This window comes from Suncus etruscus, chromosome 10 (genome assembly GCF_024139225.1).
Source record: "Suncus etruscus isolate mSunEtr1 chromosome 10, mSunEtr1.pri.cur, whole genome shotgun sequence".
Lineage (NCBI taxonomy): Eukaryota > Metazoa > Chordata > Mammalia > Eulipotyphla > Soricidae > Suncus > Suncus etruscus.
In genome coordinates, this window is record NC_064857.1 from 34,766,093 (window position 1) to 34,838,181 (window position 72,089).

The 72,089-nt window shown below is 43.4% G+C and overlaps 2 protein-coding genes across 3 annotated transcripts; both read right to left on the bottom strand.

Annotated features, from left to right (window-relative positions):
- Positions 1-513: 513 nt before the first annotated feature.
- LOC126020724 (Golgi pH regulator) lies at positions 514-34,081 on the bottom strand. Of its 2 annotated transcripts, XM_049782275.1 has the most exons (14): positions 33,925-34,081; positions 25,901-25,960; positions 23,823-23,926; positions 20,576-20,682; positions 20,131-20,232; positions 17,232-17,352; positions 16,295-16,375; positions 15,291-15,400; positions 12,389-12,477; positions 10,145-10,237; positions 6,968-7,063; positions 4,217-4,306; positions 1,393-1,458; positions 514-1,075 (listed from the first exon to the last, which is right to left on the bottom strand). In XM_049782275.1, exons 1-14 carry the CDS (start codon positions 33,964-33,966, stop codon positions 869-871), a joined length of 1,368 nt encoding a protein of 455 aa, XP_049638232.1. In that variant the 5' UTR covers positions 33,967-34,081; the 3' UTR covers positions 514-868. The 2 variants fall into 2 exon arrangements, with proteins under 2 accessions (XP_049638232.1, XP_049638233.1); XM_049782276.1 differs by lacking the exon at positions 6,968-7,063.
- A 4,193-nt stretch (positions 34,082-38,274) lies between these two features.
- GJA8 (gap junction protein alpha 8) lies at positions 38,275-39,381 on the bottom strand. The gene has a single exon (XM_049781597.1). It carries the CDS (start codon positions 39,379-39,381, stop codon positions 38,275-38,277), a length of 1,107 nt encoding a protein of 368 aa, XP_049637554.1.
- Between the last annotated feature and the right edge of the window lie 32,708 nt (positions 39,382-72,089).

Consider the following 72,089-nt stretch of genomic DNA (forward strand, 5'->3'; position numbering starts at 1 on the left):
TTAACTTTCATTTTACTGCTAGAAACCTAAGACACAATCAAAGGCATGATACTAATAAATTTCCAGGTAATAAAATGTAGACTTTTCTTAAATTGCATCCAAGTGTTCTACAAACTTCCCAATATCTTACTCTCTGTTGATGAAGAAATAAAAGTCCCAGCTAGAAATATGACTTACTGCACCTGAGTTACAAAGTGTTTTGCCCTATAACAAGAAAGGCAGATAGAAAGGAAATGTGAGGCCTTGCCAGGAATGGAGTCTCTTTCAAATAATACTAATGGGAGACCCAGGAAAACAACACAACTCTTAACAGCTGTGCATCATTTCATCCCCAGAGGAAAAAAGTTCTTAGTTATTCTAATTGGGCAAGGAACAAGGGCTGGGATGCCAACTCCTGCTTCATCACGTGAACACAATGACAAGTTATGACACAAAGAATGAATCTAAGGCCAAAGTGGTACATTTTTTTTTTTTTGTTTTAATAAATCAGTCTCTCGGGAAAGCTGGGAACTTGAAGTGTTGTGCTCAGACCAGCTTCTTCCTATACTCTTCCCCTACAGTGTATTTTTTCTTTTTTTCTTAATTCTTCTCACCCCTCCTCCTCCATGTGGTACCAGCTTCAAGCTTACGCAGGAGGCTCTGATCAAGGGCCAATAGAGTTCTGAGCATTCCTGGTCTCAAGTGGATAATACTCATGATCTCAGTATCCTCCATGGAGGGCAGTAGCTGGAGGTAGAATACGCTGCCATTGCATTTCTTTTTGTCTTTTTTTTTAAATACGAGGGTCCTGCTCTCCATGCCCACCCCACCCCACCTTTATATTCAAGCTGCCATGCTGCTGGCCCTGAGTGTCCGTCACAGGCCAAACTCAAGGTGTCATGTGCTTCTCGGGTGCCTGTTTGTGTGCCAAGTAGAGGAATAGGATGCTGGAAAGAGCGCTGACCAGGAAGATCACATCAAACCAGCGATGGTAGAAGTTGAACTGCAGCTCCCCGAGGACTTCAGTGATGATGGTGCGGTACTCCAGAGGCATGCTCATTCGAATCAGCAGCAAAGAAGAGACGAAGTACATGCCCTGGGAGCCAAACAATCCAGAAGACCAGAATGTAGCAGGAGATAGGTCAAAGAAAATTTCACATGTTTAAAGTAGAAAACACATTTCTGGGGCCAGAAAGATAGCACTGCGGGAAAGGCACTTGCCTTGTAGGAGGCTAACCTTGGTCTAATTCCCAACACCACTAATAGATTTCCTGAGTGCAGCCAGGACTGATCCCTTAAGCGCAGAGCCAGGAGTAAGCCCTGAACACCGCTGGGTGTGGCCCTTAGAAACATTACTCTCCTCTCAGTCCTGGCATTCTACCACTGAATATAAAGTCACTTCGTTCAACTTACCATTATTTGTGCTAGTAGCAGGACAATGACATTGGAGGACTTACTGCTGGAGATGGCATAAAAGAACTGCAAGAGAGAGGAGAGATAAATCTATGAGGTGACCTATGAGGTTCATGGGTGACTGTGTCAAGAACATTCAGTAGCCTCATTGACAATTCAAAATTCTTTTCCATGCCTCAATCCCATACAGAACAAGTTATGTGATAAAAGTATCAGAAGAGGCATGGAGTCTGCTGAAAAAGGCCTAGCTGTCACTTTCTCACTGAGTGGCAATTCAACACACTGCCTTATAATAAAAGGGGGTCCTACCACCACCCAACTTTTCAGAAACTATGTGATGCATGGGAAGTTAAATATCAAGCCCCACCCACCACGGCCATCTTTTAGGGAAACAGCTGGTTTCTCTGCCAAGCTCCAATGTCCACCGATGCTTCCCAGGTAGTCTAGTTCTGGCTGATACCTCTGGCATTCTCAGAAAGTGGTGGGGCAGAATCCCTTTTCTGCACAAACTACAGCACCACCACCCCATACCCTCTAACAGAAAAAGCCCAGCCTGGTGACTTAATTGTATCAAATTTTCAAACCACCAAATTTGTGTTAGAGCTATAGATTCTGGACTGTGCAGCATGTGGCTATGTGACACCTCAGTAACTTATAGAAGTGTCACAGGGCATCTGATGGGAAAGTTATAATAGTCATCTACCAAGAGCAGTGAGCCTAAACAGTAACACAGAGGCTCAACTAGCACCAATCACAGCCTAATCTTTAAGAGTCTAACTCTAGTGATGCCCAGGAGAGAAAACAATTTTAAATTGACCTATATTGATCTGAGTTCTGATAATTCCATTTTCGCGCGTGCGTGTGTGTGTGTGTGTGTGTGTGTGGTTTTGTTTTGTTTTTGGGGTCACACCCGGCAGCGCCCAGAGGCTACTCCTGGCTCTACACTCAGAAATCGGCCCCTTGGCAGGCTCCAAGGACCATATGGGATGCTGGGTTCGAACCACCGTCTTTCTGCATGCAAGGCAAACGCCTTGCTGCTATGCTATCTCTCCGGCCCTTGCTTTTGTGTTTTAACGATTAATACAAAGAATATTTGTATTGTATAGAGGCACACTATGGTGGTGGGTGAGAGATTGGGACACTGGTGAAGGGAGGTCATACTGGTGGAACTGGTGTTTGAATATTTCATGTCTGAAAAATTGCATTATGAGCAATTTGGTAAATCCTGGTGTTACAGTAAATATTAGGAAAAACAATAGCAAGACAATAAGAACCACCCCCCTTAAACATTACCCAGGCTATTCCTAGCCCTTGAGAATTGTTAGTAACAATCACTCCTGAGTGATTTCCAGACTTCCCTTGCAAAGTCTTCTCTCCTGTCAGAGAACTCTGAATTTGGAGGCTGCAACAATAGTACAGTGGGTAGGGTGCTTGTTTTATACACATTAGATCTACTTTCAATCCCTGGTACCTCATATGGTACCTCAGGGCCACCAAGAGTGACCCCTGAGCAGTCAAGAGTAAGCTCAGAGCACCACTGGGTTTGCCCCAAAACAACCCCCCCCCCAAGACCCAAAGAACTTTATATTTTGGGGTCACACCCAGTGGCACTCAGGGGTTACTCCCTGGCTCTGTGCTCAGAACTCATTCCTGGCAGGCCCAGGAGACCATATGGGATGATGGAATTCGAACCTGGTCTGTCCTGTGTTGGCAGAATGCAAGGCAAACAACTTACTGCTGTACTATTGCTCTGGCCCCAGAGCAGTAGTTTTTGGATCACAACTGGCAGGGCTCAGGAGTTACTCCTGGCTCTGTGCTCAGAAATGGCTCCTGCAGGCTTGGGGGACCAAATGGGATGCTGGAAATCGAGCTGGGTCTGTCCCAGGTCTGCCACATGTAAAGCAAATGCCCTAATTGCTGTGCTATTGCTCCAGTCCTCAAAGAACTTTAAATTCGGGCCCCGGAGAGATAGCACAGCGGCGTTTGCCTTGCAAGCAGCCGATCCAGGACCAAAGGTGGTTGGTTCGAATCCCGGTGTCCCATATGGTCCCCTGTGCCTGCCAGGAGCTATTTCTGAGCAGACAGCCAGGAGTCACCCCTGAGCATCGCCGGGTGTGGCCCAAAAACCAAAAAAAAAAAAAGAACTTTAAATTCTGAAAACCCTACTCTACTGAGTGGACCTCTACTGAGAGGACTCACCATCACCATCCAACTCTGAAGCCTTCCTCTGTTGATCAGAAGATAGCTGCGATTCTGTCCCCCAACGTCCAGAGCACCTTCACAAGGGGTTCCTCCAGACTCAAATGCTGATCGCATCCAATCCCCCAATACCCAGCTGCTCAGTGCCCACCCCTACATGCCCATTCCAGTCCTCTTCTAGAGGGTCAGGTTATGACCTTTGACGACAAAAATCAAATCCAAGGGGGGCTGGAGCAATGACGAAGTGGTAGGGCATATGCCTTGTATGAGGCTGACCCAGGATGGACCGAGGTTCAATCCCCAGAGTCCAAGCCAGGAGCGATTTCAGCATAGCCTGGAGTAACTGTGTGCCCCCCCCCCCAAAGAAATAAAATCCCAAGTTCAGGCTACTAAGGCCTCTGGTAAATATATGGCCTGACTGGTTTGTAATTTAAACATGGCATCAATTTATGTATTGGCATCACTTCAAATACTAATGTATTTCGTCTTAATACTGCATGTATTCTCAATACTAAATGACTGTTGTTTAAGATTGCAGGAGGCAGACAAGACCACCTATTAGTTGAACTGTTTTGGGTGACAGCATAATTAAACACGAACTCTTTAACATTGTGCTGCAACATACCTTAGTAAGTGTGATCAGTAATCCTCTAATAGATGTGACGATAATTATTCCCACCAAAATGAAGGAAATATGTTGCGACCAGAACTTCACCTGCCACCATAATAGGAAGGGAAAAAAAAAACACATCATGAGATGTTGTTCAGAGAGATATGAAGGTTGAGAAGAGACAGTCTGATCATTCGCATGACTGAAAGGGAACTTCACAAGAACTATTTAATTATAGTGATTTTAAGGAAGGAAATGAGCAGACTAAATCAAGCTTTGAGGCAAGGACAGTGAGTGCAGCACACTCGGGCCCCAGGCACAGGATGTGACTCAGTGGTACAGCACCTGCTTGTACCTTTGTGCCCTCAAAAGTGATCTCTGGCACATTGTGAGTACTGTTTGGCAGCCCTACAGATACCCCTAGTACTACAGCCTGTGTGACTGCTCATGGGTTACAGCCAATGGTGTGACACTGACATTGGAACAATGACACAGTGAAGGGAAAGAAGGTGGGTGGGAAAAAAAGGACTGGAGAGATAAGACATGAGTTAAGCTGCTTGCTTGCATGTAGCTAAGACCAGTTTGATTCCTGGCACTGCCAAGGGTCACTCCTGAGTGGAGCCAGTTTTGGCAGCTCAGTAGATTGTAAGGGGGCAAGAGTGACAATAGTGTGAAAGGCCACTTGCCTTGCACATGGCTGATCCAGGTTTTATTCCTAGCACCCCAGGAGTATTTCTTGAGTACAGAGCCAGAAGTAACTCCTGGGCATTACTAAGTGTGTTACCTAAACAACAAGAATAAAAAACAAACAAAATAAGCCCCCAAACAGACATATAATCAATGTGGTATGTAAAAAAGTAGGAATTAAGAAGAAACTAAGTAGTGACGATCATTTTAATGATGAATGATAGTCACTTGAAACATTTTTCCTTTTTCTTTTTTTTTGGTGTTTGGGCTACACCAGATGACGCTCAGGGATTACTCCTGGCTACGTGCTCAGAAATCGCCCCTGATTTAGGGGACCATATGGATCACCAGGGTTTGAACCCAGGTCCATCCTGGGTCAGCTGCATTGAAGGCAAACACCCTACTGCTGTGTGATGGCTCTGGCCCCAAAACCGTTTTCTTCTTTAAAATAAAAATATATAAAGACAATCTCAGGCCCTCAAGTCTCCTGGAAGGCTTGGGGGACCATATAGAATGCCGGGGATAAAACCAGGGTCGTCCCAGGTTGGCCACATGCAAGGCAAATGCCTTACTGCTGTGCTATCACTCTGGTCCTTGGTTTGTTTTTAGGCCACAGCCAGCAGTGCTCGTGAGTTACTCTTGCCTGACTTGGAGGACCATATAAGAAATTAAAGATCAAACCTGGGAGGCTGTGTGCGAGGCCAAGACCCTACCCACTGTGCTATCACACTGGTCTTATGATAATAAGTTTTTATCCTTCTGAACTGTTTCATAGACTGCAATGAGTTCCTTGATTCAGGTTTAATAAGTCTCTTAAGGGTAGTTTTCATGACTAACATCTAAAAACTATTCTTCAGAATTATGAACAATGGAGCACATACATCTGAACATACAATAAATTATATCTATATTCAGAATTACAGATGGAACATATTAATAAATAGTCTCTGAGAGCACTGATGGTTTTGAAAAGCATTTCTAAAAACAGCCCAGTGAAACATCAAAAAGTGGAAATGACACAAGCAATACTTAACAGTATGATTTACATGACAAATGAAGGAAGGAGAGGCTGTTTCTTTCTGGGAGGAGTCACTCTCACCAAAAACTCAGTTTTTTCCCAAGGAAAGGAACTCAGTCCACTTTGGTTCCTGTCATGTTAGCCAGCATTCAGGGCAACAAGAGGCCTGGCCAGTGGCTAGGGGTCTGGCATAGTTAAATGACTGCCACAAAGACCGGGGGAATGAATTTGGCCCTTTGACCAAAGTGCTGCGCAGTCAACACTTCTAGTGAAAGGTTCTAATACATATCAAGCCTTACAAATTAAGTTATTATATTTAAATTTGGGCAAGAGCATACTTAAGAATCTATAAAACAAATAGGGTGATGATAAAATATTTGGGGCACACGTCATAGGGGCATCTTTAGCTCTAAGTCCATGTTACTTAACAGCAGAACAATGTTATGTAGTAGCGGAGTCTCTCCCCACACACCTGACAGTGCTTAAGGCTTACTCCTGGCTTGGCACGTGAGAATCTCTCCTAGTGGAGCTCACAGGACCAGATGGGATGATAAAATTTGGGATGATCTTGTGCTAGGCACCTGTAAATTTGGTCATTACTAGCTGATTTCTAATAGGAATTAACTGTGAGAGGCGTGGATGAGAGTTGCATCAGAGAAAAGAATCTGAGCATATGGAGGGGAGTGGGAGTCACTGACGGAGGAGCTGGAGGAGTCCTCAGCACCAGCTGTTGCTGTGGCTTTATGCCAGGGGTCTCAAACTCAATTTACCTGTGGGCCGCAGGAGGCAAAGTCGGAGTGATCCTTGAGTGCAAAGTCAGTAGTAAGCCTTGAACATTGGGGTGTGTGACCCAAATAAAACAAAACAAAACAAAACAAGATTCCTCTAGGGCAGGGTCACAAAATGTTGTACGGAGGGCTGTTTGCGGCCCGCAGGAAGAGGAGGAAGAACCAAAGCACAACCCGGCACCTTTGGTTTGGAATTACAGTCTCAATCATTTCAACTGTTTCAGAAAAGACAGAGGTAAACCTGACAAGCCAGGATGATGAGACAATCCTTACATCAAACTGGATCCCCAGATAATTCACAGTGATTTCAATGCCTCTGGTGACTGGATCAGTTTTCCCAACTCGGTCAAAAACAATATTGATGGTTGCCTGCAGAGACAAATATTTTTATGCTCAAGAACTTTAATCATCACTAGTTTATAAAAAGTTATTAAAATAATAAATTAATCGCTGCGATTCATCTTTTAGGTGGATGTTCCTAAAAATGTAGTCCTACTTTTGGTTCATGCCATACATGAGGAATACATTTTTTCTATTCACATACAGGTAAATACAAGCATCTATCTACCCATACCTTCTTTTTTGAAAAGAATTCAAGGGAGGGGACAAGAAAGATAGTACAGGGATTAAGGCATCTGCCCTACATGCATTCAACCCCAGTTCAATCCATACATTGTATATGGACCCCAAGCCCTGCCAGCAGTGATCTGTGAGCTCAGAGCCAAGAGTAAGTCCTGAGCACTAATGTATGTCCCCAAAATTGTCCTCCTACCCCTACCTCCAAATGAAACAATGGGGAAAAGTTCTGGTACGTATTCCCAACTTTATGAGGAACCAGAGGTAAGTCATAGATAAAATCAGTCGGAGAATAAAGGTAATTCCCTGGGGTTACTTTCTGGAATGCTCTAAGAACACTCACTGAAATAAGAGCGTTACAGTTAACAGGCTAGAAAAGGGGATGACTCAGGTGATGAAATGCATCTATTTGGCAGTCCTGTAGCAGTTGAATTTGGCTCCTCACTAAAGCAGTGCTTTCTTCTGAACTATCTGACCTTCAAACAAATCAACAATCAACATTTGTTCAAGATGATCTAAACCTGGGATGAGCAAATGTAAATTATATCAGAGCATTCACAAACAATATATGGATGAATGTACATGATTGTGTTCCAAAAACTTTACAAAAAAAACTAATGGTGCAAGCGTTGAGGAACACGCCTTGTGATGGCTAGTACTGGTTTGGTCACTGTCACCCTAGAGAGCTCCCAGCAATCTTGGGTGTGGCTTTGGAGGCCCCAGGATCCTCTGGCCTATTGATGGCCTATCTTATGACAAAGCACCTGTTTTGCAGGCTAAAGGGTTCAAGTCTGACCCCTGACACTGTTCTACTTGCTCACTGGCCAAATATTTGCAATCTTGATCACCATCACCGCTTCATTCTCAATAAAGGGAAGGAGACAAGGAAAACAAGCACGCTATCACATGAAAAATAACAAACAAAAACGAACAGCTGAAAATAAAATAAAAAAAACATTAACAGGCTACATCTCAAGAAGATCTTTCAGTAGCTTAGCTAGTTGGGCACCCTATGGTGTTCACGTGTCCTCTCCACAGAATAAACCAACATTTAAGTCATCTAAATGGGTATTGGCGGGCCCGGAGAGATAGCGCAGCGGCGTTTGCCTTGCAAGCAGCTGATCCAGGACCAAAGGTGGTTGGTTCGAATCCCGGTGTCCCATATGGTCCCCTGTGCCTGCCAGGAGCTATTTCTGAGCAGACAGCCAGGAGTAACCCCTGAGCACCGCCGGGTGTGACCCCAAAAAAAAATAAAAATAAAAAAATAAATAAATAAATAAATAAATAAATGGGTATTGGCATTACTATAGCATAAGCTGAAGGCCACTAAAGTCAGACCCCCCCATCCATCTAATTGGACAAAATTAAACTGGCAAACCAACTCTTTTTTTTTTTTTTTTTGGCCACACCCGGCAGTGCTCAGGGGTTACTCTTGGCTGTCTGCTCAGAAATAGCTCCTGGCAGGCATGGGAGGGACCATATGGGACACCGGAATTCGAACCAACCACCTTTGGTCCTGGATCGGCTGCTTGCAAGGCAAACGCCGCTGTGCTATCTCTCCGGGCCCACAAATCAACTCTTAGTGTAAAAATAGTTGGCAAGTCACCAAACCAGAATGTCAAACCAGGCTTTTCTGTAATCACACCGAAATCCATTAGTAGTTTCTGATGAGTGAGTTTAGAGGATAATACCCTTAGGAATGGACATGAGGAATAAAACATAAAACAAGGAACAAAAATTCTAAATAGAGAAGATGTACTGCTTTATGGAAATAAACTATAAATTTTATTTTGGTTTTTATTTTATTATTATTTTTTTAGTTTTGGGGTCACATCCAGTGGTGCGCAGGGGTTACTCCTGGCTCTGCAGTCATAAATTGCTCTTGGCAGGTTCGGGGACCATATATGATGCTGGGGATCGAACCTGGGTCTGTCCCGGGTCGGTTGCATGCAAGACAAACACCTTACTGCTGTGCTATTGCTCCAGCCCTTATTTTGGTTCTTTTTTTTTTTTTTTTGGTTTTTGGGCCACACCCGGTAACGCTCAGGGGTTACTCCTGGCTATGTGCTCAGAAGTTGCTCCTGGCTTGGGGGACCATATGGGACACCGGGGGATTGAACCGAGGTCCGTCCAAGGCTAGCGCAGGCAAGGCAGGCACCTTACCTTTAGCGCCACCGCCCGGTCCCTTATTTTGGTTCTTAATTAAATTTATTTTTTTTTTTGGACCACACCAGGCTATTTATGGCTCTGCACTCTGGAGTCCTTCTGAAAAGCTCAGGGAACCATATGAGATACTGGTGTCATTCCTGGTAGTGTTCAGGGAACCTTATGGGGTGCTGGGTCACACCCAACAGGACTAAGCCAGACTAGATTTTGCAGCAAGCACTCTAAGGTCTGTGCTTTCTGAAGCCCTGAACGTAGGTTACAGAAAGACCAGGTGATTTCTATTTTGATCTAACGGTACTTAATGGGAAACTTTGAAATCTTTCATTAATTGACTTGATAGTACAGTGGTAAGGTGTTTGCCTTACACAAAGCCAACACAGGAAGGGCCCGGTTCGAATCCCAGCATCCCTTATGTTCCCCCGAGCCTGCCAGGAGTGACTTCTGAGTGCAGAGCCAGGAGTAATCCCTGAGTGCTGTTGGGTGTGACCCCCTCCCAAATTTTCATCTTCCTTTCACATAAGCACATTCTTAGTAATTTCTGACAGTAGGAAAATTAAAACCTCTTTTTCTAAGCAGAAATAACAGTGGAATTCAGCTGACTCAATTTGGCTTGGAATTTAGTTTGATGTTTCAATCCAATTCACTATCTTCTCTCCACCTTTACTCAAAAAACAGGTCAACCATGACAGTTAAAATGAATATACTTACCATGAAAATTTTCCAAACGCAGTAAATCGAGAAAAAGTAACCCAGAAAATTAAAATATTTCCCTTTGAAAGTTTTGGAGTATTCTATTCTTTCCTAAAGAAAACAAAATACAAAGCCTAGTTAGTCTCAGTAAACTTTTTATACTAAAAACATTCCCGATTCTGACTGGAGTGAAAACATAGCAGGTAGAGTGTTTGCCTTGCATGTGGCTGATCCGAGTTCAATCCCTGGCATCCCATATGGTCCCCTGAGCTTGCGAGGAGTGATTACTGAGCCAGAGTCAAGAGTAATCCCTGTGGGCTGGCAGGTGTGGCCCAAAAACCAAAACAACAACAACAACAACAACAAAAACATTCCTTGCTTCTATGAGTTACTATTTAGGTTGATTAAAAAAATTAATTACAGGCCAGAGCAATAGTACATTTATCTTGAATACAGCCAACCCCAGTTCAATCTCCAGCATCCCATATGGCCCTCGGAGTCTGCCAGGAGTGATTTCTAAGTGTAGAGCCAGAAATAAACCCTGACTATCAGTCGGGTATGGTAGCCCCAACCTCGTGCCCTCCTTCCCCAACCAAAGACCCAGTGAAAGTACAGTGAAAGACCTGCTAAGAATAACCGAAATAGTGGCAACATCTACTGACTGCTTGCTTTAAGTCAAAAAGCCAGGGCAGGGGCCGGAGAGATAGCATGGAGGTAATGCGTTTGCCTTTCATGCAGGAGGTCATCGGTTCGAATCCGGCATCCCATATGGTCCCCCGTGCCTGCCAGGAACAATTTCTGAGCCTGGAGCCAGGAATAATCCCTGAGCACTGCCGGGTGTGACCCAAAAACCAAAAAAAAAAAAAAAAACCAAAAAAAAAAAAAAAAAAAAAAAACCAAAAAAAAAGCCAGGGCAAACAAAATAAAATGCATTACTGATGCGATTCTTTTGAACAAGTCTTTTTTTTTTCTTTCTTGGTGCTAGGAATCAAATCCTCAGTTCCTAACACAAGAAGCATGTGCTCTCTCAGTTTTAGCTCTGGCCTTACCAACATTCATGGTACTTCTATAATTTTACAAATAAGAAAACCAAGGCTAAGTTAGAGTTTGAATATTCTGTCCACAATCATGTACGTAGCTCCCGAGTAGAGGAATGAACCCTGAATCAACATCTCTGTGGAAGTATCCTCAAAAAGAATAAAAACCACCACCACCACCACCTCATAGATTTGCATATTTAATTATACTGCATATTATATGTAAATTAGAAAAGGTTCTTTTAGTCAGACACTTCTTGATCTGGATCCTTATAAAACATTACCTTTTTTTTTTTTTTTTTTAATTTTTTGGTGTTTGGGTCATACCCAGCAGCGCTCAGAAGTTACTCCTGGCTCTCTGCTCAGAAATTGCGCCTGGCAGGCTTGGGGGACCATATGGGATACTGGGAATCGAACCACTGTCCTTCCGCATGCAAGGCAAACGCCCTACCTCCATGCTATCTTTCCGGCCCCCAAAACATTACCTTTTAAAATGGCAGATAAGGCCAGGGAAATGGTATAGAGGTTTAGGCATCTGCCTTGCATGTAGCATCAGAATACCAAAAACCAACAAATAAAAGGTTATGTAGGTGTCTACTGTTCTACTTTTTTTTTGGTTTGTTTTTGGGCCACATCTGGCAGTGCTAAGAGCTTATTCCTAGCTCAAAAATGGCTCCTGGCAAAACTTGAGGGACCACATGGAGTGCCAAGAACAAAACCCAGGTTGGCTGTGAGCAAGACAAACACTTTCTCTGCAGTGCTATCACTCTGGCCCTGTTCTACAGTTTTTTTTTTTTTAACTTGTAAGAGGAAAAAAAGCAATTAGAGGAGTTAGCATTTGTTATCTTTCAATTTAATCTTATTTTATTGAAGACCATACTACCAGTGCTTGGGGTTACTGCTGAGTATAGGGGTATTGGAGGTATGTGTGGGGAATGTGGTGTCAGGTACTGGAGGGAGGACCATGTCCATAGAAGGCATGTACTTTGCCACTGGGCCTTATTTCCAGTTGCTGAAAGTTTCTTCTAGCTGTTTCTGTGATAGAGTATTTCATGAAGTATTCTGCTAATGGCAGGACAACGTCCTGAAGATTTACTCTCATCACTAATATTGCATGGCTAGTATTAATGCAAGAGGCATTGCTTGGTCATATAAAATACTAAACAACAATTTAATCTCTTTAATCAGATTGGAAAAACCATACTTCCACTTCCTTGCTCTGTACCTTGGTAGCATAGAGATCAGCTGTTTCCAGAAAAAGCTGCCTGCTTAGCTCTTCCAATGCATCCACTTCCTGCTGAATAAGTGTCAGATCTGGTAGAAAAAGGGCATTAAGGTATAAATCGGGTAGAAGATTCAAATAATAGCAATAAAGATAGCTAAGATTGGGGCAGGGCGGTGGCGCTAGAGGTAAGGTGCCTGCCTTGCCTGCGCTAGCCTAGGACGGACCGCGGTTCGATCCCCCGGCGTCCCATATGGTCCCCCAAGCCAGGAGCGACTTCTGAGCACATAGCCAGGAGTAACCCCTGAGCGTCACTGGGTGTGGCCCAAAAACAAAACAAAACAAAACAAAAGATAGCTAAGATTTTGGTTATTTTCCTATAGTGAATCCTAGGAAATGCCTATACTTTCAATTTCCTGTTACCTAGGTAGGAATGCTATTCAATTTTTTTTTTGTCATACCTAGTGACACTCAGGGGTTACTCTGCGATCAGAAATTGCTCCTGGCAGGCATGGCACGGAAAACCATATGGGATGCTGGGAATCAAACCAGGGTACTTTCCTGGGTTGGCCGAGTACAAGGCAAATGCCCAACTGCTGTGCTATTGCTCTGGCCTCTAGGAATGCTGATTCAGAACAGCTTCCTGGTAGCAACCAAGGTACCATATGGAGTGCCGGGGATTGAACCTTCTACAGGGCCATATGCAAGGCAAGTGCCCCACTAGCTGTTCTATCTCTCCAGCCAACGTTTTATAAATTTCTAAAGAGTAAAATCAGTAAATACACCATCTTCTAGAGAATCTGCTTCTTCCCTGACTGTTGCAAAGTGTCTTGAGAGAGGCTATACTCTGAATACCACTTATCTGTTTGCACTAAACCTGGAAATAGGAGACAAGCAAAATATTGCTTGATTCAAGTAACCTAAATTCATTCTTTCTCTGCTTTTCTTTCTTTCTTTTTTTTGGTGGTTTTTGGGTCACACCCGGCAGTGCTCAGGGGTTACTCCTGGCTCCATGCTCAGAAATTGCTCCTGGCAGGCACGGGGGACCATATGGGATGCCGGGATTCGAACCGATGACCTTCTGCATGAAAGGCAAACGCCTTACCTCCATGCTATCTCTCCGGCCCCCTTTCTCTGCTTTTCTAAAGTCACTTTCTTTTTTTCTAACACTTTGTGTTTGCTTTTTTGGGCTATACCCAGTGGTGTTCCTGGTGTGCTCAGGAGTGACCTTGGCTGTGGTCAGGGGACTCTCTGTGTCGAGGATCCCTGCTGTCAGCTGCAAGCAAGGCAAGTGCCTTATCTCTGTTCAGTGTCTTTGGCCTCTTTTGTCTAATTTTTTTGTTTGTTTGTTTGTTTTTGGGTCACACTCAGCAGTGCTCAGGGGTTCCTCCTGGCTCCATGCTCAGCAATTGCTCCTGGCAGGCTCGGGGGACCATATGAGATGCCGGGATTCGAACCACCGACCTTCTACATGCAAGGCAAATGCCTTACCTCCATGCTATCTCTCCGGCCCCTCTTTTGTCTAATTCTTATCAGCACTCAAGACTACAAGATTGTGCCATATGTTTCAGACTGTAGTCTTTTTCATCTGACTGAAGTAAAAGGAAACTTGAATTTTTTCAGGCCAGAGAAGAAAACAGGAAACGGATGCACTCAAGTTAGACCCCAACTTCCATTTGATACTCTACTAGCCACAGAGAGTCACTTAGTTTGAGAGTGAGTTTAAAACTGACATCATTACCTACTGGGCTAGAGAGACAGCACATCGTAAGGTGTTTGCCTTGCACACAGTTGATTCGAACAGAGGGTGGTTTGAATCCTGGCATCCCATATGGTCCCCTGAGCCTGCCAGGAGCAATTTCTGAGCAGAGAGGCAGGAGTAACCCGAGTGCTGCCGGGTGTGACCCAAAAGCAAAAAACAAACAAAAAACACACACAACCCCCCCCCCCAAATACAAAGAAACCAAACAAACAAAAAAAAACAAAACCTGACATCAGTGTAACTAAAAATAAGCCATTAATCCAATCTTGGTTCTTTAAATCAAGAATTCTCTAAACTAAATGCTCAAACTTGGCTTAGAAATGATTTTGAAAGGAGCTTGCTAATGTTATAGAGACATAATGTTTAGGGATAGTTTGAGGGGTGGGCTCAGGAGTGCTCAGGAGATCTGGGAGTCCCTCCTGATGATATTAGACTCTGGCTGAGTGAATCTGAAGTCCTCTACCACGATTAGCAGATTAGCAATGCTGTGAGCTACCAGGTCCAGCCAGGGACTAGGTGATCCAGTACTGAAGTAGGCCTCCACTTGCCATCCATAGACTCCATTCCAGCCCTTTGGGGACCCTTGCTGGTAGGAGATAGTTTGAAAAACAAACAAACAAAGAACAAAAACAAACAAACAAAAAAAACCAAGAGACTGTAGCTACAGCCTCATTTTTGCTACAAAGCCCAGCATGACCTAACTTCTCTGTCTATTCTCTAATCTCTAAAGTGGAAATCTGCCTTGGTAGGTAGGAGTCCTGTGGCCCAAAGACAATGATTCCATGATCCTCTCTGTTGATGGAGACAGTGTTGTACATTTTCTAGGCAGCTCAGCCACCTAGGATAGGATGCAGTTGTGTAACCCTCAGAAGGTTTGAGGCCAATTTTACTTTCTTCTGCCCTTGGCCCAATGTTACATTTGGGGGAGGAGGGTTGGGGCCACACCTTGCAGCACTCAGGGTTACTCCTATCTGTGCTCAGAAATCGCTCCTGGCAGGCTGGGGGGAACCATATGGGATGCCAGGGATCGAACCTGGGTCGGCCAAGTACAAGGCAAATGCTCTACCTATCCGGCTTCCCAAAGTTATTTATTTTTTTTTGCCTTGGAAAAAAAAAAGAATCACACAAAGGGATAAAGGATACTTTCACTTCCTGGGGTTGAAGTGGTGACGCTTTTTATCATCCCCCAAAATCCTGAAGGCTTGTTATGCACATCGCCCTTCTGGAACATAGTTCTCCGTGTCATGGCCATCCTGGAAGAAATTAAACCATGAAATCTCAGCAAGAAAGCACGACATTTTGGTCCAATCATCTACTTTGCTTGTTTTGTTCTGTTTTGGTTTTAGGTCACATCTAACAGTACTCAGGACCTATTTATGGCTCTGCTAAGGGGTCATTCTTGGTGGGGCTTGGTCCTGGGGATTTGTACGGAGTCAGCATGTACAAGGCAGACATTTTAGCTCTTGTACTATTTATCTCTCTAGCCTTACTGCATTTTAAGAACCTGTACTAATATTCACTCATGTAAAAGAAAAAAACGATGGATTAAAATAAACAAAATTTGTAAAAATGCAGTTATCAGCCCCTTTAAAAAAAATTGTGGCAGGGCCTGGAGAGATAGCACAGCGGCTTTGCCTTGCAAGCAGCTGATCCAGGACCAAAGGTGGTTGGTTCGAGTCCCGGTGTCCCATATGGTCCCCCGTGCCTGCCAGGAGACAGGGGTTAGTCCTGAGCAGACAGCCAGGAGCATCGCCGGGTGTGGCCCAAAAACTAAAAAAAAAAAAAAAAAAAAAAAAAAATTGTGGCCACACTGCAGTGCATAGGAGCCTATCTTAACTCTGTGCTCTGGACAGTGAAGTCCAGACGAGTGCCTTCGCCCTGTCCTATCTTTCTGGCCATCAAGGATGAGTTTTCATGGGGCCGGGAAGGTGGCGCTAGAGGTAAGGTGTCTGCCTTACAAGCACTAGCGTAGGACGGACTGCGGTTCGATCCCCCGGCGTCCCATATGGTCTCCCCAAGCCAGGGGCAATTTCTGAGCTCATAGCCAGGAGTAACCCCTGAGCGTCAAACGGGTGTGGCCCAAAAACCAAAAAAAAAAAAAAAAAAAAAAAAAAAAAGGATGAGTTTTTTATGTGACATTAGCTTGCCTTTTCTTCTTGCTTATGATCATGTCAATGGTCTGGAGCAATCGCCGTTCCAGGGCGAGGATATCGGTGTCAGTCACGTTCCTATAATAAGAACAAACAGAACAGCTACATTTTGGAGTCCAAGCCTTGTGCACAATACAATTGGAGAAACACACAACCTCGATTTGTTACTCAGTAACTCAGAATTTGTCATTTTCTAGGGAATATGAAAACCACAATAAAAGATTGGTTTTACCAATAGAGTTTAACAGATTTAGGGGTGAGTAAAGCTAAGACTTCTAGGGTGTAAGTGAGAGGCAGCTAACTCTCTGCTCTCTGCCAGACTTTCTTTACTTTTTTTTTTTTTTTTTCTTTTTTGTTTTTTTTTTTTCTTTTTTTCGTTTTAGTCTTGGAGTCACACCTGGCAGTGCTCAGGGATCATTCCTGGCTCTATGCTCAGAAATCGCTCCTGGCAGGCTCAGGGGACCATATGGGATGCTGGGATTTGAAACACCGACCTTCTGCATGCAAGGCAAATGTCCTACCTCCATGTTATTTCTCTGGCCCCTTTCTTTGCTTTTTCCAGTCAGACCTGTGTAAGCACACATTTTAATCTGGCATTTTGACTCTGCTGCTCTAAATTTGGGAGACACTGATTTCTGAGGCTGGAATTAGTTCACACTGTTCACTGGAAAAGGCTTTAAGAGGAGGAGGTATGGAGGGAGTGGAAAGGGTCAGACTAAAACTGCCGTCTTAAAACTAAATGTAGGACAAATAATAAGGGCAAGCAATATAAATGGTAAAGGCTTATTTAGAAAGAATCTTAGGTCAATGCCTACCAGGACAAAAGCAAACAAAAAGTCAGTGGCTCTAATACCTAAGGAATGGCTGTGGCACAAAGTGACCATTATTAAAAAGAAATGGGAGGAGGGGAGTAAAGCAAGAAGATGCCCGTTACCTGAGGAAGTAGGACATGTACGTGTAAGGGCAGTTGACAGCACCGAATCCAGAAAGAAGTGCCATGAGAGTCACCCCAATCACACCGACCCGGCTGATAAGCTGCTCTATGGATAAGATCCCTAAAAACATCAAAGGCACCATCAAAAGTGTGCAAAAGCTCACTCCACATATGCAACAATGAAGGAACAGAGAGATTATGAACAAAAGAAAGCCACATAACTCTTCACCAGCAGCCAGGATTCCAATATAGTCAAGCTCCAAAGCTGGGGACTTATAACTCTCACTTGAACATGACCATGAACTTTCTTCTAATTTCAAAATTCAGCAACATCTTCAGTTCTTGTTTTATTGATTTTTTTTGACTCTATTGCCTTTGAGCCAGAGATATGGCACACTGGATAGGGTGTTCGCCTTGTATGCAGCCAATCAGGGTTTGATCTTTTGCACACCACCTGGTTCCCTGATCCTGTCATAATGATTCCTGAGCACAGAGCCAGGAATAACCCCTGAGCACTGACAGGTGTGGCTTCCCCACCATGAACAAACAAAAAAATTATTTCCTCTATTGGCTTCCTTACCATCATTTCTCTGAATTTTCTCCTTTAGTTTTCTAGTTGCCTTCCATCCCTTTCCTCTTTTGGGGCTACAACTGCCAGTGCTAAGGGGTGGGGGTTAATCTTGGCTCTGTGCTCAGGAATTACTCCTAGAGGACTCGGGGATCATACGAGATACCAAGGATCGAACCTGGGATGGCCACATGCAAGGCAAATGCCCTACCAGCTGTGCTATTGTTTTGGCCCCTCAAGTTGCCTTGTCTGCTCTACTTTTTGCTCTGCTGAATTTTCTTTCACTGCAGTCTATATATTTTCCTTTGGATGATCTCACTAGTTTCCTTAGGTTCACAGCATGACATTTTAGTTGGTGATGTTGACTCTTTTAGATTAACCTCTAGGACGAATGACATATCCAAAATTTCCTCTTAATTCCTGAAATGTCTCCTGTCAACTTTCTAGTAAACATCTCTGGGTTGTGTATTAGCAACACAAATTTAACATAACCCAAGTTGAAATGATCTTTCTTTCATACCATCTGGCTTAGAAAATAACATCATCACCCTCTTAGTCACTACAATGAAACTATTTTACCACGTTTCCAATCTGTCCTGTACTGAGCCTAAAAGACAAGGTCTTTTCTACTTTAAAATAGCTCTGTGTTTTCTTACTGGTCCATTACTGGTATTGCCTTTTAGATCACAACCTACATATCAGTCCCTCAGCAAGGGAGTCCCTGCATCAAATGGAGTCACCTCTGCTGAATTTCTTTCTTTCTTTCTTTCTTTTTTTTTGGTTTTTCAGGCCACACCCATTTGATGCTCAGGGGTTACTCCTTGCTAATCGCTCAGAAATTGCCTCTGGCTTGGGGGGGGGGGACCATATGAGACACCGGGGATCAAACCACAGTTCTTCCTTGGCTAGCACTTGCAAGGCAGACACCTTACCTCTAGCGCTACCTTGCTGGCCCCGCTGAATTATTTTTTATTATTTTCCGGAGTGATAGCACAGTAGTGTGTGCACACCTTGCATGCAGCCGACCTGAGACTGACTCAGGTTCAATCCCTGGCACCCCATATGGTCCCCAGAGCCTGGCAGGAGCAATTTCTGAGCGCAGAGTCAGGAGTTAACCCTGAGCTATCGGGTGTAGCCCAAAACAAAATAAAAACAAAACAAAAAAAATAATGAAATGTCCTCTTTACTTCTACTTTAAGATAGCATATCTTATCAACATTTTTTTGGTTGAAAATACTTTACAGGGGCTGGAGAGATAGCAAGGAGGTAAGGCGTTTGCCTTTCATGCAGAAGGTCATTGGTTCGAATCTCGGCATCCCGATGGTCTCCCAAGCCTGCTAGGAGCGATTTCTGAGCATGGAGCCAGGAGTAACCCCTGAGCACTGCCGGGTGTGACCCAAAAACCAAAAAAGAAAAAAATACTTTACAGATATTTTCAAATTAATCTCAGCAGCACTTCTATGAAGGTAATCCTTATTTCCATTTTTTCCAGAAAATTTCCACAGTGGTCTATCTCTGGCTCACACAGAGATCCCTTCCAGCTTAACATATTTACTATCTCACTTGACTCCATTTTACCATGGATTACTCCCAAGGACCATATGGGATGTTGGATATTGAGCCCGGTTGTCTACATAAAAGGCAAATGCTTAACCGTTGTACTATTGCTCCAGTCCCCTCGATTCTGCTTTCTAATTTAAGTACTCGGATGTAGTAGGATAGTGAGATACATATTCTTTTAGTAAGCTTCAGTATATTTATTATTGCTAGACTATATCCCTAGAAAGATTTTCTTTACTAACTCTATCTTGTTACCACATTTCTCCAAATCCAAATGTTCAGGCCAGAGCAATAGTACAATACATAGGGCACTTGCCTTGCATACTTCGATCCTGGCATTCTATATGGTCCCCTGAGCCTACCAGGAATAATTCCTTAGTGCAGAGCCAAGAGTAACTGAGTACCACTATTTGCCCAGAAAGCAAATAACAACAACAAAAACAACAAACCAACACCCAAATACAAATATTCTCTAAAGATAATTTTTTGAGTTGGGCTCAGATATCTCTTTGGAAATCTGATTTACAGATTTCCCCACCTCCAGATACACATATAAATGCATTTCCATAATTTTCCATATAAGATCCAGAAATTAAATTGAGGTTATTCACTAACCATATAAACAATTCCTGCCATAAAATGATAGAAGTTTTCTCCAAAACCAGTAATTATTTTACCTTCTAGATGAAAAGAAAACTCAGTTCAGAATAAGGCAATTTTTCAAAATTAGAACATTACAATCTGTTCCCTTTCCTACAAAAATGTACTCACCATGTTTTGGACTGAGAATAGGAAATGGATCTCCTAGTTTCCAGAAGAAATACATAAAGGTCAGCCATAAGAGACAGGAAAAAAGCAGTCGCCGTTTCTGCACTAAGAAAGAAGAGACAAGTCTGTAAGGGTAAATCCACATGTGAGAAACACATAAAGATTTGGGAAAAGTTAATCAGTTCTTGGTTGGCTTGTTCACTTGGCAGCAAGACATGACAATATTATTTTTAATAATGGTAATAACCTTATTACCATTAGAGATAAGTGGCTGAACATTAGAGTAGACAGTACAAAAACAGAAGTGGCCAAAGGAAAGCAACTGAGCCATCCATTCAGTACTTATTTCATGCTGACCTCTTCAGATGCCACCAATCAACCCACGGCAGCAATATCCAAGAAAATCCTTTTCAGTCTATGCGCTGACATGAGGGGGTAAAATACTCACATAGTCGAATGTTGCTTACAATAAAAAAGCCGATGTAAAAAGGCACCATGAACACGAGGATCAGAAGGATTACACAAAGGTTCATTTTCCAATGAAAGTAACGGGAGCTGAAATGAATATCAAAGAATAGCAGTATAAGTGGGTAGTGAGCAGCAACTTTCATTTTTTTAGGGGGACGGGGGAACCATGCCCCGGCAATGTGCAGGAATGACTTGGCATTCAGGAATGACTCCTGGTAGGACTCAAGGGATCATACGAAATGCTGGGACTGGAACCCAGTTCAGTCTCCTCCACTACATGGTTCCCTGAGCACTCCTGCGAGTAACCCCCAGGCAAAGCCAGAAGTAGTACCCAAGTACTAGCTATTGTAGCCCCCAACAAATCCAAAAAGGAAAGAAGAGTTAACAGTAAAGTAACAATAAAGTGTTATAAAGACCCAGAGATATTTCTTTGGTATTATACTCAATATAATTAAACATCTAATTTTTAGGGGTTGGTTTGTTTCTGGACCACACCCAGCAGTTCTCAGGGCTTATTCCTGGCTCTGTGTTTACTCCTGTAAGGCTCAGGGATCATATCAGATATTGAGATTGAATCTATGTTGACTGTGTGCAAGGCAAATGCCCTACCTGCTGTACTTGACCCCAAGTACAAAGTCATCAAATCTGTATGACTACTTTCATTACTACATATAAAATATACTTTACTGATTGATTAAAATATGCTTTAAATTTTTTACAATAAGTTTTCTGGGGCCACAACTAGAGATGCTTATGGGTCACACTCATGGCTGTGCACTTATTTATTTTTGATTTTTGGGCCAAACCCAAATCAGCTTTGATTTTAGACAGTCTGCAATATAACTCTTTCTACACTCCACAGATTGGGGGCAACACCAAGGGTACCTGTTCTTCCAACAGCAGAGTGAGACAGGAAAGGTACAGCCCACAAATCCTAATATATTCACTACTGAATATATTGTCTTTTATTGAAAAAATGTCTGCTGACCTTCACTTATATAGCAATCAGACTTCTAGGTTATGATGATAAGAGTTAAGAATGGGGGCCAGAAAAATAAAAAAGAATGGGGGCCGGAGAGATAGCATGAACATAAGGCAAATATTTGCCTTGCATGCAGAAGGTTGGTGGTTCGAATCCCGGCATCCCATACGGTCCCCCGAGCCTGCCAGGAGCGATTTCTGAGCGTAGAGCCAGGAATGACCCCTGAGCGCTGCCGGGTGTGACCCAAAAATAAAAAATAAAATAAAAAAAGAGTTTAGAATGGGCATACATGGAGCTATAGTGCAGTGGTAGGGCATTTGCTTGTCTTGACTGTTAAAAAATTTTTTTGTGTGACAGGATTATGTTTCTAGGGTCACATCTCTAGTGATTTTGTATCCTAGCTCAATACTGACTCCTGACTAAAGTCAAATACCACTTTATGGGCCCGGAGAGATAGCATGAAGGTAGGGCATTTGTCTTGCATGCAGAAGGACAGTGGTTTGAATCCCAGCATTCCATATAGTCCCCTGAACCTGACAGGCGTGATTTCTGAGCGTAGAGCCAGGAGTAACCCCTGAGCACTGCTGGGTGTAACCCAAAAGCCAAAAAAAAAAAAACAAAAAAACAAAAAAGCAACTTTAATTTAAAAAGATAAAATTTGGGCTAGAGAGATAGCACAGCAGTAAGACATTTGCCTTGCACGTAGCCGATCCAGGACGGCTTGTGGTTTGAATTCCAGCATCCCATATGGTCCCCAAAGCCTGCCAGGAGTGATTTCTGAGCAGAGTCAGGAGTAACCCCTGAGCACTGCCAAGTGTGACCCAAAACCCCTCCCACCCCCCAAAAAAAAGATTAAATTTGTTGGCACTATATCTGGTGGTGTTTAGGGTTTATTTACTCTTGGTTTGACTCTGGGGTCACTCCTGGTGGAGCTTAGGGGATCCTATGCGGTGCTAGAGATTGAACCGGTGCCAACTGTGTGTTAGACTATCACCTTTCCTGCTGTCCTAATGCTTTGGTTCACACATTATTATTACTAAATTATTATTATTTTGGTTTTGGGTCACACCGGCAGCACTCAGGGGTTACTACTGGCTTTACTCTCAGAAATCGCTCCTGGCAGGCTCGGGGGACCATATGGGATGCCAGGATTTGAATCACCACCCTTCTGCATACAAGGCAAATGCCCTACCTTCATGCTATCTCTCAGCCCTCACAATTTATTTTTTTAAAGATTTTTCCCTGTAGTGATTAAACAAACAGACAAGAAAAGTCTAAAAGGTACTTTTTTTTTTTTTTTGGTCTGTTTGTTTTTGTTTTTTTTTTGCTACACAAAGCAATGCTCAGGGTCACTGCACTCAGGAATCACTCCTGGTGGGCTTTGGGGACCATACCGGATGCCAGGGATTGAACTTTGGTCAGCCATGTACAAGGCAAAAGCCTCTATGTTGTACTATTGCTCCAGTCCCAGCAGGAGGTACCCTGGATTGATCTTTTATGAAATCAACATGCTGGTTGTTGAAGAGAGGGAGAGGAAGAGCTTTGGAGACTACATTAAGGCTGAGTTTCTTAAACTTCCTCCATTTGAAACCATTTTTTACCCAAGAAGTGCCAGTCGGAAATACTTCAAGTTCACTACATTTTTTATTTTGAATCCATATTTTATCATGATGAGTGTAGACCCTTTCATTGTTGACAAATTTTTTTGATCCTACATCCGCCATGTGGCCCAAGAAGGTCCCAGCTCATAGTGTGAGAAGAAAGGCTTTTAAGCTGCCTAGAACAATGTGATGGGGTATTACTAGGATATATATGGTCAGTGAGTAGCTGAGAAAAATAAAACTGAACACTACTATTTTACAATTCTGTCAAACCCCATTATTAGGTATTTGAGGCCCGTATTTGCTGTGATGACAGTTACTGAGACTAGGCAAATGACATGGTGAACTTTGCTTAACCAAGGAATTCAGGTTAAGTTGTTTACTATAAAGCAAGTAATAGGGTCTGGAGAGATAGCACGGAGGTAGGGCATTTGCCTTGCATACAGAAGGACGGTGGTTCGAATCCCGGCATCCCATATGGTCCCCCAGCCTGCCAGGAGCGATTTCTGAGCATAGAGCCAGGAGTAACCCCTAAGCGCTGCTGGGTGTAACTTAAAAACCAAACCAAACCAAACCAAAACAAAACAAAAACAAGTAATAAAGTAATAGCTCTCTTTAGAAAGAGAGCCAAGTACCCCACTCACCTGCTGTTCAGTACACCTAAGATCTCAAAGATGATGAGCTCAAACATGGTGCAAGAAAATGCAAAAGTGACAGAGAAGATCACTTGTACGACATACTGACGAACCTGCAAAAACCAATTAAGACACTGAAAATCATATCCTATTTTCTTTCTTCTTTTTTTTTTTTAATGGTTTTTGGGTCACACCCGGCAGCGCTCAGGGGTTACTCCTGGCTCTATGCTCAGAAATTGCTCCTGGCAGGCTCGGGGGACCGTATGGGATGCCAGGATTCAAACCACCGTCCTTCTGCATCTAAGGCAAATGCCTTACCGCTGTGCTATCTCTCATAACCCAACATCCTATTTCAAACATTGAACCAATCACCTTCTGGCAAGAGTCAGTAATCTTATTTGAAAGGAATCCTTGAGTCACTGGAGACAGAAGCAACAATAGTCATTAGTTTGGTGCTAAAGAAGTAAGTGAAAGTACGTAATGCTTCTGAACTATGGATCACTATTAGCATCTTCTTGTGGATGGAGAACTGACAGCACATGAAGATGAAGTCAGAGGTTAATAGCACTTAACAGCTTCTTTTTCACTTATTTTTGGGCCATAACCAGCAGTGCTCAGGAGTTTCTCCTGGCTCTGTACTCAGGTATTATCCCTGGTGATGGTAGGAGGACCACATAGGATGCCAGGGACTAAATCGGGTCAGCTGATTGCAAGGCCAGTGCCCTCCCCACTGTACTATAGTTCTGGCCCCTAAAAGTTCTTAATATATACACACATATACACAAAAATATATGGGCTGGAGCAATAGCACAGTGGGTAAAGCACTTGCCTTATATGTGCCCAATCCAGGTTTGATTCCTGGCATCCTATATGGTTCCCTGAGCACCACAGGGAGTGGTTCCTGAGTACAGAGCCAGGAGTTAGTAACCCCTGAACACAAGCATCTTCGTGTGGCCCAAAAATAAATAACACACACACACACACACACACACACACACACACACACACACGTGATATATTACTTATAAAGACTAGTGTTCAAAGAATTTCTTCAATATTTTGCAGATCTCAGACTCATTCTGGAATCTCCGGATGTATGACAGGCAATTGAAATTGAGGGTCAGATACTGAAATGAACAGGAAAATTTCTGAGGCAATTTAAATAAAATTTTCTTCCAAAGAAAACTATCTCTGCTATTGACGTGTGCACTAATATGATTAATTACATCATGACATTAATTACTTTTGGACTATATATAAGTTGCTTCTTTTCTTCTTTAAAAAAAATCAACTATGCTGAATTATCTTTTCCAATTTGAAAATAGTACTTTTTGGGCAAATATTTTCTATTTTGGAAACAAACATGATCTATTTGTTTTTGCTTTGTGAACTGGAACCAAGACAAGTACCTTATTCCTTATCCCCTATATTATCTTACTCTGTTCCCAACCATGATCTTTTTTTTTTTTGTATTTAGGCCACATCCAGCAGAGCTCAGGGGTTACTCCTGGCTCTGCACTCAGGAACTCTTGGAAGGCTCGGGGGACCATAGAACACTGGGGATTGAATCCAGGTCAGCTACACACAAGGCCCTACCCATTGTGACTCCATGATTTTTTTTTTTTTTTTTGCTTTGGGCCATATCCAGCAGTGCTCAGGGGTTTACTCCTGGCTCTGTACTCAGAAATCGCTCCTGGAGGCTCAGGGAACCATATGGGATGCTGGGAATCGAACCCAGGTCCATCTTGGGTTGGCCATATGTAAGGCAAATGCCCAACTATGGTGCTATCGCTCTAGCCCCTTTACTTTTTAATAAAAATTTATTTTTTTCATTTTCTTTTTTTATTTTCCAATGACTAAAATCAGGGGCCAGAAAGATAGTACAGTAGGTAGGAACTTGCTTTGAATGTAGCTGACCAAGTTCATTAATCTCAGGTAACCCAACCAGACTGTCCCCCAGTAGTGACAGCTGACAGCAGAGCCAAGAATAAACCCCGAGCACTTCCATGTGTGGTCCCTTCTCCACTCTTTCTAAAAGACAATTGAAATCATATAGTATTAGCATAATACATGATTTTTTTTCTTACCTCATAGTCTTTAAATAGTTGTCGCATAAAGAAAAGCCACCCAAATCCAAAGAAAAGTATCTGGAAGAGAAAGGAAACATATGCTGAAAATGCTAATATGAATTTTGAGAAATATCTTATATAGGGGGAACCAGAGTGGGAGCACAGCGGTAGGGCATTTGCCTTGCCTGCTACCGATCCAGAATTGACCTGGTTTCGATTCCTAGCATCCCATATGGTCCCCCGAGCCTGCCACGAGCAATTTCTGAGCACAGAGCCAGGAGTAACCCAAGTGTTACTGGGTGTGGCCCCAAAATAATAATAAAAAAAAACCAAACCAACAAAACCTACCTTATATAAACTATTTTATTATTATTATTATTATTATTATTATTATTATTATTATTATTTTGTGGTTTTTGGGTCACACCTGTCAGTGCTCAGGGGTTATTCCTGGCTCCATGCTCAGAAATTGCTCCTGGCAGGCACGGGGACCATATGGGATGTCGGATGACCTTCTGTATGAAAGGCAAACGCCTTACCTCCATGCTATCTCTCTGGCCCCGCTATATAAACTATTTTATAATCATTGCTAACAAGAGAGTTAACTTATCTTAGAGATTTAAGATGATGCTCATCCATATAAGAGCCACTTATAAAAGTTTTCAATAGTGAGAGTAGATGTTGAAATGCTCTTCAGTTTGTGAAATTATCCATATTGAAGAACAAGTTTCAAGTTAGATTAAATTTAAAGTTGTATAGTTTTCCTATATTATAAGTCATTTTATGAGCTGTGAAGTTAGCAAATAAAATTAGTCAGGAACAAGTCACCAAACCACAAATCTGTTCCAAAGATTGATCTTTAGATCAATCAAACTCTGTGGCCTTTTTGGAATGGGCTGATTCTCCTCCCTTCTGGCTAGGCCCTGGAACTGGCACATCTGATCTCTTCTCCATATAAATAGGCCCAGCTCCACAGCTCCTGAAGGATAACTCCTCCAAATTTCACAGTGCTTACAACTTCATAGAAGCACAGCAAATTTGATGGCAAAGTTGCATAGAAATCCCTTAAGCTCAGTGGGTGAAGACAGTAACACAGAAGGCTCAATCAGCCCGTAATTCCTCAATGACTTTAGGAACAGCATTGTGAGATATAAGAATTAATTACCAAAAAATGACTTTTATTGGTCTATAGTTTGATAGTTCCACTTGCCATTATGTTGTAGCAAGTAATGTGAAGTAAATTTATTATGTGTCTCATAAAGGAGCAAGCTTGGAGGGTGGGAAAGAAACGGGGGATATGGGTGTTGGAATGTCGGTCACACTGGTGGTGGGACTAGTGTTGGAACATCGTATGCCTGAAACAACTGTATTTTATTATGAACAACTTTTTAAACATGGTGTTAAAGTACATTAGTGAAATTTACTTCTTACTGAATAATTCCTGTTTTGGGGGTGTGGATGAGTTGGACCATACCAGCAGTGCTTAGGACTTATTTTTGGTGGGGTATGTGGGACCATATGAGGAGCCATGAATTAAAGTGCAGTTGGCTGTGTGCATGGCAAGTGTCTTAACCCTTCTACCCTTTCTCTGGTTCTTGTTTTCGAGCATCTGAAAAAACTATACAAACCAATTTCGTGTGGAGAGGACTTCAGAAAGACAGGTGGTTGTAGAGAGACGAATACATATATTTAAAAATTTTTTAGAGTTTTTGGGCCACAACTGGCATTGTTCAGGGTAATCCTGGCTTTGCAATCAGGAAGATCTTCTGGTGGTACTTGGGATACTGGGGACTGAACCTAGGTTAGCCACGTGCAAGGCAAGCTCACTACATGCTGTACTACCACTCTAGCCCCAAGAAGGATATTTTTTTTGTTTGGCTTTTGGGCCACACCTGGTGACGCTCAGGGGTTACTCCTGGCTATATGCTCAGAAATCCCTCCTGGCTTGGGGGACCATATGGGATGCTGGGGATCAAACTGGGGTCCATCCAGGATCAACCACATGAAAGACAAATGCCCTACCGCTGAGCTATCGCTCAGGCCCCAAGAAGGTTATTTTATTTTATTTTATTTGGTTTTTGGGTCAAGAAAGGTATTTTTATTATTTTCCTTCATTAAGCTTTCTCTGCTTACCTACCATTTTGGCGTCTACCTTTGTATAAGTCCAAGACACGGTAGGGCCCCACTTTGCTAGTTTGTTCAAGTTGGCATCAGAGGCAGAAGATATGACAGTTACTCCATGTTCTAAGGTTTGTCTGTTTTTCACCACTAAATAGAACCTTCTCTTTATATACACTTTACTACAACTCCACTCTAATTCCTATATTGTTCAGAAATTTTAATCAGCCACTCCTCCACTTCCCTCATAACTTCCCATCTTTATCACTCTCCTCAAAGTCCCTTTTCTCTCATCACTTCCCTGATTTTCAGCAGATGACACTGCCTCTTATTTTTCTTTAAATTTTTTTTTTTTTTTTGGTTTTTTGGGCCACACCCGTTTGATGCTCTGGGTTAACTCCTGGCTAAGCACTCGGAAATTGCCACTGGCTTGGGGGGACCATATGGGACGCTGGGGGATTGAACCGTGGTCCTTCCTTGGCTAGTGCTTGCAAAACAGACACCTTACCTCTAGCGCCACCTCGCCAGCCCCTAATGTTTTGTTTTAAGGCTACATCCAGAGGTGCTCAAGTTTGACTTCTGGTACTGTGCTCAGGGATCCCTCCTGGCAGGCCTCATTTGTGGTGTCAGGGATCAAATCTTGGAAATTATGAAGGAAATGGATTGAGTAGCTAATTAAAATTGGGGGGGGGGCGGGACTTGAGAACAGAACCATTCAATGAGTTAAGAGAGCCATATATGCATGGAGTTGACCATCTGCAGAGCAGTTTGATGCTCTATAAACAGCCTGCAGACTCTTGAACTTGTAGCAGCCATATTATAGTAGCAACCCAAGAGTAGATGCTTATATATAGGCAAAGAAACAAGAGGGTTTGAGAAAGTAGCTTGGATTTATGAATTCAGAGTAAACAGAAAAGCTAATTAGATTAGACTAGATTAGGAGAAAATATCCCTAGGAGACCCTCTGATTATTACAAATCATTAATAGTCAGCACTTTGAGTTTAGAGTTCAGAGGATAAGTTTACATGCACTATGATAGGGCAAGGCTGAAGGTCGGCATTTTGAACTAAGTGTATTGTGCATGGTGGACATGAATAACTCTGTATCACCAAGATAATTGCCCTGAAATGGGACTTTAGACAAGGAAAGGAAAAGCCAGCGGAGGAAAAGGGAAAGGCTGATAGAGATAAATATCTTTAATTGCTTATTATGTCCTTTCACATTGACCAAAAAATGTCTAAACACACCTTTGCATGGTTATATGAAAAAAGAATAAGAACTCAAAAATAAGAGAATTCATTTAATTCAAGATTTATATGAGTTATGGTAAACTTATAAAGAATCTAAAATGCATACAGAAGGTAAAAAAATCAAGTGTTTGCAAATAAAAGGGAGGTATACAGCTAACCAAAAGAGTATTCTATTTATTTTTTATTTTAGTTTTTTGGTCAGACGTGGCTGTGCTTAGAGCTTACTCCTGGCTCCACACACATGGAAGTCTTGGTGCTGCCTTGGGCACATTTGGGATGCCAGGGACTGAATCCAGATTAGCCTAGTGCAAGGCTGATGTCCTACCTATGGTATATACTATAGCTTTGGTCCCTAAAAAAAGAGTATTTTGGGGCCGGGCGGTGGCGCTGGAGGTAAGGTGCCTGCCTTGCCTGCGCTAGCCTAGGACGGACCGCGGTTCGATCCCCCGGCTCCCATATGGTCCCCCAAGAAGCCAGGAGCAACTTCTGAGCACATAGCCAGGAGTAACCCCTGAGCGTCACAGGGTGTGGCCCAAAAACCAAAAAAAAAAAAAAAAAAAAAAAAAAAGAGTATTTTATTTATTTTTGGGTTTGGGGCCAAACCTGGAAGCTCTCAAGGCTTATTCCTGGCTCTGTGCTTAGGAATTATTTCTGGTGGGTTTGGGGGAACCACCTGGGGTTCCAGAAATAGAACCTAGATCAAAGCAGGCAGACTTGGGAATGGGTAGGAATTAGGAGACACTAGTGAAGGGAATTTTACAAGGGTGGTAGGACTGGTGTTGGAACAAGAAATGGCAAAAACAAATGTATTATGAGTAACAATGTAAATCATGGTACTTAAATAAAGTAGTAGTAATAATAATAATAAAAGGGATCTGAGCCAGCTATATACAAGGCAAACTCCCTACCCACTGTACTATTACTTAGGCCCTTAAAAATATTTTATTTATTTATTTTTTGGATTGTTTGCGACACACTTGGTGATGCTCAGCGGTTACTCCTGGCTATGCACTCAAAAATCGCTCCTAACTTGGAGAAGCATATGGGATATCAGGAGATCGAACTGCGGTCTGTAATGTGCCAGCCGCGTGCAAGGTAAATGTTCCACTGCTGTGCCATTGCTCTGGCCCCAGAAAGAATATGTTATTAACCAAAGAGTCTTGATCTTGGGACAGAAGATGACCTTGGGAATAAGTCTTTTGACTATAGCAAGCTATAAAGGTCTTATAAACATGAGGCAGACAATGAAAACTTAGCCAAATAAGAAAATAGCTATGACAGGACACTTACTAAAGGCCTGAAAGGATCTTTTCCTTGGATCACCCTCTAGTCTTTGATTCATTTAACAAATATTTAATAGTGCCGGTCCCTGAGAGAGAACAGGAACATACATGGTGTATTGCAAAAAGCATAAAATTGCTCAAGGAGCTTTGTGACTGTAAGGAGATAAACAAGTAATTAAAAATGAACTTGAAGGTACTGTTGGAGGAAGTGGGCAAAGGGCATTATGGCTATCACAGGAAAGCCCAGTCCAATGTGGGAGATGCTGCCTGGATGTGCATGCTGGGACGGACCTGGGGCTGGGCGGGAATTAGCCAGGAAAAGTGGTGGGATGTGGAGAAAGATCTAGAAAAAGGAGAGACAATGAAAATATCTGGAGGAAGAAGTGCATGGCTATGTTAAGGAATTAAAGGAAGTTTGAATGATCTAACTTTATACTTAATTTTAATAAATCTTGCCATTTATATAAAAAGGATAGGAAGAGTAAGGATGTCTCTAAAGAGGAGTGCTTTTTCTAAAAAATTAATTACATTAAACACCAAGGTTACAAGGTTCTTCATAATATTGTTTTTATTTTCCCACAGATACAAAGTTACTAATGATTGAGGGTCAGTCATGCAATGCACAACCCCCTTCACCAGTGCACACTTCCCGCCACCAATGTTCCCAGTTTCCCTCCCACCCCTACCCTGCCTGCCTAGAGGGCAGACATTACCTCCTTCCATTTCTCCCCGACTTTTCAGACACCGTGGTTTGCAATATTGTTACAGAGGAGTAATCATGCCTATCACTTCATCTCCTTTCAGTACAAGGGTGCTTTTTCTTAAAAAAAAAAAACAGGAGGCTTCTACGACAGGGTCAATTCCTGATCAAGATTTTGGGGGAACAGAAAAAGAGCAGGAAAAATGGAATCCTGGATTTAATGGAATTTAAGTGTAAGAAATAAATAACAATGTAAGATACTATACAGAAAATAAAACACAGAAAACAGAAAAATGAGACAGAAGGTGTCTGGAAGGGCAGTGCTACTTTCTGAGTGAAACCTTTCTCAAGTGACATTTTTTTACTGTCACCGAAATGCAGTAGTCATATAAATATTTGGATGTGGACTCTGCCAAAGGGTTCTATAGGTCCTTAGTTCCCCAAGTGAGAAGAGCAAAGTTGAGTGAACTGTGCCTGTGAATTTGATTGTGAAAGTATTACGTGTTTGTAAGGCATAAGTAATAAGTAAGTCACCGAAATGCAGTAGTTATATATTTGGATGTGGACTCTGCCAAACGGTTCTATAGGTCCTTAGTTCCCCAAGTGAGAAGAGCAAAGTTGAGTGAACTGTGCCTGTGAATTTGGTTGTGAAAGTATTATGTGTTTGTAAGGCATAAGTAATTGGTAAGCCACTTTCTTAATTCAACTTATCAGTTAATTATATCTGTGTTAAAAGTCTTAGAGGCTGGTGATAGAAGGATGATAGCAGATAGGGCACTTGCTATGCACACAATTAACCTGGTTCAATCCTGGCATCCCATATGGTCCCCAGAGCACCTCCTAGTTTTGGCCCAAAAAGCAAAGGAAAAAGGAATCACAAAACAAGGCTCCAGAGATCCAGGAATGTGATTCTGAGGTAGGATCCTTGCAAACTATACACAGAACCTCCAGTGTCACAAATGCTCATGACTTTTCACCCACTGCAACCCTTAAAAATGGGAACAGAGGCAGCAATAGAAGGGGAAAGTAATAATCTTTTTCTTTTCTTCCTCTTCCTACCCCCTTAAGAGTCCCCATACTCACTATCTCCACCTTAAAGCCCCCCCCATAAAGCCATATTTCTGTAATTTATAATTGGCAAAGAAAGAAAAAAGTTTATTTAAAAAATTTGTTTAAACAAACAAGCAACCAAACCATTCAAATTGCCTGAAATATGAGGAAGGGGTAAGGAGATCAGTAAGTAGGTGTTCTAAGCTTCTATTAATATAAGCACTTGTACAGCAAACATTTATTGAGTACTTCCACATACAGGATTGATAAAGTCATGAAAAAACAACAACAACCTAAAACCTCATAAATGATATGAGTTCAATGAGAAGCCCTACAAAGACAACAACATTGAGCCACTTCATGAGGGCCACAGTAAAGGCAAGCAGCACACTCAACGATTTGGGAGGAAAGGATGTTTGATAAGATGAGTCTTAGGGATTCCCTATCGGTTGATGGTGCAGACACTCGAGAATTTTCCCCCAGGGAAGGAGATGGGAAAGAGGTTAAAAGGCGAGGTCATCATGAGCTCACCAATCCGACAATCCCACTTGGCAACTCCACTGGTACACCTGCAAACTCTAAGCCAGCATTTTTCAACCATTGTGCTGCGGCACACTAGTGTGCCGTGGGAAAAATTCCAATTTCATCCGTACCATGAGGCTTCAGCTCACAAATAGTCCAATCATTATAAAATACTTTATAATAAAGTAATCATAAAATAATTTGTGTTTATTTGACTCCTATTCAAGAGAATTACTTTATAGAGTAATATAGGCACAGAGTTAATTTTTTTTAACATTCTTTTAACATTTTCTAATGGTGGTGTGCCTCGTAATAGCTTTCAGGAAAAATGAAGTCATGACATATTCCTATACATGGATGGACATGGAATCTATTATGCTGAGTCAAATAAGTCAGAGGGAGAGAGATAGACGCAGAATAGTCTCCCTCATCTATGGGTTTTAAGAAAAATAAAAAGACACTTTTGGTAATAATTCTCAAGAGACAATAGAGATGAGGGCTGGAAGGCCCAGCTCACAGTAGGAAACTCACCACAAGAGTGGTGAGTGCAGTTAGAGAAATAAGTACACTACAACTATCATAACAATGTGAATGAATGAGGGTAGTAGAAAGCCTGTCTAGGAAGATGGGAGATTAGGGGCATTGGTGATGGGAATGTTGCACTGGTGAAGGGAGGTGTTCTAGTGTTCTTTATATGACTGAAACCCAACTACAATCATGCTTGTGATCAAATTGTATTAAATAAAGATATTAAAAAAAAAAAAAAGTGCCTTGGCACAAAAAAGGTTGAAAAACACTAGCGCAGCCAGGAGCCGGAAGTGACCCGGAAGCAGTTCCGGGACAAGGCCGCAAACCCCGCCCCTCCCCGCCGCGCAGGCGCACTGAGTGCCTGGAGCTGCACGTCTGAGGCGCCGGGGTCCGCGGCACAGGTCGGACATTAGGCGGAAGCTGTGGCGGCAGCTCCCAGCGCCGAGGCCCCACGAGCCCCTGCAGAGGGGGAGCGGAGCGCGGGGAACAGCGTATGGGTGGGGCGAGGGCCAAGGGAGCCGGAAGCGGCGACTTCCGCTCAGTCCCTGAGCTCTGGGTGTCGGTGAGACGGGCGGGACGCGGCGGCTCACCTGGGACGTAATCATGATGCCGGAATCGATGAGGAAACTCATGGCGAAGTGTAAGGAGGCCCTCGAGCCGCCGCCACGTCCACGTCCCGCAGCCGAGGGCTCACCGGGGCCATCGGCCCTCTCACGGAGGCGGCCTTCGCCCGGGAGCCTCCAGTGCGGCGCCGCTGATCGACGTCATCAAGCCGCGCCGCAACCGACCAATCAGCTGCCGCGCTGGGACCTTCCCCCGCCCCGAGGCTGGGGTGAATGGGCGGGGCTTGCGCTCGGCTTCCGGCGAAGGGCGGGGCTTCTTTTTAGGGGCGGGGCTTGGTGGCAACTTCACTGGGAACCTCTGGCAATTATGAATGGCCTGGAAAGCCAAAGGCATAACTAAGGCAAAGGAGCATTATCATTTCTGGGACGACTAGGCGAGGTGGGACTTGAGCTTCCATGTTAAGTGACAGTTCCTTTTTTGTAATGGTTAATAAGATGAATGAGGATAATCGTAATAAGTAAGCCCCAAAGTTAAGGCATTGTGTTCTAAAGGTTGAAATATATTCCTGGCATTGCAACCTCAGTTATACACTGAGAGCAGAGTGAAAAGGTAGTTTAGACTTTAGCCATGCTTGTAGTATTGCTACAGAGTGTTTCAAAGCCAATCACAATGCAGTTGATGTGTAGGTGATTCAGAGCGAATCCTTCCAGGTGGTGGCCCTCATCTCCCTCCGCCCTCCACTGTCTCTCAGTAGCTCTTGCAGCAGCTGTTGTGTCTTTGCAGTCAATTCTGCTTCCTCTATCGCTTCTGCACCACAGGCCCTTACTGAACCCTGATGGTGTTGCATCTCCCAAAGTCTCACAAGGACTATACCAGGCTTGTTGAGGGTTGAGACAATCACAGAGCAGACTTTGTTATCTACTTACAGCATGATGGGTCTCTTGACTAGTTTTTACTTAGAACTGTGTTTACCTCCCTCTTTTCTAATTTGGTTATTGGGCCATACCCAGGTATGCTTAGGATTTACTCCTGGCCCTGCACTCAATCACTTCGGGCTATTTAGGACACCATATGGGGGGGATGAGGATCGACTTGAGATGGCTGTGTACAAGGAAAGTACCCTGCCACTCTATCCAGCCCCTCATAGTAACTGTTAGTATCCCTTATCTTCCAGGACCACCTGTACCCTGACAACGGTTTCCCTGTTCAAGTTTATGTGAAGATTGAAACAGGAATTGTCATTAACACAATTTCTACTTTCTACCTGTTCTGCCACAGTTGCCTGTGCTAGTGGCTGAATAATCACTATGCAGGATTTTCTTTTTTGAGGGTTAGAGAATTGCCTACACCTGACAGTGCCCAGGGCTTACTCCTGACTCTAAGCTCGGGAATCACTTGCTAGGGATCATATGCAATGCCTCGGATTAAACCTGAGTCAGCTATGTATCAGGGAAATGCCTTACTCACTGTACTATTACTTGGACCCAGAATTTCCTTTTTATTTCAAAAGAAATTAAAAAAATTAAGTTAATGTGATTTATGATACTGCTGATAGAATTTCATACATAAGTGTTTATCCTCTATTATATCCCTCAACCTCCCTCACCTCCCAACTTTTTGAAATTTTTTTGTCGTAGGACTAGATTCATGTGCAGTTAAGTTTGGAATCTTTCTAAATATCACCAGCTCTGTGTTGTGTCTCTCTTCACACTCAACCTTCCTTGGCTATACCTTGTATACTGAAACTTGAATAAGTCTCTCTGGCCAAGAAGCTCTGGTTTAAGATGGCTTCCTGGGGCTGGAGTGACAGCACAACAGTAGTGTGTTTGCCTTGTACACTTTTGACCTGGAGGGACCCAGATTCAATCCCCAGCATATGGTTCCCCAAGCCTCCCAGGAGCGATTTCTCAGTGCAGAGCTAGGAGAAACCTCTGAGCACTGTTGGGTATGGCCCAAACACAAAACAAAGAAAGAGTCCTTCCTTCTTTCCTTCCCCCTCTCCCTTCATTCTCCCTCTCACCTTTTCTCATTTTCTTCTTTCCTCTTTCCTTCCCTCCCACTCTCCCTCCCTCCTTCCTTCCCTCCTTCCATCCCTCCTTCCGTTCCTCCTACCTTCTATCCTGTCTCCCTTCCCTCCATCCTTCCCTCCTGTCCTTTGCTTCTTCCTTCTCTCCTTCCTTCTTTCCTCCCTCCCTCCCTTCCTTTCCTTCCTTCCCTTCTTCCATCCCTCCTTTCTTCTTTCCCTCCCTCCTTCCTTTCTTCCTTCCCTCCTTCCTTCTTTCCCTCCTGTCCTTCCCTCCTTTCTTCTTTCCCTCCTTTCTCTCCCTCCTTCCCTCCTCTCATTCCTCCCTTTCTTCCCTCATCCCTCCTTCCCTCCCTTCCTTTCCTCATCTCTCTTCTCCCTTTCTTCCCTCTGTCCCCCCTTCCCTCCTTCCTTCCCTTCTTCCTTCCTTCCTTCCTTCCTTCCTTCCTTCCTTCCTTCCTTCCTTCCTTCCTTCCTTCCTTCCTTCCCTCCTTTCTTCCTTTCGTCCCTCTTCCGTCCTGTCCTTCCCTCCTTCCTTTCATCCTTCCATTTTCCTTCCGTCCTTCCTTCCCTCCTTCCTTTCGTCCTCTGTCCTTCCCTCCTTCCTTCTGTCCTTTTTTTCTTCCTTCTTTCCTTCCTTTCTTCCTTCCCTCCCTTCCCTTAGCTCCTTCCTTCTTTCCTTTTTCTTCTTTCCCTCCCTCCTTTCCTTCCTTCTCTCTTCCCTTCCTTCCTTCCCTCCCTCCCTCCCTTCTTCCTTTTTGTTTCCTCTTCCCTCCCTCCCTCCCCCTTCCTTCCTTCCTTCCTTCCTTCCTTCCTTCCTTCCTTCCTTCCTTCCTTCCTTCCTTCCTTCCTTCCTTCCTTCCTTCCTTCCTTCCTTCCTTCCTGCTTTCTCCCCCCTTTCTCATTTCCTCTCTCCCCTCCCTCCTTCAGCCCTCCCCCCCACATAGATTGTGGGGAGAAGTGGAAAAAATATGAGGCCCTTCTTGCTCCCTTCATCTCTCCCAGGGATCAAACCTAGACAGGACTTTGGTACACCTGTTAACACAATCCCCTCTGGGTGGTTATGTGGCCTGTTTCACATATAACTTGGGTCTGAATAAGACCTGACAATCCAGTGCAGCAATCAGGCAGCTGGCTTGATCAGAGATCAGAGAGCTGGCCATGCTCTAGAGGGCAGGTTCTGGGCTGGGGAGTGCTGACCAAGAAAAGAAACGGTACTTTGTTTCAGGAAGAAAACCCTGCCATCATTAAACTGTGACTAGACCTCAAACTTCCAGTGTGCAGGGAGGGTATTTGAGGGTGCCTCTTCCTCTGATAGTGCCAGGGCAGAATTCTCACCTATTAAAGAAGTGAAAGCAACAACTTCAAAGCCCAAAGGAAAAGTTGTTGGTAATGTGTTTCCTGAGCTGGTAACTAAAACACACACTCTCAAATGTGTGAAACAAGGTGAAGAAATCACAGAGATGAGTTTGGGCCATGAATAATCTAATTCCATAGGGAAGCCAGGCTCATGAATAGAAGCTGATACAGCCTATGGATGCTCCACGCAGGGGTCCTCAAACTTATTAAACAGGGGGCCAGTTCACTGTCCCTCAGACGATTGGAGGGTCTGACTATAGTAAAAACAAAACTTATGAACAAATTCTTATGCACACTGCATATATCTTATTTTGCAATGAAGAAACAAAGCAGATACAAATACAATATGTGGCCCGCGGGCCATAGTTTGAGGACCACTGCAGGCTAAATCTGGCTTGCTCTCTGGCTCAGTGTTTTTAACATGATGGATTTCAAATTTAGTAACATGAAACATGTTGGGAATTCTCTGAAAAGTCTAGGTTCTTGGCATCCTTTGAAGAATCAGATTGCTGAACAATGCAACCTGGTGCACACTGCTTGCATGTGTCAGCAGCCCCTGAGTCCTGGTCTCTCAGGCACTGGAATGGACCCCCATTCCACAGAGAACACCCACCTTTGTGCATCTTGTAGGCATTTGTACTGGGGACATATCTGCCAGGGAAGTCCTGGGATGAGGGCCTGGCTGAGATGGGTAAAGAGCCAGGAGGCACCTCTGGTTCTGATTAGAACGGTTCATGGAGACATGGGAAAGGGACAGGCAGGCAGGCAGGCAGGCAGGCAGGCAGGCAGGCAGACGGACGGACCGATGGACATCTGGCTTGGAGACCTGTGAGTCTGGGTTCATTAGGGCTCTAAGATCAAGAACTGCTGCTCCCAAGGTTTGCAATAAGCATGCACCCTACTAAGGTTGGGGGTGAGAGGGACCCAAAAGACAGTCTGTCTTGTTTTGCCCTCTGTGAACACAGTGTTCCTTCCCTTTCTGGCACTGACACAATTACACTGTGAGGTCATCTGGTCTGGCCCTGCCGGCAGTGCTTGGCCTGTTCAGGGACTCCCAGGCCTCTTGGCTCAGCTCAGAATATAGTGGAGGCAGCTTCTTGGCCTGCAGCTCTTCCTCACACTCCTTCCCAGCTCCTGGAGTCACAACCTCTGCTGCCCCAACCCCCTGAGCCTCTGTCTGCTGCTCTGATGGCCACTCCCTGTCCTGTAACAGCAGTGTCTCCTGCTGGCAAGTCTGGGACAAGTCCTTCAGGGTACCTGGGCCTACCTGGTCCTCCATCTGAGTGCAAGACCTGGTTGGAAGTGGGCTGGTTTCTACTGTCCCCACCTCAGTCAGGGGGAAGTAGTGGGACACAAATTTCTCTTCCAGGACCTGGTAACCTTTGGCTTTTTGGACAGAGGAGATGGCCATGGAGTTTGGGGACTTCTCAGAGAGCCTCTCAGGGGGCTGTGACTCCCGCCTCTCAAAGGTGCCCCAGACCCTCTTCAGTCCTAGGTGGCCCAACTCTGTGACATTGAGGAGGAGGGACACAGAGGCCACTGACAGCATGAAGAGAATGAAGATGGTTTTCTCCGTGGGCCGGGACACGAAGCAGTCCACCATGTTGGGACAGGGCCACCGGCTGCAACGATAGAGGGGCAGGACTCGGAAGCCGTAGAGCAGATAGTGGCCCACCACGAAAGCCACCTCAAAGAGGGTCTTAAAGATGACGTGGCAGATGTAGGTCCTCAGCAGGGACCCTTCCAGCCGCAGCTTCGGGGTACCACTACCGCTCTGGTCCTGGCGCTTCTGCTGGGCCCGCAGCAGGTGCAGCGCGTGGCCCACGAGCACCAGCGATGGCGCTGACACGAAGATGATCTGCAGGACCCACAGGCGCACATGGGAGATGGGGAAGGCGGCGTCATAGCACACGTTCTCACAGCCTGGCTGCTGTGTGTTGCACACAAAGTCGGTCTGCTCGTCGCCCCACACCAGCTCCGCCGCTGTGCCCAGGATGAGGATGCGGAAGACGAAGAGCACGCTGAGCCACACCCGACCCACCACCGTCGAATGCTCGTTCACCTCCTCCAGGAGGTTCCCCAGGAGGCTCCAGTCGCCCATCTTTCACCCTCCTGCAGGAGGGAGAGAAGGCAGAGAATGAGGGCCTTGGTACAACCTCAGCGTGCCTCCCCCAAACCTTTATTGCTTCAGGCCCCTCCTTTCTGGGGTGCTGAAACAGGCAACCACCAGCAGTATCTGCTAGAGCCAGTTGCCTCTTTGTATGCTAAGATCAGGTCCCAGGGACTGAGTCTGCTTCCACCAGCTGAGTGCACTAGGTCCCAGCCATTCCTCTGCTTTCCCAGAGACTTACCGTCCTGCCTGTTCCCATTCACCTGATAAGGATATAAAGGATAAGTGAATGATTTGTGCTTGATTCCTTGAATTCTATCCCAAATAATTCATGATTGACCATAAAGAAGAGCTGATGGCCGCATGGGCTTAGCTAAGACCATAAGTGGCATGAAGTTTCCTAAAGGTATAATATCAGCTACCTGAGTATCCTGCACCTTCCATATGGATGAAATAGCCCTCAACTTAGTTTCAACCAAACCAGGGTATCCAATGAGTATTAAGTTAGAAGGGCAGGGGGCCGGAGAGAGCACAGCGGTAGGGCATTTGCCTTGCACGCAGCTGACCCAGGATGAACGGTGGTTTGAATTCTGTTATCCCATATGGTCCCGTTCCCCCCCCCCCCCACCCCAGCCTGCCAGGAGCGATTTCTGAGCACAGAGCCAGGAGTAACCCCTGAGCGCTGCTGGGTATGACCCCCCCCCCCCAAAAAAAAAGGCAGTGGAAGGAAATATACTTATTTTGTGACAGACCTTTGACCTATGTTACATTTAATCTGACCTGACTACCTTGCTATTCATGAGATGAGGTGCCCTGTTTATTTGCTGCTATAAACTCTGTCTGGCACAGAGCCCAGAACACAGCGAGAGCCTACGATGTGTTTGTTGACTAATGTGATTCCACCATGAAAAAACAGGCTTAGGGAAGCAAAATAAATGGTCTAAGACCAGACAGCTAAATAGCAGCACTTCTGTCTGCCTGCTGCCACAGGCCAGTTCTCTCATTCTCGCCACTGAGACGAACTGCCTGCCCCAGAGCCACTCTGCTCTGTCTCCTCTACTCTGAATGGATGCTTCATTTTCTCTAGGTTGAACTCCAGAAATATTTCTTAATAACATTACTGAATAACTTTACAAAGTGAGACCGGTATTTTAAGATTGTTGTTATTGCTCTCCTAAGACCAAGGAATGAAGATAATGGTCTGGGAAGGAATTGCCACAGAGAGGAAGGTCCACTCCAACATGTTAGAATTGGGAAAAAGTCCAAAATAAAAGGTTTTTTGGTCTGTAACGTGGCTATTTTGAACATAGATCAGCATGAAACATACTGGTAGGTAATATCCTTAATTACATCCATGATGATGACTGGATAGGCACAAATGGCCATTTTAAAAAATGGTTGTACTAAGGCATTGATCTTGTTGATGAAGTTGATCAAAGCTCATCTCGGCTGGAGGGTAGCACAGTGAGTAAGACACTTGCCTTATTCACAGCTGGCACCCCATATTGTCCCTCTCCAGGAGTGATCTTTGTGCACAGAACTAGGAGTAAACCCCAAGCACCACCAGTATAATCTCATCCCCAACCCCCAGAGAAAAGAGACTTCCACCTAAATCTGATCTATTTGCTCCTCTGGTCTGACATGTCTATGGCTACAGCATTGACACAGGGTAGCACAACTCTTAGGCAAGGCAGACTGCCATGTTAGTGAATGTACAGCTTGGAGCCTGACCACTTGTAAGTGAGAAGCTTTCAGTGGGCAGGAATTCTTTTGTCTTCACCCTTCAAGAACCATCTTGACAAAGAGCCAAGGCCTCCAAAGAGTGAGCACTACAGTGGATAGATCAATGGTAATAATTTAAAATCTCAGATTCTTAGTGCCTAAGTATATGTTTTTCAATATTGCTGATAGTCTAAAGAACTATCTTATTTGTTGCTATTAACAGTTTATTAATAAATAGTAAATTTATTATTTATTATAATAAATAGACACTTGCCTTTTTTGAGACATTGCTTTGTATCAGATCTAAGATATAAATTCGAAGAACAATGATTTGTTTTGGGGGTTCTTTGGGCCAGATCTGGTAGAGTTGAGGGGTTACTCCTGACTCTGCACTCAGGAATCACTCCTGGTGAGTCATGAAGGACCATATAAGATGCCAGGGATCAAACTTGAGTTGGCTGCAGGCAAGACAAGCACCTTACCTGCTGTACTATTGCTCCAGTCTCAGATTGATGATTTTTTTTTCTTGGGTGAAGCCTACACCCACGGCTCTCAGAGATCACACCTAATGGTGCTCTGGCCCCACAAAAAAATAAATTTTGGGAGGTGTCACACCGATTGGTGATCAGAGCTTGCTCCTTGCTCTGCATTCAGGGATCATTCCTGGCAGGACTCGAGGAAGATTATGCTGTGTCAGGGGCAGAATTCAGGTCAGCTACATGTAATGCATATGCCCTATCCACCGTATTATTACTCTGGCCCTAAAAAATAAAAGAAACCACATCAGAATGTATTTGAACAGACTGCTTTACTGGAGCAGGGGAAAATATAAACAAAGAAAGATTATTTTCTTACACCTTTTCACAAAGGTGAAGCCTCTATTCTGTTTTGCTTGTGAAAATTTAATTAGCTGGTCTATTCTAGGTGGAAACAAAATCAGTGGCATTCAAGCTTTACCCACAGAAGATTATGCTTTTGGTAATGATTAAAGTGACATGCATGGTACCCCTTCATTAACTATAATGCAAACCAGTGTCAAAAAAGAGAAGCAGAGAGAGAGAGGGGTGGCTGGGGTGGGGGTTAGGAAACTGGGGACATTGGTGGTGGGAAAAGTGCAGTGGTGAAGAGTGGTGTACATTCTATGACAGAAAATCATGAACCATTTTGTAACCACGGTTCTTAAATAAAGTAATGAAAAAAAAGAACTTCATTACAGTTGCCCATATTTGGGCGTTTTATCTATTTATAAATGCTAATTTTTTTCACTTGTTTGATGTTAGTTCTTATTGGGGGGGGGGCATACCCGGTAGCACTCAGTTGTTACTCCTGGCTCTGCACTAAGAAATTACTCCTGGCAGGCTAGAGGGACTATATAGGGTGCCATTGTCAGGGATCAAATCTGGGTTGGCTGCATGCAAGGCAAATGCCCTCCCCGCTGTGCTATCACTCCAGCTCCTGATTTCAGTTCTTCTAATGACTTGTGAACTAGGCCTGTGGTCCCTGGACTTGTATTTCAGACTCTGTACAAGGAAAACTTCAGGGACTACGAACATAGAACCACCAACTCTTTATAAGCAAGTATATGAAAAGAAGAAATGCATTAAATCAATCGTGACTGTGATCTGTTCTTTGTCATTCTGTGAAAAGGAAGAGTTCATTTATCTATTATTTATGTACTTATTTATTTTTGCCACACTCAGAAATGCTCAGGGCTTACTACTGGCTCTACTCAGGAATTATTTCTGATGTGGCTTAAGGGACCATATGGGGTAGCAGGGATCAAATCCAGGTCAGCTGCTTGCAAGGCCTACCAGCTGTACATTCTCTCTGGCCCCAGTGAAAGGGAAGTTTTAATAGATGCTAAAACAAAACAAAACACTTAATTTTGACATTATAAAAGGCCTTTAAGTTGATCACTTTTAACTTGGCAAGGCAGTTTTTGCTCTGCCTACTGTACAACTTCAAATATTTGTTACAGGCTACTGAAACATTTATTTGGATCAAGTCCACAAGGGAATTGGAGAACTAGTGAAAGTTTTGTCAGTGAGCAGAGAGGGAGGCAATTTGGGGTATTAAGTCAATTTATGAAGGGGATCAACTGGTGAGGGGAATGAACTGTGAACCCTAGTCTCCTGGCCAAGCCTTTAGAGATCTCTGGAGGGTTACCACCGCCTCTGGCTTTGGTGAGGTAGAATAAATATCACATGGCACAGAAATCCACATGGAAACAAGTTTCCCCAAGGCTTAGCCAGTCTGGTTGGTATGTGCTAACACATTCAGCAGCAACTCTCATAGAGAGGCCTGACAACCTACTGGCTGAAGTTTTCTGGCCCATATGTATTCGATATGAAAACACTTAGGACGAAGCCTCTTCTAGCCTCCTTATTCGTAATAGTTATAACTCTTACTCCTCCTGTAGTTTGAAAAAGACCCGCCCTCTAATACATCTAAAATACTTAGTTCTGGTTGCTATGGATTCCTGGAACATGCTGAATTGTCCTGAAAAAGAAGCCTCAAAAGAAGTCAGATTGGGGCCAGAGGGATAGAGCAGCGGTAGGGCGTTTGCCTTTCACGGGGCTGATTCAGGATGGACCTCGATCCCCAGCGTCCTATATGGTCCCCTAAGCCAGAAACAATTTCTGAGTGCATAGCCAGGAGTAACCCTTGAGCATCACCGAGTGTGCCCACGCAAAACAAGTCAGTTGTAGTTAGCATGTGGAATCCTCCGCTCCCCCATTTCACCACATACCTTTTCTCCAGTCCTTTGCCTCCTGAACCACTGCCAATTCTTTTTTGTTGTTTGTTGTTGTTTTGTTTTGTTTTAGGGCCACACCCGGTGACACTCAGGGGTTACTCCTGGCTATGTGCTCAAAAATAGCTCTTGGCTTGGGGGACCATATGGAACGCTGGGGGATCGAACCGCAGTCTGTATGTCCTAGATCAGTGCAAGGCAAACGCCCTACCGCTTGTGCCACCACTCTGCCCCCCCCCCCCCCGCTGCCAAAACTCATTTCAAAGCTGGACACAAACATTCAGCCCTCCCCAACCAAAAGCAAAACTTGGCCACATTTTTCTTTTAGAAAAAACCCAGACATGACCTTTAGATTAGGTTGGAAAAGTGGAGGAGGGGGGACAAAATCCTTCTGGACACCCAGGGAAGACTTGCCAATAGAAGCAGTGTCCCTCGGAGAATCTGTGTTCTTTCTCTCCTGATGCTCAGCAGCAGAATGACCACTTTGAATTATTTCCCCTGAAAGTCACCCCCCCCCCCACACGTTCCCACCATTTCTCTGCCCTCCCTCCTGCTGCATCACTGAACAGTTTGACTGGATTGACCCTGATGGGAATTCGATTTGTCCAGCAGGATTTTAAGCTCCCAGCCAGCCAGCTTTTATGAAGGGAAGGGTGTCTGGGAAAGAAGAGGGAAAGAATGGACCTGGGGGAGGAGGGAAAGCTGGTGAAGGGAAGCTCAGATGGAGTTTTGCAGTCTCTGAAAGTTTTTTTTAGTAGAAGATTGAACATTTCCAACAAGAAACCTCTCTCCTCAGAGGGCACAAATCCAAACATTATTCCCACATCTCCAAAATTCAGAACATTTGGGACTGTCCAGGAAGAAAGAAGTTACCTGTATGTCTCTCTGTCTGGAGACAGAATGTGCCTCAGCCACCACAGAAAGAAAATAGTTGGTCTATCTCAGAGTGCCACGTGGCACCTTCCCGGGAATATAGTTTCTAGTGGGAAGCTCCCTCTTTGAAAAGGATCATTTTTTTTTAAATGAAAAGAAGGCTGTATACTATAGATTTATTAAGAGGCTATTATTAGGAGCTGGAGTGATAGTACAGTGGTAGGGTGTTTGTTTTGCACACTGCTGACTCTTGACAGGCCTAGGTTTGATCCCTGGCATCCCATATGGTCCCGCGAGCTTGCAAGGAGCTATTTTTGAGTGCAGAGCCAGGAATAACCCCTGAGCACTGCTAGGTGTGGCCTCCAAACCAAACCAAAACAAAACAAAAAGCTTTGATTAAGCTATATTCTTAAATCCAATTAGCTAGTTAAAAAGGACATTTTGACCCAACTATTGATCTTCTATGTATGTTTTAATTGCTTCCAAACTTGGAAAGAGTCAATGATTAGTATCTGTACAAAGAGACTGCTGAAAATGGATAGTTTTAGACATAAAGTCTTGAAAAGGTTTCAAGCAGGTTTTTTGTTTCGTTCTGAAGCCATACTCAGCTATGCTCAGGGGTTACTCCTGGCTCTGCCCTTAGGAATCACTTTTAGCAGTGTTCAGGGGACCATATGGGATTTTGGGAATTGAATCTGGGTCAGCCACATGCAAGGCATGTGATATACCCACTGTGCTATCTTACAGTTCCTCTAAGCAGTCTTGAGATGCTACAGCATGATGGGGGTCTTACAGCTTCAGCTCAGTTCTGCTTTCTTGTCCCCTATGGAAAAGGGGGCAACCAGGTTTTATGCTCAGCAAGTGGCTCAAATGTATTACAATGTGGCTCTCTGAGAGGGTGTGAGTGTTCTCTGCCTCTTCAAGGTTCAGACCCTACTGCAATTCCATGGACTATGGCACTGGGAGGAATAAAGGGTTGTTGTGGACATTTCTAAACCATAGATGGGGGCATTGTGTGTGTGGGGGGGAGGCAGGAAGCAAACACTGTTGAATTTGGGACTGCTAGAGAAACTCTCCAGGGGGTGATAACTGAATTGAGGACAATTTGGAGAGGAAGCTGGAAAACACCAGCTATACACAACCCTTCTCCAAACTCCATTCCTATCCCTTCTAGCAATTGGATGGTAGTAGATTGTAGCAGGTTAACCTGACATGTGTCTCAGATTCCACAGGAATGGTATATTAGCCCACAGTCTTATTTCTAGCACAATTTGAGACCTATGAAATCCCTCCCTCCCTCATCCCTCTTTTCCTCCCTCCCTCCCTCCCTCCCTCCCTCCCTCCCTCCCTCCCTCCCTCCCTCCCTCCCTCCCTCCCTTCCTTCCTTCCTTCCTTCCTTCCTTCCTTCCTTCCTTCCTTCCTTCCTTCCTTCCTTCCTTCTTTCCTTCCTTCCCTCCCTTCCTTCTTTCCTTCCCTCCCTTCCTCCCTCCCTTCCTCCCTCCTTCCCTCCCTCTATTTTTTGGAAGTACTCAGGGGTTATTCCTTCCTATGTACTCAGGAATTATTCCTGGTGAGCTGGGGAACCAGAAATTGAACCTCGTTGGCAGCATGCTAGGCAAATGCTTATGGACTTTACTATTTCTCCGGTTCCAAGAAATCCCTATTTAAATAGTGGGTCAGGGTCAGCCATCAGTATTGATGAGACAAGAAGCCAGAAAGAGGGAAAGAAACACTGATTTCTTTTTGAGAATATGTACAGAAAAGATTGATTTACGAAGTTTGTGTTTTCTCTGAGATATTCCAGAACCTAGAAAGTTTATCTGCACACAATTTTCTTTAAAATTGATCTTTTGTGGACTCAAGAGGATAGCAGGTTGAGCCCTGCATAGGACCAACCTTAGTTTGATTTCTGGCACCCTATATGTTCCTTAAGGGCTACCAGGAGTGATACCTGAGCATAGAGTCAAGAGAAAGCTCTGAATATCGCCGGGTGTGGCTCAAAAACAAAAACAACCAAAAAAAAAAAAAAAAAAAAGAACAAAAAGAACTCACATCCAAAGCTTCCTGGTTCCACTTGGTTCATGTCAGTGAGATGATTTTGTGGGTTGTGGAAGATGACAGATGAATCCCATGAATGAGTCTGGAAACACAGGTACTATCTACAGAACTCTGAACTTTGTTTCTTGCTCTTTAAAATTCAGCAATTTCTTTGCTTATTTAGGCTTGTGAGCATTGAAGATGCTCCACTAACAGAGCCCAGTGGGTGGAACTGTGTGGTGCCTGTTCTGTTTGCAGAAAATCGAAGCATACCTCGAGGGGATGCTTTGAAAGAGTGGAAAACAGAAGCTCCTGTTTGCTGTCTCCAGAGCTGAGTTGTCGTTTCTGGTAGGAACCAGAATTCTCTCTGCAGTCTTTAGAGGTCCTCTTCTGTGTTTTCTTTTTCCTTTGTGGAGTTGTTGCAATGTTTAGGGCTCTGGCCAGCTGGCACACCTGGCTGTACTTAGGTGGTCTTGCAAGTTGCAGGTGGGGATCAGGACAGGAGAGGCTGTTAAGTTGGGAGAATCACTCAGTGGGTCTGGGTTGAGTCTCACCTTGGAGATAAGGCTAAGATTGCAGGGTGTAGTTGGGTCTAGCTCCTGGGGAGGCTGAGAGCAGGTAATCCAGTGGGAAAGATTGGCGATGCAAGTAAGCATCTAAGTAAAGTGAGTTAGATTTAGAAGGCGAGCAGAGTTTGCCCCAAATGAAAAGAGAGCTGGGGGCAGGGGATGGGAAGGACCAGTGGAGGTGGTTCAAACCCCACTCAACCTGGGGTTTGTACAGACCTCAGATTAGTAAAGAAAGAGGGCTAGGAGAAATGCTGTTTAAGATCAAGACCAGGAAGGCCAGAGGAGCTAAAGCAGAGTGGGGGAAGATCAATGTTGTGGGGAGCATAATATTTGCTCCCTCTGATGTGTTTCTGTGTGACTGGCTAACCTGTGTGTCTTTAAAACTCTGATGTTGGTGCTGGAGAGATAGTATAGTGGTCAGGGTACTTGCTTTGCACACAATCAACCCACATCCAATCCTCAATTCTTGAATCTAATCCCTCCAGTTATGACCCCAAACACTGGCAAGTCTTATACAGAAGGCGATCTGCAAAATAATCAAACACACACTTAGAGAAAGAAAAGGCTTTAAAATTACCCCCATATTTGGTGGGGGGGTGAAGAGATAGCATGGAGGTAGGGCATTTGCCTTGCATGCAGAAGGACGCGGGTTCAAATCCCGGCATCCCATATGGTTCCCCAAACCTGCCAGGTGTGATTTCTTAGCATAGAGCCAGGAGTAACTCCTGAGCACTGCTGAGTGTGACCCCCCCAAAAAAAAACCAAAAAGATACCCCCACATTACCCTAACTACAGTCCTCAGACCACCCTCCAAACAGCCACTTAACAAAGCTCCAGGAAGGAGAGAGCCTTCCTCTTCTGTCCTCATCTTTTATCTATAGAAAAGTTACACCTAGAAGGTGGGACCATCCTGTTTCACTACCAATCAGAGGTGCTACATTCATAGAATAACATCAATTGAGAAACCATGTGGGTGTTGATTGACATAGAGACAATCAAATTCCATAATCTCACACTCAACACTACATTTTATCCCTTAAACTCCTCCTGTTAGAATCTAAGTTTGATTAAGAAATAACTGCTTATTTGGCTTCTGTAATCTATTACAGATAGATAGTGCTGACTGCAATTGCTGACAGGTCTAAAACATGAGTGTAGGCTCAAAGATAAAAATAGGACAATAAGGGGGGCGCCTGGGGATGGAGGATGGAGGAAAAATAAAAAAAAATAGGGCAATGAGTTCCAGGAGCTGGCCTCATGAACAACTAACTACTGATCTCATGCTTAAGTACTAGGAAACACCACAATCTTCAGGACATCTATATAAGGCTATATCCCCCTGATGTTTAAAGGTCAATTTGTATGTGAAAAGTCCCCAAATCCATTATAAATATTGCTTGCTGTTAAGAAGTTGGGTCACCATTTCTGAGGAGATGGTTGACCCCAGCTTGCTGGAATATAACTCCTTTGCATTTGCATTACTGTTCACCTCCTGTGGACTTTGTGTGACGAATCCTGAGTCCGGAGCTAACACTCCAAGAGTGATTCCTGAGTGCAGAGCCAGAAGCAAACCCCAAACTAACTGCTTGTGACCCAAACCTTCTTCTTAAAACCAAATCAAAACAAAAAAACCCCAAATCTTGAACAGAAGAAAACAAAACTCAGATGCCACCAAGAACAAGAAGTGAGCCACAACACTATCCCTTGGCCATCGTGCAGTGGCTCCTTTCCCCTGCCATGGCGATATGCTCCCCTCTGTGTTAGCTTGTCACCCACAAGGGGCTCTGCTCCTCTACTCAAGGAGCAATGTTCAGTGGGGATCTGGTCTCCAGGTTGGGTCCAGGTGGGGTGATTTTAGTTGGGAAAGGATTTACAGCATAAATAAGTAGTTAGGGCCAGCCAAGCTTTCTATTTGAATGGAGCAACTCATGCATAAGAGCAAGTGGTGCCAGTGTATGAGCAGGAAGCCCTGGCAGGATCTCTCCTGCTAACAAAGCTGACACTCCTAAGTCTGCTCAGGCAGAAGCAGCCACTTCCTGTTCTGTCTGCATTGGGACCCCAATGGGGCTGTGCCCCAGAGCTTACTACTTCCTGTTAGGCCTATGGTTCTTACACTGTGCAGGCCTTCCTTCGTGGAGAGGAGCTTGGGCTGCAGAAACTGGTGGTTGGGTGGGGGCTGCAATGAGGGAGGGTCCTGACTTCCCTGGTGTTTGGGGAATGATTCAGAGAGAACTCAAGAAGGAGATGTAGAGAGGCAAGCAAAAAGTTTCCTAGGGTGGAAGTGGAGGGAGTTTCTATGGATGCTTATGGGTCTCAAATGGTGACTTGGTGTTAATCAGGCCTCAAGTTCCTTGGGTGGAAGAGTGGGAGTTTCTATGGATGCTAATGGGTCTCAAATAGTGACTCAGTGTTAATCAGGCCTCAAGTTCCAAAGCCAGGACACTGGAGAGTTGCAGGTCTGGAGGCAAACATCGAAGCAAGAAATAATCTACACACACTAGAGAGGGTGAAACAGGTTTAGGAGTTCTGTCACACAAGCCCTCCACTCCTAAGAAGCAGGCAGTTCTGTGGGGAAGTCTGGAAATACAAGAGAGCTTTTTTCCCCGAGACCCGGGGTATTTATTGGGAAGAATCAGCCCACACCCTGGGTTGGAGATTAAGTGGTCTAAACACCAATCCATGGTATTACATTCAAAGATGTTTCCAACCAATGAATAACAAAGTGTATACTGAGTGGGATGGCATCTGGTTAATCCCACAACTCATCACTAATGACATCATTGGGGAACTTGTTAGGACAGCAAGTTCTCAAGATTGACTGAAGCAGAGATTCCGGGGTTGAGATCTGGAAACGACATGTCTTCCGGTCTTATTGTCATTTAGTTGACGTATCATTTACAACCTGCATTGGATAAGTTTAAGTTTACTTTATGAGATGTGAAGTGACTAAATCCAGTTAACCATCATCTCTCATATACACACAGCGAAGCAGGAGAAAAATGATTATTTTCTTTGTGATTTGAACTCTTATGACCTGTTCTCTTAACAATTTCATATAAGTCTTCTGCAGTGTTATCTATACTTATATTACACATGACCCGAGTGCACAGAACTATTGCACTGAGTTTTTTTTTTAATATTATGACTGAAATTAGCATCTTTGGGATACCTTCAGGCATTCATCTATCTTACCTTACCCCTCAATTCTGCTATTCACAAATTTGATATTTTTTCTATGAATTTGATGTTTTTCTTAGTCTACATACAAGTAAGAACACACAATCTTTGTTGGATTGATTTATTTTACTTAGTATAATGCCTTCAAGTTTTGTTCATATGGCAAATGACCCAATTTCCTTATTTTAGGTGGCCAAATAATATTCCACTAAAGCATATGTGTATGTGCATATGTTTAATATATTAATTTGTCAGTAGACACTGACTGCATCTTTTATTTTTTTGGCCATACCCATTGGTGCTCAGGACTTACTCCTGGCTCTGTGCTCAGATATCACTCCTGACAATGCTTGGGGGACTGACTCTATGTGATGCTGGGGCATCAAACCCATGGCAGTTACATGCAAGGTAAACATCTTACCTGCTGACCTGTAACTCCAACTCATAGTTTTAATTTTTTTTTTTTTGGGTCACACCAGGCAGTACTCAGGGGTTACTCTTGGCTCTGTACTCAGAAATTGCTCCTGGCTTGGGAGACCGTATAGGACACTGAGGATCAAACACAGGTCCATCCTGGGTCAGCCATGTGCAAGGCAAACACCCTAACTTTGTGCTATCGCTCCAGCCCCATAGTTTTAATTTTTTGATAAACTTTTCTAGCATTCTCCATGGTGGTTGAACCAATGTATATTCTGTCAACAGTGGCTGAGGGTTCCTTTGTTTCACTCCCTTGCCAGTATCTGGTATACCTGGTCTCTTTGAGCATCTAACAGGCATGTCGTATTAGCTCACTATGGCTTGGCTTTGCCTTTCCCTGATGTTTTTGTAATATTGAGTACCTTTTCACCTACCTGCTGGCTATTCTTAGGTCATCTCTGGGAAAAATAGTCTCCTCATATACTAAGTTCCCAGAAAACTTTTGATGCATGTTGAGTTTTTTTTTTTTTTTTTTTTTGGTTTTTGGGTGACACCCAGCAGCCTTCAGGGGTTACCCCTGGCTCTATGCTCAGAAATTGCTCCTGGCAGGCTTGGGGGACCATATGGGATACCCGGATTCGAATCACTGTTCTGCATGCAAGGCAAATGCCCTACCTCCATTCTACCTCTCCGGCCCTGCATGTTGAGATTTAAAGTAACAATATAATATAGTGCTATCTCTTGGGCTCACTCATTCAGCCCACTCCTCCCCAATATAGGCATTGCATTTTTTTTTCTTTTTGGGCCACATCCGGTGGCACTCAGTGATTACTCCTGCCTCTGTGCTCAGAAATTACTCCTAGAAGGCTTGGGGGATCATATGGGATGCCAGAGAATGAACCTGAGTTGGCCGCCTGCAAGACAAACGCCCTGCTTGTTTTGCTATCACTTCAACCCTGACATTTATTTTTAAAAAATATTTTGGGCACTGTGAATTACAAACTGTTATTAGTAGGACTTCATGCATGAATTATCCCAGCTCCATATCCTCCATCCAGGTGTCCATTTCCATCCATCATTGTCTCAGGGATCACAAAAAATTTTTGGGTCTGTCCAGAAAACCAGTGTCTTTATGGAGTTCCCTGTAGTCTCTGAGAGCAGCTTAGCCAACCCACTTTAGTTGTTGATCTGACGTGTCATAAATCCAGGAGGGAGAAAGGTATTGTGCACTCACATTCATGAGGTGGGCACTCATCTCTATTTCAGTGAGGCTCAGGGAAGTAGGTTATAGAATTGTTCTTGATGATGATCATGGAAAGAAAGGCAAGGCTAAGAATGGAGCCAAAGCTGTTTGGTGCTGAAGCCTGTAGTTGCTCCAGCTGTCCATGTTGTAGCCTTTAATTTTGTGAATCATTTCTACATTGCTGAACTTTCAAGGAATGTGGTGGGCTCTGATTTTTGTGCTAATCAGGAAACTTTTGAAGCGTTTGAAATGCTTTAGTTGTCCTGAAAAATCAACACAACAACAAATATTTTCTAAATAGATTTGTTCGTTTTGCCCAAGCCCATATATAAATATATGTATATGCTTAAAAACAATCTTCCACCTTCCTGTGTTCTTGTTATTGTCAACAACAATAAGTCTTTGATACTTGCCTATGCCTGTCTGCTGCACAACTAGAATGTCTCATGGACGAGAACATGGGCCGAGAGTGGCAGATCTGAGTGGCCGGCGCCAGTGCTCTCAAGGCAGACCATGCATGTGACTTTGTTGTGCCTGTTTAAACTGATTTGTGTCTATAGTTAGATCCCATGTGTGGGTGGAGAAGGAAGAGAATGTGATCATTATGTTTTTCATAGCTATATTTTCTACCCTTTTCTGGGGAGATTTTTTTTCTTCTTTCTTTTCTTTATGTTTTTCTTTTTTACCTTTTATGGAGTTTGACAAAGAATACACTTGTAATCCTGATCCTGAATTCCAAAAGAGCCAGTTTCTTCCCAAAGCTTAATTTGGTTCTATTATGAACTAATGTAAAGGGCGATATCTGAGCAGATCCAACTCTGTGGCAGAAGTAAAACTTGATTGTTTGAGTTTGTTTCTCATCACCAAAAATCCATTTTTTTTCATCTAAGGATAATGTCAAAGTCCCATAAATCAATGAACACAATTTACAGCCCAGAGAAGACCCAAAAACATGATTTATCACTCTTAATTCTTTGATTTACTGTCCTTTATGGTGGATACACGATGAATACTCTTGCTGTGCTGTTGTGAGGGTTTAATACAACAGAATTTGAGAATAAAGCAAATTCTTGGGAAGAGCCACTGGTCATCTGCATTTAGGCCACTAAGTGGCGCCATCATCACGGACAGCAGCTGTTCAAGTGAGCGGATTCTTACTTTCCTTTCCTCCCTCGAAACAAGTCCAGCACCCACCAGCACAGATGCGACAAAACAGTTTCCAATTTCTCTGTGAATCATATTATTGCTAGAGGGAGTCCCCGAGGAATGGGTGGAAGGAAGTGATTTTTCAGGAATAAATTTCATCATGTCCTTTTCATACTAAAAATCCTTCTGGAACATAGCAGGTGTTTTTATTTTATTTTTTTAAAAAAATGTTTCCTTTTTTGGATGTAGGAACACCTAGTGGCTCTCTGCACCCAGGAATTACGTTTAGCTGGAATTAGGGAACCATATGTGATGCCAGGGATAGACTCAGGTTGACTTCATGGAAGGCAAGTGCCCTACCCACTGGACTATCACTTTGGCCCCATCAGTGTATTTCTTTTGAGGGGGTGGGGCATTACACACAGTGGTCCTGGGCCAGTCTGGCGATGCTCGGCCAGTGGATCAATATGAGGTTGGGGGTCTCTGTTCTGGGACCACCAGGTGCTCGAGGGCTTCCTGTGGAAGGGGACATGTGGGGACACATGGGGACATGTGGCTAGGGGACTCAGTTGGGGTTGGGTGCATGTCTCTTCCCAACTCTACTCAACAGTTTAGTTCAGAGTTAACTGGGCATATAGAATAAGTGGCTCAGGCTGTGGTTATGAGTGCCTGGTTATGCCTCCAGGTTCCATGCTGAGTCCCAGGAAGTCCTGCAAGAGAGGGCTGGGGTTTTCCTGGAACCAAGGTCTCTGATGCTTGCAGCCTGCAAGTGATGCCATCTCATCTCCTTGCCCAGGGCCCAAACTGGACCAGCACCCTTTTCCCGGCCCTATCCACCCCTCTACTTGGAACCTTTCACATCTGGTCATCTACTTCATTTGAGCTTGACCTGCTCTAGCATATTTTTTCTGCTCTTCTTCAGGTTTTACGGAACAACTCATCTTCATGTTGCCTTTGAGGGTTTGAGTGTATGCAATGCTTCTCCTCCATTTCTATATATCCCTCCACCTCTCTCTCTCTCTCTCTCTCTCTCTATCTATCTATGTATCTATCTGTCTGTCTATCTCTCTCTATCAATCATCTATCTCTCTATTTCTCTCTGTCTGTCTGTCTGTCTGTCTGTCTATCATCTATCTCCATTTGGCCACACCTGGTAATAATCAGACTTACTCCTGGCTTCAGGATCATTCCTGGCAGTGCTTGAGTAACTATATGGGATACAGGGATTAAACCTGAGGTACTCACTCCCCCATATCTCTTTTAAGAAGGCCAGGCATATGGAGGAGAGCAATGAGTTTTTGTTCAATGCTGACATAAATGAAAACTAAATGGGAATATTCCAGGTGAGCTGGCAGGACAAAATGTTGAAATAGAGGATTGAGAGATAGGATGGGGAAAGGCACTTAACTTGTACATGATCAATCCCTGTTCCATCCCTGGTAACACATTGGCACCTCTATTTCCCCGAGCCCTAGCAGAAATGAGCCCTGGACATAGAGCTAGGAGCAAACCCCGAGCATTGCCAGGGATAGTCCCACTTTCCATTGGGGACTGAGATAGAAGAGAGGAATAATGCTTTATGGGGTGGATGGACTGCACCTAGAGTAAGGGGATTCTTTGTATGGCTCCAGAGTCAGTCTCCAGATTTCATTAGAGACCTGAGTCAACTTCTTTCAAAGCTTTAGTGGTTGCCCTTAGCAGGGCTCACAGCAGAGGTGGGGGATTGTCATCCCTTGAGCCATGTGGCAGAGAGCAGAAAATCCCAGGCTTCTGAAATCATTTCATTGTAGTCTTCAGCAGTCTAGAGTTGAGGTGTCAGTTCAACTCTAGAGTTTACATGACATGCAAATTGTATGTGAAATTTGCATGACACTACTATGTTCTTCTCCGCTGTCTTCTTCCTCTGTGGGGATACCCATAGCCTTCAACTCTCAGGCTTAGTGGCCTGAGCAATCGTAGAGTGGGTAGGGCATTTTCCTTACATGTGACTTACCAGAGTTCAATTCTGGCATTCCATATAGTCCCTTAAGCTTGACTGAGCCAGAAGTAACTCCTGAGCACCACTACAAAACAACAAAAAAACTTTGAAGATTATGCTGGTGATGTCTCTTGGGAGGGAAGATACAGATGAGTGATCCACATGAATCCAGGAAGAAAAGCTACAGAGAGGCAGCCAGAGAGACATGGTTCGGTGTGACAAAGAACTCAGGACTCAGAGCTAAGATCGCCTGGTGTATGGGAACCAAAAGCTTAGTGTAGGCCTGTCGCTTGGTAAGCGGCATGTGTGAGGTTTTCAGTATACAGGCTGGTATGTTCCCCTGGAAGTTCTGGGCAATGGTCACTTGCCCCATTCCTGCTACTTTCCAAGCAAGTTTTTGTGCCAGAGGCCTGCAGACAACTGTGTATACATTTCACATCCTAGCATATCTGTCACTGGCTTCCAGCCTGTGGGATGAGAAGAACAGCAGAAGCCTAGGTATCTGCCTGGTCAGACCCACAGGCCCTTTTAGGGGATGCCAGGACAGGGCGACTCTCTGAGGAAGTTTTGTTCCCTTTGGAGTCCCTTCCAACCTGAGTGTGTCAGGCAGAGTCAAGGAAGGCTGAGCCCCATTGTGTCCTAGCAGGAAGGAGAGACACTGGAATGATGAAGAAATGGAGCCCCAGACACAAGGATTTCAAATTCCAACTGTACTCACAGCTGCAAGTGCTCCAGCACCTCTGAACCATTGATTTTCTTGTTTGTTTGTTTTTGTTTGTTTTGGGTCATACTGGCAGCGCTCAGAGTTTACTCCTGGCTCTATGCTCAGAAATTGCTCCTGGCAGGCTCGGGGGACCATATAGGATGCTGGGATTCGAACCACCGTCCTTCTGCATGCAAGGCAAGTGCCCTACCTCCACACTATCTCTCCGGCCCCGATCTCTGAACCATTGAAATGTGGTAGTTGGCCCCTTACATGACATCAGGGGAGATTTTGGGAGCAGATCTTCATTTACTACAAGGTAATAGATAGAAATCTTAAATTTTTCCAAAGGAGGTGGCCTGTCAGTAGGGAGAGCTCAGGTTCACTTCCTTGCAGGCCCAGAGGTGACCATCTCTTAACTCCCTCTTAGAATCCCCCTGGGGATAGTGGTGGAGGGGTGCTGGACCAGCAACTGAAAGGGAAAGTACTTGAAATATTTTTGTTTTAAATTGCTTCTTACTGCATTTTTCCTCTGAGTGGGTCCCTGGGCCTGCAAACAATGACTCTCCAGGCTGCCTGCAAGGCAGTCATGTAGCTGAAATCCGTATCTATGGAAACAGGCTAGTTCCTCTGCTTCTCTTACTCCTGGCTTCTGTGTTGGTCAGGATGGGGAGAGCCTCCAGGTTCTGCTCTCTGACATTGGGGTTCTCCTGTCTACCCTGTCAAGACACTCCCGTCAATCACTCCCCTCTACTTCTTGTCAGAAGATGCAAGAGCAGGAAGGAGAATGGCTTTAGGGTGGTAAGGCTGCAGACGATCAGAGGAGGGATATGTGTGCCTAGAAATGGGGTAGCAAGCAGTCTCCTTTTCTGAGCCCCAGGCCCTGCCATTCACCAAGTCCCTGAAAGTCTTTGTTAACCTCCCTCCATCCACCCACGGCTTGGCTTATAATTCCTGGTGCATTCTCTCCTTTGCCTATACCAGTAAACCATGATTCCTTAGGAGCACACATGTGATGGTATTTGGTTACAGAGGTTCTTTCAGGAAATGGTTTGGGTTCTGTCTACTTCAACTTGGCAAAATGGACAGAAATAGAGACAAGACCTCAGCGCTTTGTCTCCTCAGTCCCAATCTTAGGACCTTCTGGACCATAAGCCCTTGTCCAGATGTCCCTGTGATCTTATACAGATCACCCACATACCGGTAACCAGGAAGCACTGTTGACTATCATCTGGAACACTTGTACTTGATCTTGTGCTACTGGGAACCACGGGGGTACTGTCCGGGAACTATATATGGCCCTTGACCACTAGAGGACGCTTCTTGATCTCTTCCAGAACACTGAAGATTGCCCTACATGATAGCACTGCTGCTATCATGTAGAACAGAAATTGCCCCCTCAACCCATGGAAGCCACTAGGGGTCGCTATTGACTGTCTTCTGGAACCAGATCATGGTTCACGCCATCAGGGGGCGCTTTTGGCTCTCTTTTGCTTCCTCCTAGATGTGGAGGACATCTTTTGGAAAGTGGACAGAGAGGGTGGTTCCAGTTCTTTAATAAAATCAAGTGTATTCTTCATATTATACCAGAATAGGCCAATAATGACAGGATCTGAGAGAATTGGATTCACCCTTTTAGTTAAGACCTTACTCTTTGCTGTGTCTCCTAGGTGGGCCTTCTGATGATCTTTTCATTCTATTTAATGACCATAACTTTGGGGCAACTTTACCTTGGGTACCCACAGAAGATTTCCTCACCATCACCTCCCTTTTCTTTCTCTTCGTTTAACCCCCTTCATCACTGAAATATTTGAAAAAATTTGCCTAGCTTCTCATAGTTCCCAAGGCCCAAGCTGCCAAACTTGAATGTTTGAGAATTTCTGCTTTCTAGCCTTTCATTTACATACCTCATGCTCACTCCCCAGTCTTTTAGTCTTGCACAATTTTACTGTGCCACTTCTGTCTCAGGAATAGTATTTGATTGAAGGGGCAAAATCAAATGGATTTAAGGAGAAATAGATTCTAATCTTGGAGACCAGTGTCATCAAAGATCATTGAACTGAGCCTGACACAATGGAGAGCCAATTTTATGTAGTAAGACTGAGATCAGGGACATTGGTGGTGGGAAGTGTGCATTGGTGAAGATTGTTGTACATTATATGGCTGTAATTCAAACATGAACAATTTTATCTGTGGGGAGGAGGAAAATTGTATTATGTACAACCTTCTAACCGCAGTATTTAAATAAAAAAAAAAAGAGTACCAGAGTGATAGCACAGCACTAGGGCTTGCACGCAGCTGATCTGGGATGGACTTGGGTTTGATCCCCAGCATCCCATATGGTCCCCAAGCCTGCCAGGAGTGATTTCTGAGTGCAGAGCCAGTAGTAACCCCTTAGCAATGCTGATAAGGCCCAAAAACCTAAATAAATAAATAAATAAATGAATAAGGGGAGGAATAAAACAAACTATGTATAACTTTGTAAATCACAACGCTTTAAGTAAAAAAGTTTTAAAATGTAATAAAAAGATGTGTGAATTAAGACCATCTTCCTGCATAACAGAGATGATCTAGCTGCATGAAGCCTTCGTGGCTGAGCAGGTTTAGTAGAACTCTGAGGGTTTTGGAAGGTGGCTGTGTGGGGCCTCTCTTTGGGCTTGTCCTTGAAAAGCCTGCTGGCTGATCAGAAATCATTGTCATAGCCCCATACACAAGACACCAGTCTCTTAATCAGTTTATACCCAGGTCGGCTTATTTTATTTGCAAAGCCACAGAGTTGAGAATCTGGGGCAATTTCTCCGCTAGCCCAGTGAGCACATTTTTGTATCCTTATAAAGGTTGGGTGGGTGATTTGCATGGAATATTTTTTAGTTCAAGTTCATTGTTGGATTTCTCAACACTGCTTAGTCTTTCTTTGCTCTCCAACACTGCTATTAGGTAGCCTGGCAGGAAACCCTCTACTTACCAATATTAGCAAATCAACTCTTTTTTTTTTTTTTTTTTTTTTGGTTTTTGGGTCACACCTGGCAGTGCTCAGGGGTTATTCCTGGCTCCAGGCTCAGAAATTGCTCCTGGCAGGCACAGGGGACCATATGGGGCGCCGGGATTCGAACCGATGACCTCCTGCATGAAAGGCAAACGCCTTACCTCCATGCTATCTCTCCGGCCCCAGCAAATCAACTCTTTTAAGTCTCAGTTTTATCATCTGTAGATAGGGACGATGGCTCTGGGGATTTCACAAGATGATCTATGCAAAGAACTTGGCCAAATGCCTGGCACATACACAGTCACTGTCATTATCTTGAAAGGCCACGGAGTGCTGTTGCTAAGCCAGCTGGCTCAAATCTGGATGCTGCCACTTACTAGCTGGATGATTATCAGGCAGATCATTTAATCTCCCTGTGCCTCTTTCCTTAAATATCAAATGTAGTTAAAAAGAAATAAAATGTTGTTTAATAATAGCTTCTCCATTAAGGGGCACTTGCTATGATTGCCTAACTCTTGTCTGTAGAACCCTAGAAGTGGTTTCTGGCCCATAGCACCTTCTGGCCTAAAGAAGGCCAGTTCTCAGTGCATGTAGAACTGTAGGCTCAGAAATCTATGATAGCTCCTTCAGAATAATTTCTTATATGATTTTTCTTATATGAATTTTTATTAAATATTTTTTCTTATACAATTGTAAAAGCATTGGCCAGGGACACTTAACATGACTGAAGGACTGAAGAAAGATTTTTAGAGATGCAAAATGTGATGCAGAATGCTGAAATGTCATTTTGAGATGCGACATGACATTCTTCCACTGGGGGTCCCACATCCTTGATGTTTATGTGTCGACGTGGAAAGACTTTGAATGTCAGTTTAATTTGCAGTCAGTTAATTGTCACATTGGTTTAATTTACAGGCTGAGAAGCAAGTGAAAGAGACAGATTCCTCCCCAAAGGTTGCAAAGGTAGACTCTATATCCTGCCCTTACCACACTTGCATTAAAAAAAATAAGAATTAGGGGCTAGAGTGATAGTAAGGTAGACAAGAACACTTGCCTTGCGTGCAGCTAACCTGAGTTCTATCTCTGGCATTTAATATGGTGCCAGAAACAATTCTTGAGTGCAGATCCAGGAATTAGGCCTGTGCATGGCCAGGTGTGACTCCCAAATAAAAACTATCAAAGTAGTGTTAGGACTGCTGGCAGGGAGGACAGAGTACCACTACCTCATGTTTGTCATGTCATTCAACAGTGCTGGCAGCCATGGGTAAATCTGCACTGAGGTTGCCATAATGCCAGGAATATCTGGGCTTTGCTCACATGTCCTGTCCTTGGTAACTTTTTTTTAGAGTTTCCAACAAGAAACTTTTCTTTTTGGGCCACACCGTTGATGCTCAGGGGTTACTCCTGGCTATGCACTTAGAAATCGCTCCTGGCTTGGGGGGACCATATGAAACGCTGTGGGATCGAACCTTAGTCCATCCTAGGCTAGTGTTTTCGAGGCAGACACCTTACCTCTAGTGCCACCGCTCAGACCCCTCCAACAAGAAACTTTTCAGAAAAAAATGGAAACAAAATCGTTCAGAATCAGAAAAGAGCAATCAGAAACATCCAGAAAATCTGAAAATTCCTTAAAACTGACAACATTTATATTCTGTAGACTGAGGACTTCTAGGTCCTGGCCATTTGGGTCAGACAGCCTCTAAAGTGGATCACACTCTTCTAGGAGAATCTTGAATAGGAAGATAGAGCGAGGGGAATATGTCATCAATCTCTGTAAAAAAAAAAAAAGAGAGAGAAAAACTGGAGAAACAACTGATTAGGGTTGACAACTGTTTAAGGAAAATGGATAGGATAGAATTGGGAAGAACATACTCTGCTGACTTCTTAAACAGGATGATGATTCATTAGCAGTGAGAATTAGGGGTATCTGTACTCCTTTGGTAATTGGTGGTGAAGTAGACGAGAGTCTCTGCAAGGATATTTACTTCTGGCTTTGGAAAATGTCATGTTGTTTATTTTTGGCAGTAGATTAATTTTCCAACTAAACCTGTTAGCTTGATTAAGAACATCTTATTAGAGTGATACATATAAACACTATGACATCTTTTACTCAACAAATATTTATTGAGGGGTTGGAGTGATAGGAGGGTAGGGTACTTGCCTACCGCTGGCTGACTCAGGTTTGATTCCTCAACATCCCATAATATCCCCTGAACCCCACAAAGAATGAGTCCTTATTTCAGAGTCAGAAGTAAACTCTGAGCAATGCTGGATGTGGCCCAATAACCAAAATAAAAATAGGATTTGGTAATGCAGAGTTGCACTACTAATTAGATATGGTCCTATCCTCTTAAGAAGAGAAATAGAACAACTCAAACACAAATTGCCACAACAATGGAGACATGTAGAGTGTGAAACAGTCATATTATCAAGAGTTGACCTTCCCAAAGGGTTAAAATATGAAAGTCCTTTGAAAGCTGTTAATAAAAAGCTGGAGCCAACCTCCCTGCAATATTTAGATTCATATTTGGGTTCTGCATGGATATAAGACTTCTCCTGCCTACAATCTGATTAGATGTTTGTGCTGAAACATTTTCTTATGAAGATGCCAATTTTCTTCTCCAAAAGCTACGTGGTAAATGGTATAGTGGATGGGGATAAGCTGAGAAATGGTTCTGTCGATTAAAAGGGTAAATTTATCAATTCAGGTCTGCTCATCAGTCATCCATTTTTTTTGTTCAAAATAGTAAGCAGTAAAAAACCAGAGAACAGCAGTTTCACCTTGATGAAAAGTGTAATCAGGAAGATGCTAGTTCATCACCCATGCTCTCATGGCTGACCCATGCTGGATCTCATGAACTGATCCTATGCTCAAAGTTAGACGTGTGGCCTACAGGTGAATGTTATTGTGCGAAATATAAACATGACACACCTGACATTGACATCTATATTCTAATAATGGGAATTTACTAACTATATGTAATACACAACACATATATATCTTGGCACACATAATTTCATCTATTCATCACGTAAACCCTACTAATGAACTATTTTATTTTCACTTACAATAGGACAAGGGAAGGTCACTAGTTTACTTGTCCAAATATTTATTACTGTATTTTCACTATATAAGACACACCTGACCATAAGATGCACATAATTTTTAGACTAGAAAAACAAGAGATGTCAGGAGACAGTGGCTGGGAACAACCAGTCTGAGAGACCAAAGTATATTTACAATATGTCGTTCCACAGCTGGTTAAATACATTTACCTAACTATTTTTTTACATCAGAAAATAAAAAAAAATTAAATACTTTTTAGTTAATATAAAAAAAATAAAAGTCTCCTGCACTCAGGTTTCAGCTCTAGGTAGCATTCACTCCATAAGATGCACAGACATTTCCCCCCATCTTTTTGGGGAAAAAGTGTGTCTTATGGTACAAAAAATACAGTAATTTATGCAATTAATTTATTATTATGCCATAAATTATGCCATTAATTTACTAATACAAAGTTCTAAGAAGTGACAGAATTCAGACTTCTTTAAGCTTCAAAATTTGTATTTTTTCCCCCATTTCAGGACACCAGACTTTTGGAGATTGGGAGTCTAGGATAAAAGAAGGAGGTCAACTATTGACAACTATTGATTATATCCTAATAAAGAAATAGTAGAGAGGGGGAAGACAGAGTCTACAACTGAATTTCAAACTGGGAATTAGTGGAAGCAGATATTAGATCATTTTAAGGCCAGTCTGTTTTATGGATGGATCTGAAATGAAAGGCTAGATAGAAAATAAAAGATTGACCCTAAGAAGTAGGAAGAGGTTGAACATACTTTCATGCATCCATTAAGCAAGAGATTTATTCTAATCAGGCAGGAGAGATATTGCATCAAAGAAACAGACACATCACTGAAAATATTAAAAAATGCAAAGGGAACATGACCAAGATAACAGATATAAAGGATCATAGTTCATTGCCAAGTTGGAATTCTTCCTGTTGAGAGAGAAAAAAAGTCCTCCTTTAGCCCCTTTCTCTTAGTTTTGGTAATAAGAAACTCTGGGGTTCCTATATATTAACACTATTCTTTCTTGGCTCACAGTATAATTATATCTAACCTTTTAAAGGAGAGGGCCCTGCCAGATAGGTCTCATGGTTTATGTATAATTCCAATCCTTTCATGTTTCTTGCTGTAAGTTTTTGAAATCCTATTGCAGTCATTCCTGGGCTCCAGCAAGGGTGGGAATTTCTTTGTAACTAGACAAGTCAGCTGCTGTTTGGCTGATTATGAAAGTATGTTGGAAAAAGAGGCAGTGAAGAACAGTGCAGAGATGCTGGACAAGAACACCAGGAAGAACAATGTCTGGGGACTTCTAGTCTCCACTCCTCCTTCATCTCACAGTCTTCAAAAGACAAATCCCAGATAAGCTTCTCATTGAGTTTGCTCCTACAGCTATACAAAACACGAAATTTTCAATTGTATGATTTTTGTCTGTTAGCATTGATTCTATTCTTCTTTTTTTTTTTTTTGGGACACACCCAGTGACGCTCAGGGGTTACTCCTGGCTATATGCTCTGAAATCGCTCCTGTCTTGGGGGATCATATGGGATGCTGGGGGATCAAACTGTCCTACGTCCTAGGTTAGTACATGCAAGGCAAATGCCCTATTGCTTGTGCCACTGCTCTGGCCTCTGATTCTATTCTTTTTTTTTTTTTGGGGGGGGGGGGGGTCACACCTGACAGCGCTCAGGGGTTAGTCCTAGATCTGAGCTCGGAAATTGCCCCTGGCAGGCATGGAGGACCATATGGAATGCTGGGATTCGAACCACTGTCCTTCTGCATGTAAGGCAAACACCCTGCCTCCATGCTATCTCTCTGGCCCTGATTCTATTCTTGAAAATAAAAATGTTTTGGTCCCAAAGAGACTTTTTTTTGTTTTGTTTTTGGGTCACACCCGGCAGTGCTTATGGGTTACTCCTGGCTCCATGCTCAGAAATCGCCCCTGGCAGGCACGGGGTGGGGGGGGCGGGGGGGGACAATATGGGATGCCGGGATTTGAACCACCGTCCTTCTGCCTGGCCAAAGAGATATTTTTGCCCATGTTAGTTGTAAGTTTAATGATTATCATAATCTCCTTAAAATGGAACCCCCCCATTGACCTAGTCAAATTGCATTTAAATACATATATATGTATATACTGCTTAGGAGTTTATTAGCTTAATTTAGTAATGGACTTAATGTGACTCTAAGTTTAACTTTAGAACAAGTGGAGTAACAACAAAATATAATATTGAATATAACAATTGGAAGATAAGTATATTGCAAGAGTGCATGGTGACTGATCTACTTATAAAATTTATTTCAATACACTAATTAGTTGGGTTGATAGAGATCTAAGTTTTATCATTCTGAGTACCTTTGTGTGTAGGGTTTGGGGCCAAATCTGGTTAAGGGGTTACTAGGTGATTACTCATGGCTCTGTGCTCAGTCATCATTCCTAGTGGGGTTTGGGGAACCTATGTAGTTCTGGGGATAAATCTGTGGGGTCAATTATGTGCTAGGTAAGTGCCTTAACTTTGGTATTAACTCTCTGGATTCAGATCTATTATTTTTGTTTGTTTGTTTTCTTGTAGTTCTAAGGGTTCTAAGTGGTTCTAAAGGCTTATTCCAGGAACAGCTTGGTAAATCATACAGGGTGCTGGCCATGTATTGAACCTGGGTCTGCTGCAGGCAGAGCAATCACTTTTATTACTATATTTTCAGGTACCTCAGAGCTATCATTCTTTTTCTGTTTATTTGTTTTTGGGCCACAACCGCTGGCACTCAGGGGTTACTCCTGGCTCTGTGCTCAGAAGTTGCTCCTGGCAAGCTTGGGGGACCATATGGGATGCCAGGGATCAAACCTGGATCAGTCCCGGGTGGGCCGCATGCAAGGCAAATGCCTTACTGCTGTGCTATCGCTCCAGCCTCTCATTCTTGTAAAAATAATTAATTTTATTTGTTGTAGTACTGTATGTAGGAAGTTTGCCTTGCAAGTGGCCAACCTTGATTTAATCACTGATACCCCATATTGTCCCTTGAACACATAGGACTAATTCCTAGCACAGAACCAGGAGTAACCTCTGAGCATCACTGAGTGAATGCCCAAAATCAAAAAGCTAACAAACCAAATATAAGAGGCTCAAAGAATCCTAAGCAAAATTAATTCAGACACACCTTAAAACATAATTAAAGAGTCCAAACCTGAAGGTAAAATAGAATTTTACAAATATTTAGGGGAAAATGAATTGCATGTGAGATAACCCTTATGATAGTACCTGCAAAATTTTCAACATAAACATTAGAAGAGAGACTGTAATGACAGAAAATAGTCAAAATTCTGAAGAAAAAAGATTTTTAATGGAGAAAACTATCCTGTTAGATTATCATTTTGAACCTAGCTTCTGAACATATGGGTTGTGACCTCACCTGAGGATTTTGAAAATCTTAAATTTTGTAGATGGGGGCCAGAGAGATAGCATGGAGGTCGGGCATTTGCCTTTCATGCAGAACGACAGTGGTTCGAATCCCGGCATCCCATATGGTCCCCCAAGCCTGCCAGGAGTGATTTCTGAGCATAGAGCCAGGAGTAACCCCTGAGAGCTGCTGGGTGTAATCCCCTCAAAACAAAACAAAACAAAAATTTTGTAGCTGGGACCCTTTGGAGACAGGTTAGGACCCTCTTGAGACTGTCATTCTAGGGACTGGAGCAGTGGTGCAAGTGGTAAAGTGTCTGCCTTGCCTGTGCTAGCCAGCCTAGAACAGATCATGATTTGATTCCCCGGCATCCCATATGGTCCCCCAAGCCAGGAGTGATTTCTGAGCGCATAACCCCTGAGCTTCACCGGGTGTACCCCCCAAAAAAAAAGAGAGATTGCCATTCTAGCAGGGCAGACTCTCAGCCCCCTTGAATGAAGCCCATGAAAGGGGGCATCCTGTAGACCTAGGCAGCCTCACCCCAAATAGGGGAGTGGGAGATGAGTGCCTGTTAGAGCAAACATCTGTCATGCCACAACAGAGTCTACATCCTGTGCTTCTCCTGGTCACATTCCCCCATCACATAGGTCACATTCTTGCCAGCCATACAGGGTGCCTTCTTCCTGGTTACATCATCATGCCACAGACATGATAAGCTGTATCTGACCAGAAAGGACTTTTATTTTCCTTTGTTCGATCTTCCTGCGAGGGTAAATTCTGCTTTCCCTACTGGTTGTATAACAATTTATTTATTTATTTATTTATTTACTTATTTATTTATTTATTTATTTATTTTACCAAGTTTGAAGCTTTACTACAAAGACATAGTGATCAAAACAGCATGGTATTTGAACAAAGACAGATTTTCAGAACAATAGGTCTGAAGAGAAGAATATCCAGTGATAAGCCCCCAAGCATATTGTCAACTAATCTTTTTTGTTAATTTTTAATTTTTAATTGTGAGAACAAAGATGCAAAGAAAGAGGACAAGGTAAAATTACAGTGGAAGGACAATCACCCATAAACAGAATTCTCAGTAGTCCCATTGTTGATATCTTAACTTTAAACCTTTAGCCAAAGAACATTAAGAAAAATAAAACAGAAACCATGTACAATTACTTTGTCCCTCAAGTCCCCAGATTATAGTACATAATATTTTTAGCAGCACACAAAGCAATCTAAAGACATAAAGCTTTATGTAACTCCTTAAACATTGAAGGCAAAGTACTTTTTTAAATTTTCATGCACATGCATATTAGTTTAAGTGAACTTCAAAAGTTTAAGTGGGTTGTTTTTCTTAAGGATTAGAGTCAAAGGAGCACAGTAAAAACGGTGTTAGAGTGGCAATTATTGTTTGCATAGGCCCACCAAAATATGAGGGACACGGAAAGGAAAAGCCTTGGCCTAAATACAAGGAGATCCTACCCCTGAAGTTTCCTGGCATAAGACCAACTTTAGGCTCCAGGCAAACTAGTTTGTCCAATCCAAGTCATTGTCTGTAGTGCCAATACACTTTTATTTTTCACACAGTCTCTGTTGTTGGTATCATGTTTCTGTATTAAAGATCCTGGAATCTGCATATTCGATATTGCAGTCAGGATGGTGCAGAGCATCCTCGCATTTCACTTCACAATTAAACGGCAATGCAGAGAACCCTGTCCTGTAAGCAGGTCGTTGTTGTTGTCAAGTCTTCTTAGTGTTAAGGGAAGTCTCTTTTGAGCAGGTCTATGTCAGAACCATGGTAGGGTCTTCCCTGGCAGAGGATTGCTTCCAGGTGTTGTTATAAAAAACCTTGGATGTTTTGTAGATAGCTTCCCTGGTTCAGGGGTGAATGGAGGATGCCCATTCTTCTGAGGCCTGTGCCAAGTCATTATATCAATGTTCAGGGTGTAAGGTCCCATTGCACTACGAGATAAGAACTTATTTATATGTATAGTATTTTCCCAGTTTAATGTGCCTATGCAAACAAGGAACAATGCCACATGGCATTATCGGCGCATATGGGGGCCATAAGAACAAGTCCAACAATCCCCATGACGTGGTTCAATCATAAGCATTAAACTGAGGGATTCTTCCACCAAAATTCCTTATTGAACAGCTCACAAAGAGAAGACAAGATAAAAAGTGGGTAGAATCATTATAGTAGAATATTTAGAAAGAGTTATATCTGTTAAAGAAAATACACATAAAACATTCAAGACTTATGTGTCCATTTTATGTCTTTTGAAACAGTTGGGGGTTGTTACATCCAATGCATGACTTTGGTCTGTGATTAGAACTGTGTAGTACTGAATTTAAAAAGGGTAAATGTGGGGTACAGATGGTTGGTGATGAGAGAGTTAAGGAGTAATAATGAGCTTCGTAGGGGTGGTGGAGGGTGGGGGGAGAGAAATTTCTCCCCATGCACCCACAAACTACAGAGGCAAGGCTGCACCCAGAAGATTCCACATGCCAGCTCTTCTGTTTCTTTTCAGCTGGTATGTTGGGGGGCTCTGGGCAGGACAGCTAGCCATAGGCCCCCTGGGCTGACCACTTAGTCCAGGGGACTGAGATTCCCCCACGTCAGAGTGGTCTTCATGACCACGCCTGGTAAATTGGGCCCTGGGGGGAGGGTGGGGGAGAGAAATTCCTCCCCTATGCATACTGGACCCCATTCAGGAGGTTTTTTTCTTCCTAGTATTCATTTTCAAAAGCGACATTTATATTTTTTAACAACAGCCAAAAATATTCTTAATTCTCGACTGTTTCTAGGAAAAAAAATGGAATTCCCTAGATTTGGAGGATAATATTCAAATAGGTCTGTAAAATCAGTTTATATGTAGACATGACTTCCTATACAGTGGTCCTCTCTGACTGCCAAGCCTAATCCATAAACAATTCATCTATACAATATATATAGACCCTCTGATATATTTCCCCTCCTCCACACCAGAGCCCCTTCTACTCCCTCATCTCCCAATCAGGATTCGTTATCTTCCCCTTAATAAACCCTCTTTACCCCCAGTTCTTCAATTTGTATAACAATTTAAATATAACTTTCCCCCTTCGTAATAAACAAGGCATCTCACTGAAGTCACTCCCATAGGGTTTGATTGGACCCTGCACACTTGCCTTCTGCCTCACCACCCCACACATGGCATTACTCTTGGACCTGGTTGTGAACTCGTCTGAAAGCACGTTAGCAACAAAATTTGACTGAAGATGCCAGTGTAATAGTACAATGGGTAAGACACTTGTTTTGCATTCAGATTCTAGCCCTGGCATCATATATGGTCCCCTGCCTTCTGCCAGGAATGATACTTAAGTGCAGGAGTAAGCCCTGAGTACAGCCAGATATGGCCCAAAAGAATCAAACAAAAAATTGAATTGGAGAGGCCAATAGCTCAGCAGGTAGGGCACTTGCCTTGCATGTGGTCAACCTGGCATCCCATATGGTCGCCCATGCCCACTAGGAGTGATTCCTGAGCCAGCAGTAACCCCTGAGCACCATAAAGTGTGGCCCAAAAACCAAAAAAAATTTTTTGGAATTGGGTAGGCCAGAGAAATAGCTTAGTGAGTAAGGGTCTGTGCCTTGCTCATATGAATACATTCCAGGCATCACATAAGGTTCCACAAGCACCATCAGGAGTGAACACAGAGACAGGAGGAGCACTGTTCTGAGCACATCTAGATATGATCCTCAAACCAAAAGCACCCAAACACCAAAAAGTAAATTAAAAATTTATAGGTGGGGCAAGTGAGGTGGCGCTAGAGGTAAGGTGTCTGCCTTGCAAGTGCTAGCCAAGGAAGGACCGCGACCGCGATTCGATCCTCTGGCGTCCCATATGGTTCCCCCAAGCCAGCGGCAATTTCTAAGCGCTTAGCCAGGAGTAACCCCTGAGCATCAAACGGGTGTGGCCTGAAAAAACAAACAAACAAACAAAAAACAATTTATAGGGAGAATGTTCAATGAGCTGAATGCCTGTTTTGACTGTGGGAGTTTAATTGATGAATTCAATGCACAGGAGTATTTTGCACCATCAGGTGAGCTCCAACGCCCTTCCCAAATCTTAAAATTTGTGTTAAAATAAAACATGTGTGATATATTATTATAAAATATATTTCCTTATGATTTATTCTCAGGAAACATTTGATTTGTGTACCTATATTTTTAGATCAATATAACCAAGGTGGCATAAAAATTTTTTCGAATGGGGTTATGGGTATAAAAAGACTAAGAACCCCAATTTAGAGTAGAAAGGTGGCTAAAGAGATTTTGCAGATAAACAGAGGTCAAAGCAGGGCCGGAACAATAGCACAGCGGTAGGATGTTTGCCTTGCATGCAGCTGATCTGGGACAGACCCGGGTTCGATTCCTGGCATCCCGGATAGTCCCCAAGTCTACCAGGAGTGATTTCTGAGCACAGAGCCAGGAGTAACTCCTGAGTATTGCTAGGTGTGGCCCCCAAACCAAACCAAACCAAACCAAAAAATTCCAGAAGTCAAAACCATCTACTACAAATCAAGTTTGTAAGAAGTCTTAAAGGTTTTTAAGTAGTTTCTAAGAAGTCACTTAGAAGTATTAAGAAGGGCCAGAGTGGAAAACCAAAAACCAAAAAAAAAAAAAAAGTATTAAGAAACCAAAATCATTCTATGTTGGATGGTGTAAAGAGAAGAGTAAAAATGTAGTCCATTGAAATAAAATATAAGATCTGTCTATCTAGTGAATTTCATGGACGTTTATATGCTAGTGTCAGGACAATAAAAACAAAACCAATGAAAGAAAAACAAACAGAAAAACACAAGCACAAAGCAAAAGGGTGAAGTAGTGAAGTAAAATAACAAGAGAAGAAAATATGGGGCCAGAGTGAGAGTACAATGCGGAGGGCGATTGCCTTCCATGTGGTTGACCTGGATTTAATCCCCATATGGTAGCCTGAAAACACCAGGGTTAAGCTCTGAGTGCAGAGCCAGGAATAAGCCTGTGTCTGTGTGTGACTCCCAAACAAACAAAACGTAGAGCAAGAAAGCGAGAGAGAAGAAAAGCACAATGATAAAGTAAGGGAAAGCCTAAAAGATAGATATTGGTAATGGTAACTTGTTCTTCATATTTAAGCAAGGACTATCTTCCACTTCTTTCCTCAGCGGAGTCTCATTGATCCCCTTTGAATATTTCAGTGAAGTGATCTTTTGTTTTTGTTTTTGTTTTTTCGGTCACACTCGGTGATGCTCAGGGGTTACTCCTGGCTATGAGCTCAGGAATCGCTCCTGACTTGGGGGACCATATGGAATGTCAGGGGACGAACCGCTGTCTGTTCTAGGCTAGCAGGCGCAAGGCAAATGCCTTACAGCTTGCACTACTGCTCCCCATCAGTGAAGTGATCTTTGAGACAATACATTATTGAATAACTTTGGTTATTAAACTGAGTTTCATTTGACTTATTTATTTCTGGGTATCTGTATATTTCTAGGTACTGGAATCCTCTTCAAGACTCTGTGTGTGTGTGTGTGTGTGTGTGTGTGTGTGTGTGTGTGTGTGTGTGTGTGACACCCAGAGGTACTCAGGGATTATTCCTGGCTTTGCATTCAGAAATCGCACCTGGCAAGCTCAGGGGATTATATGGGGTGATGAGGGTCAAACCTGGGTTCGTCCCAGTTTGTCTGCATGCAAGGAAAATGCCCTACCGCTGTGCTATCACTCTGGCCCCTTCTCTTCATTAATCTTTCCTAGAGGTTCTGATTTTGGGGAGGGGGGGGTTAGAGAGCACAGTCAGTAGCACTCAGGGGTTACTGTTGGCTCTGTGCTCAGAAATATCTCCTGATAGTCTCAGGGGACCACATGGGATGCTGGGAATCAAACCCAGGTTGACCAAATGCAAAGCCAACACCCTATCTGCTGTGTTATCGCTCTGGCTTCAGAGCAACAATTGCATACCTCCCCACCCTCCCCATAGCTTTAGTTTGCTATATTCTTATCTGGCATATCAAATCTCAATACTCTCCAATGTCTCCATTGCTTTCATTAGCTGGTAAACTATAAGGCAGACTAAAGTCTGTTAAGAAATGTTTAAAAAAATTAAGCCTGCAAGCTGAACACAGTGGTACTATTTCAATGTTCATCAAATTCAATTTTTGCTCAGAAGCCTATAGTCAAAGTGTTGTAAAAATGAGAAAATAAAGAAAACAATCTTCAAAGCACTTTTATATAGTGAACAAAGAAACAAATTGGAGCTGACTGTTCATAAGAAACAATGGAGGAGAGAAGAAAATGAAGGCCTTATTAACCAATGGGAAGAAAAACAAAATCGTCAACCCAGAATTCTAGATTCTGTGACAATAACCTTAAAATATGAGATGGAACAAACATGTCCAGATAAATAAAAGTTAAAAACTTGTTGACAGCAGACCAAATATATGAAATATGGTAAAGGATGGTTGAATATTAGACTTATGGAAAATGATACCAGATATAAATCTGAGACATAGGAATAAATGAAGGGTATACATATGTAGTAAATTTTGAGTACTTCCTTGTTTTTCTCTGATTTCTTTAAAGTGGTCAATAAAGACAAACTTTATATAAATATATTGTAGA

Excerpts from the sequence above, each read along its gene's own strand:
- LOC126020724 (XM_049782275.1), bottom strand. The coding sequence starts at position 33,966 with ATGAGTTTCCTCATCGATTCCGGCATCATGATTACGTCCCAG. Across the intron at positions 17,353-20,130 it reads TATTCTCAGTCCAAAACATG|GGATCTTATCCATAGAGCAG; the intron begins GTGAGTACATTT and ends TGATGTTTTTAG. Across the intron at positions 16,376-17,231 it reads TACATGTCCTACTTCCTCAG|GAACGTGACTGACACCGATA; the intron begins GTAACGGGCATC and ends TTCTTATTATAG.
- GJA8 (XM_049781597.1), bottom strand. The coding sequence starts at position 39,381 with ATGGGCGACTGGAGCCTCCTGGGGAACCTCCTGGAGGAGGTGAACGAG.